Source organism: Ostrea edulis, chromosome 1 (genome assembly GCF_947568905.1).
Source record: "Ostrea edulis chromosome 1, xbOstEdul1.1, whole genome shotgun sequence".
Classification (NCBI taxonomy): Eukaryota; Metazoa; Mollusca; class Bivalvia; order Ostreida; family Ostreidae; genus Ostrea; species Ostrea edulis.
Genome location: NC_079164.1, coordinates 28,174,095 through 28,237,344, shown reverse-complemented (window position 1 = coordinate 28,237,344; position 63,250 = coordinate 28,174,095). Strand labels below are relative to the sequence as shown.

At 35.6% G+C, this 63,250-nt stretch overlaps 1 protein-coding gene and 1 long non-coding RNA gene across 3 annotated transcripts; both read left to right on the top strand.

Moving 5' to 3' along the window:
* The first annotated feature begins 21,952 nt into the window (after positions 1-21,952).
* On the top strand, positions 21,953-24,382 carry LOC125665326 (uncharacterized). The gene is made up of 4 exons (XM_048897976.2): positions 21,953-22,146; positions 22,257-22,352; positions 23,188-23,275; positions 23,365-24,382. The coding sequence occupies exons 1-4, from the start codon at positions 22,081-22,083 to the stop codon at positions 24,345-24,347; spliced, it is 1,233 nt and encodes a 410-aa protein (XP_048753933.2). The 5' UTR covers positions 21,953-22,080; the 3' UTR covers positions 24,348-24,382.
* Positions 24,383-38,819: 14,437 nt separating this feature from the next.
* On the top strand, positions 38,820-53,275 carry LOC125665317 (uncharacterized). Of its 2 annotated transcripts, XR_008801674.1 has the most exons (4): positions 38,820-39,758; positions 42,821-42,882; positions 45,202-45,261; positions 53,010-53,275. It is a non-coding gene; the product is annotated as an uncharacterized LOC125665317 (long non-coding RNA). The 2 variants fall into 2 exon arrangements; XR_007366212.2 differs by lacking the exon at positions 38,820-39,758 and having other exon boundaries at positions 42,538-42,882.
* The last annotated feature ends 9,975 nt before the right edge of the window (positions 53,276-63,250 follow it).

Genomic DNA, 63,250 nt, shown 5'->3' with positions numbered 1-63,250 from the left:
TGATTTATGTCCAGTCACGGCCATAATTTGTGATGGACTAAACCAGTGGCCCTTATTGAATGGTTGGTATAGATTTGTGAGAGTTGTGTCCTTGCTTAGTTTTGACATGAATGATGCTAGTTTTTTCTCACCCAATCGCACGTTACCGTACCAAGTTTCATCATCATCGTCAAACGAATCACTCGGTCTTTACCATAAACTTGAGCAACTGGGATGAAGTTTGCCAATATACTTTTCAAAAGATCTTACCAGACAGAATCGAGATCCCGGGGATTCTGGCATCACACCGGAGGTGGTTTCCCTGTTGTTACCTCTATGGTTTTTAGTTAATTCGTCTTTACATTTCGCCACATATTTCAGTCCTGATTTTGGTTCCTGCAAGACCTCGAACGTTGATTTTGACATAATATGCATGTTCTCTACAGATCTCCGGCAAAAGTATAGCCTTACATCAAATTGAACTTTATTCAAAAGTCCGTACGGGGTTTGGGGATTCATTTGCTTCGACTCGTACAGTTTTTGACGGTCACTCTCGTTAATAACAGGATGATGTTGTACACTCCCTTTCCCTATCCGTTTTAGCTCAGCCAGAGCAGCCTTGAATGACACATTTGTATCGCGAAATTCGTAATCTTTTATTATGTAAACTTCCTATTACATGGGGGGTCCCGCAAGTACCTGTTGATCGCATGCCTCATGTTTTCAAATTCCTCATCCTGTTTTCGTGCATTCATGTAGAAATGGCAAAGCACTTCGTTCAAGCGATCGGCATCAAATTCTTCGAAATTTTGATTTTGATTGAGTTCTCCTAAGTAGCCCTTTAACAAACGAGCTGCCTTCTGATTGCTGCGAATAGTTTCTTTGGAGTTAATCAGTAATTTCTTTTTTTAATTCTCGTCTGCTGCCAAACTTGCAAGCCGTTTGGCCGCTGTTGTTGTTGACAACTGCAACAAGAAAGATAACTCGCAAGGAAGCCTGGTATAAATTTTGACGGTGACGTGGGATAGAATATCCCACGTCTTCACATGACCGTAATGAGCCAATCACTATTCAGGATCTCCCATCTAACTTGTCAGAGGTGGGGTACATATTCCTCTACCAACAATACGAGGGAAAGTTGATATTCAGAATTAATTGTATATGCCGATTTAAATCGATATCTCAATAACAAAAAAAATATCATAGGCTTCTTTTAATTACATAGTCTTGATAAGGTGCGATATTTTTATATTCATTCTGTAAAAAACCAAATAGTCATCAAGACCGCCATATGACCCGTGTACAGAAAATTCCAATGTATACATTTACGACTATCGGCAAGTACATAACAGCTACTTCGTTTTATTTATGGAAAACATGGGAATGCAACGCCCTTGTAACTTTTAAAAACTTATTCCTGTAAATGCATGAAAGATTGATTGATTGAGGTTTTATGCCGTTTTGGCAATATTTCAGCCATTTTACGGTGGTTAACTTATAATGAAAGATAATGTCGCTGAGAAAATTTAAAACTGTCAATACACAGTTGATTCACAGGACCCGAAACACACTTCTAAAGTACATGTACAAATGTAAATGATATGATATTTAAGTGGCATGGGAAGGGAAATATCCTTTACTAAAATGAATATGTAAACATTGTACCTTCCGGGTTTTTTTAAGTCGGAACTTACTTTATCTGTTAGAGTTAACAAGCATTCTGAGAGTATTGCATGGCAATACATAGTCCCCTACTGGTTGCAAATATCACTGTACCACAACAATATTCAAAGTTCATTATGTAGGTTATGGTAAAAGGGAACATTGGGGAACCAGGATAGGAATGGTTGGAAATCAACTACTATTCGAGTAGAGACTAGACCAGGGGAAAAGTGAAATTTATAATTAGGTTTAGGTCTTTAACCAAGTCAATGAACTGTGAAATGTAGGTGATAATGAATAATTTAGCTATATTGTTGTATTACTATGCTAGAAGTTTTAATGAGTATAGTACTCTTATCTACAGAGACAAGAAACTTAAGCTTGGATGTAAACTAACAATTCATGCTATTTTTCTAAGTCCAAGGGCCATAACGTAGTGAAAAATCAACCGACCAAGACGAAATTCAAACTTGATCTGCAACTTGTTATGACAGAGCAACATACCAAATATAAAGTAAATATCTGCAAGAACACGGGGAAAAAAGTGCGCAAAACTGGACAGACGGACGGAGCGCAATCCTAAAGTCCCCTTCGACTTCGTCGGTAGGGGACTAATTAACAAATCATTGTTTCTAAACAACCAACTGTTCATGAACTTTAGATGAAGGAATTTCAATTTCACTGCTGTCAGATTTACTGTGGTTTCTTCAATAAGCCTCTACCAATTTTCCATCGTTTCAAGAAATCATAAATCCCAAGACGACTTACAATGACATTGGATGAAGTTTCACCCTCTCTCAACAGAAAAGTAGCTGATCTTATGACATACCCTATAATCGCCAGTTTGAGGTTCTTCTTCAAGCGAACTTTCTTTCCTCGATCCCGAAAAATAACTATTTAAACAAAACCAATAAAGATTTCGGGAAGCATCGCACCTTTTCATTAGATTTAAACTGTAAGCCCGATAGTTTCCGAAGTTCCACGATAAACGGAAAACGTAGTGAACGCAAAACACGATAGGCAATTGGAAACCTGATAAACGCAAAATCTGATACGGTAATGCACGCACGACTGGATAGGATACATGCTCAATACGATAGGATACGCGCACAAAACGATAAGAAAGAATACACGCACGATAGAAATATTTCAAAGACACTGTAACTTTAGGTACGATTGGCTGTGTATTGAAAAAAAAATTCAAATTCACATACATCGAGGCAGGCTACTGGCAAAGACGTTTATGTGGAAGGGGTTTCAACAGAGTATTTTATAGTAAGGATTTTGTAAATTCTATGGTCGTTATAACGATGTAGTTTACAAATACAACCTGACTAAGGATTATTCCGTTTACCTGATCAATATATAGGTTTCATGGCGGGTGTAACCGGTCAACAGGGGATCCTAGGCACCGGATCCCACCTCTGGTACGTCTTTGCTCTACTATTTAATCAGTATTGTTTATCGAAATCATGAGGTTGATCACTGTTCTTTTCATACATTCATACATGTATACAAATGTAATATATCTACAGGAAAATGAAATACCTTTCTAAGCTGCTAACTCTCTGTGTGAAATAGCCAGTTTTAGGATAAATGCATTATAGAAATCATGTGTTATTTACAATTTCACGAACTTCTCAAGCATGTAGTTTTTTTTAAACCCTGTTTAAGACTAGTGTCATGGTACATTGGCATTTACCCGAGGATGACGACCAATTAACAATCGGAGGTACAGTGCATGCAAGAAGGAACAAACTTTGTGCTGCCTTTTTAAACCAGTAGCCTTTTCATGGTGGGACCGAGTAAGAAATAAACTAAGATATTCAGGGTTAGAGTTAGGGAAGGGAAAAAAACCCAAATACCCCCAGGAAAACAGTTAAAGTAAAGGGAAAAAAACGAGTTACAGTGCGTTACAGAAGGCAAATCGAGTTACAATGAGTTAGAATGGAAATGGTGAAGATAAAGAGCAGTGGTCAATCTCATAAATGCTATAACGAATGCAATAACTAAGATCATATCATGATACCATTGATCTTATCAAGATGGTCGGAGAAAGGGAAACTGAAGAAAACATGTACCACTCACAAACGAAGAAGGAAGGATGAACAGAAGGATGCATTGGTCCCATGAATGACTGAAATTGAGATGTTTAGTTATATAGCCTTATCAGCGATTCAGCACAACGAAGATTGATTGAGTAAGCCACCTTTATTTAAAGCAATTACATGCTCCTGGGGGTCACATGTCGACTGGTTTCCGTTGTTAAAGAGCCAATTATATATTATATGGATGAAATTAACATGGATATAATATAATATTCGATATTTATGCCATTTGACATGGTTTGTCTTTGCACTTACCCAATAACGGGTACTTGATTTGCCCCCAGAAAAACAAATAACTTTCGGTACGATATGTAGACTACTGACAAACAAGTTGATGTTACAGGGGTGTCAACAATCTCGTTTAAAGTCAGCATTTCGCAAATTCTATGATCGTTATAATAACGATCTAGCTTGCCAATGCAACCTGTTATTGGGTCAATTGCTGTGTCTGACGTGTTTCATACCCATTGTTAGGTCGTTCTATGCACATGATTTTGACTGCAGATTGCTCCATTTACCTGGTCAAGATATAGGGCTCACGGCGAATATGACAGTTCAACAGGGGATGCGTACTCCTCCTAACTACAATGAAAGGTGAAGATAACGAACAGCGAAAATGTACTTGATTCCGCCTCTGTTTAGTTTAATTTAGTACCAATAGCACTAAAGAAGTAATGTAAATGTATCTGTTTCAAAGGGTGTGTGTGAAGTTTAGAAATCCAGTATACATGTAGCAGTAGGTTCGGGATCTCATATCTATTCGCCCTATGGACTGGGATGTTTAAAAATGTGTTTAAAACTGAAGTGTGATTTAGAAGAATGTCGTCTTTTGACAGGGTACTTGGAGTATATGTTGGATTACCAAATGTGGAATCGTTTAAGATACAATTGTAATAATGGGCCTGACAAACAAAAACAATGTTGCTACAAGCTTTGTCATCTGTAACCAAAACATATTCCTCATGTAACCTATCTAATTCTTCCATTACTTCTAGTTTACCACACACAGAAGGATAGATGGTGCGCTCTTTTGTTTGAAAGTGTGTTATACGAGATTCTAATATTCTTTCTATACTGGGATATATATTTCAAAGCAATTATTCGTGCTAAACTCGAAGCATTTTCTGCGTATGACCAATTATTATTGTTGACCGGTTACGCCTTTTATCTTGATCAGTCAAACAGAGCAATGCGCTATAATCATTATACAGAGTGTAAAGAAATGTCTAACAATTGGCATGAAACACGCCACACAGTATTCTACTAAAAGGGGCATGGACGACACGATTTTGGTACAAAATAATTATTTATATATTTCAAAATTGATAATATGATAGTATTTGATTCGTGTAAGTCATAGCAACAAGCCAAAATTTCAAAAAGTGACGCAAAGATCACAGGCACTCGACGTTTTAAATATCTATAATAAAAAAATTGTCTTCCTGTAAACATAATATTGACAAGGTATATAATATATATATATTGAGGAGCAGTAGACAATAGTTGATGCTTGATTATATCTGATCAATGGACATTATTTCGAGTTTTCCATAACGATGCGACAGATAAGATATTGAGAGAGTTGTTGCTAGACGGTAGGGTTCTAATTATTGTATTATATCGAACTTTTCGCCGAAATTTTCAAGCGATGCAGCTGGTAAAAACGAAAACCAAGATGGCGGCGTGGTATACCTTGTCAATATTATGTTTACAGGAAGACAATTTTTTTTATTATAGATATTTAAAACGTCGAGTGCCTGTGGCAAAGATGTATTTGAGACATCTAATCTTTACATTTTTAAAACAAGATACGAACCCTGTTTATGTTTACATGTCACGTGACTCAACGATCAGTGTATCGACAACAAAACTTTTCAGTCTCTTCTTCTTTGTGCTTACTCCCTAAATTGATTATCATCAATATAGTATGTCGAAATGTTGAATGCTTTTAACATAGTTTTTCAAACTCGTAGTGCTCTCACTTCCGCACGTGGTTTCCTGGTTACATGTATGATAAGCCTGTTGAAAAACATCATTTTGGGAGCCGAATTTTACTAGCAATAATGTAGCCCTATCCTATTTTTTTATTCTGACGTTTTCGAGATAGGGCTACAATTCCTTCGAATCTCCGCAATGGTGCAAAATAATTTAATGAATAACTGATAATAAGCTTCGTGTATTAGTCCCAAATGTTGTTTACACCAAAAGGAGTACCAACTTTGTGCTCGGGCATGTCTAATAAAGGTGTTCTTCATTAAATATCATGTACAGCACCCACAATTCGTTGTCTGCTCCGCCATGCTTGTTATCGCGAGATCTCGTAGGTGGATCAATTGAAAAATCTAAACATTGACAATCAGCGCGAAAATGTAGTTACTCGAGCCATTCCGACAAAGAAAGGAAAATTATATGGTTGCAGAAAGAATTTACACTCTGCTGTTTGTTTTTTGTCTTCTGATCGAATTTAAACCTTTTATCGAATTTAAACCTTTTCAATACAGACGAAATAGTTTTCACCTCCGTACTCGTCCATTTATGTAAATACTACCTTATATGTCAAATGCAAATAACTTGACAATTGGAAGTTGAAACTTTAGTACATGAAACAGGGCGCTCAAATATGAATCGAGAAATTGGAATGTATTGAAATTATTAAAAACAATAGAATAGAGCCTCACAAATCGTAAGTTGCAGGTTGTAAATGTATATATTGACTAAGAAACAGAATATCATGTTATTTACGTAAAGAAAATCAGCAAATGTTTAAATTGATCAAAGATGTTGCGGGAGTGAATCACTCCGCATCTGCACCAATACGGAGATCTTAAGAAGTTGTAGCCCCCCTCCCCCCCCAAAAAAAAAAAAATCGGAGAGGGCTACATTATTGCAGCTAACTTTACGTAACTACAAAGTATATCCTGTGTAAAAATATTTGTAATCGACTCATTTATAACAGATCTTTATTTCTATTCCCAAAAAATTCCTCAATTTTAATCGATCAAAAATCGTGCCTATGCCCCTTTAAGGTTGTATTTGCAAGTTATATCATAAAAACTCCGTAGTGACCTTGATCTTTTGACTAAAAAATCAATAGGGTTCTTCTCCTCTTGGTAACAAAGCAATTTGTGCAGTATCCAATCAATTGAGCAAAAAGTGTGACCTGTAGAATGTCTACGAACTCAGGGTTACACACACACACACACACACACACACACACACACACACACAAATACTCTTACCAGGTACATTGTATCTGGGTTCTCTCTTCCACCAATCAATCATTCACAGACACATATTCATCCACACACGAAGGGATACTTATAAAGGCATGATTCGCGAGATTACTGACTTTAAAAACTATTGTTGAAACCTCTCATAATCAATTTATCTAGAAGTAGCCTGCTTCTATTTGAACATTGATCATATGCAGAACATGCACTCACATATCAAATCAAATTGGACAAACAAGGGCCCCTGGATTTACCAGAGGTAAGACCAGGTACATCGGATGAGTAAGTACATGTATCTCCTGTCGACATGTCCCACCCGCCGTGAGCCCTATATCTTGATCAGGTAAACGGAGTTGTCCGTAGTCAAAATCAGTGTACCAAGCACGACCTAAAAATTAGTATGAAGCTAATGTGGAGGACTTTGTGGTGTCTTTTATTTCGAGTTCACAGGGATATATCGAATCGACTTATGGATGAAAATGATTATTGTTAAGAGATAAAACGTCGTCGATATATCTAAATGTCGAATTGAAGGACACAGGAAGAGATTTTCTCTTTTCATGTAGAAGATTTTGAATAAACTCTGCTTCATAAGAATATAAAAACAGGTCAGCTAACAAAGGAGAACAATTCGTTCCCGTGGGAATTCCAAAAAACTATTGGAAGACCTGATCACCAAAGACTACGAAGATATTGTCAATGAGGAACTCCAGCATTGGTTCAACTTCAGAGTACTTGTGCGTGGAATCAGAGTGGTGTTTAGGAAAGTAATTTTTTGGATGTTGTTAGAAGCTTTGTCAGCTGGAACCAAAACACATTCCTCATGTAACCTATTTAATTCTTTGTTCACTTCTGGTTTACTAAACTCAGAAGGATAGATGATACGCACTTTTGTTTTGACGTGTTTAATACGGGATTTTGATTTTCCTCTTATACTTTTAATCCATTCTGACAATGTATCAAGTTCTTCTTTTTCATATTTAGCCCATCGTCTGGCATCATCCTCGACAGAATTCATAACAGAGATGAAGTTCTGTCGCCAATTAAAAGATCGACGTTCTCTGTATTTAGGACCTTTTAAAATAAGTGATTTCAGGTCCTCATTTCAACTATATTAACATCACCAGCATCTTCTCTAGCCAAGGGTTTACGATCCGATCCGCTCCGCTTCTCTACAAACCTTGGCTGTGTTTGCACGAATTTCGTGACAACAATTTCCTGCATATGATTGGATGCAGGCCAAGTTCCCTGCAGAGTGCGTGTTACGTCCGAACACGTGCAAGACGAAGGAAATATGTAAACAATTGTTTATTGTCTTCAAAGCGCTTCCATTTAATAAGATTTTCATAGTCTCCATACAACGTAGTGGAGTGTAGACTGTGCAATGAGGCTTTGCCTACGAAAAAAGTTTATTGATGTTAAATGATTTACATATAAAACAGTGTAACTCACTGATTGCAGCTATTTTTATTTTAACAACACACAGTGTGTAGTTGAAAAACGCATTTTCATTGGTTGACCAGGATGTAAACCATACAGTTTGTTTTCTCCATCCGCTAGAGAACGCCACTCAAAGCTACGGAAATCGTTCTAAGGTTGGCAAGGGTTGTAGAGAAGTGGAGCGGATCGTAAACGGATCGGGATGCTTATTCCACCTAAATTTTGGTGACGGCGGGGCCTGATCCCACATCTGGTGTGTCCAGTGATCTGTGTTTGCCTGATCCCACATCTGCTGTGTCCAGTGATCTGTGTTTGGCCTTCTCTTGATATTGTATTCTTTATTCTTAAATTGATCACTGTTTGTTAGGTCACCTGAGTTTACTCAGATGACCAGAAAAGTGGAAATTTATATGAAGGCTTTTTGACATATAATATATTCAAGTTTGTTCAAATCATGTCCCTCGGGGTTGGATTGGGAAAACAATAGTGGATCAAAGTTTTACATGCGAATATATAGGAAAATTCTTTATTTTGTTTTGAACATATTTTATTGATGAAATCAAAAGGATTGGGAGCAAGTTCTAACAACTTACAAGTCCCTCTCCTAAAATTTTACAATATGTCATGCAAGGTAATAATTAACAGGTAAAATGTACAATGATTAAACGAATCTACAAGTTTCTTCTATAAATTTATGAACAACTGAAAAAATATTTATATTAGTTTGCAGAGGCAAATTGACATAACCGCATAAGAACAATTTTGTATCAATATTAATCAAGTCAAGCATGGAAAGGCGATTAAAAACATTATTTCTAGCTCTAGAGTATTTTTTACAAGCGAAAAATAGATGATATACATCTTCATTAATATGTCCACATGTACAAAACGGGGAATTTGTAATGTTTCGTTTATAAAGATCATAATTAAGTATACAGTTGTGTCTTACATGTAGCTAAGTATGAATGATCTTGATATATCGTTTTCCAAAAGAGTAATATGATGGTGGTCTTGTAATGTCTGTTATTATATTTTAGCGGAATGAATTGATTGAGATTGCTTCTCTGGCTTCTACATTTAATAAATTCCACTTTTTACAGAGTCAGGTACAAATGATGTTTTGAATAACTTTAATCTTCATTTAGGAATATAGAAATGAATTATAAAGGGATATATTTTCATGTTTATGTAGAATAAATTCATTTAAATAATCAGGTGCGCTACCATTGCAAATTTTAAACATGGTAGTCATTTTTGCAATATAACGTCTACTTTGTAAAGTTTGCCAGCCTGTTTCTGAATAAAGGGATTCTCTAGATGCAAAAATAGGAAGACCAGTAACAATTCTAGCTGCACATAGTTGTACTTTTTCAAGCTTGTCAGTATCGTGAACAGAACAGCCATCCCAAACAGTTGAAGCATATTTAAGAGTAGGTCTAATAAAAGCTATGTACAATTTTGACAGATGTTTCCTACCAATTTTGAACTTAAGCTTTTTTAAAAGCCCCAATCTTTTATAAGATTTATCAACTATGGAATCACTGAGGTTATGTGACAATAATAAGCCTAAATGACGATGGACTGGAACACACTCCAGTCTATCACCTTAAAAAATAGTTTTGGTAGAATATAGAGTTATGGTGGGGGTTTTTCCGAAAAATAAACAGCTTTAGTCTTGGATGGATTGAATTTGAGTAGCCACTTATTTGACCATTTTCCTAAGATATGTAAATCATAATTAAGCTTATATTCAATTTCTAGCATATTATATGAGGACTGCTGGAGCGAGTTGTCATCAGCAAATAATCTACACATTGATAGCATATTTACAGCAGCATCACTAACATAAATTAAAAATAGTAAAGGTCCTAAAATAGAACCTTGGGATACACCAGCAGATATATCAAGTTTTGACGATAAGAGGTCCTTGTACATTACTTTTTGTGATCTGTGACATAAGTAGCTTCTGAACCAATGTAAAAGACTACCAGATATACCATAAGTTTGTAATTTAAAAATGAGACCATTATGCTATACTCTTATCAAATGCTTTTGATAGGTCACGAAATATCATACAACATGGTTTTTCTTCATCAATACTTTGAACAATACTATGATAAGTTTCTAATAATTGATAAACTGTAGAATGTCCTGGTAAAAATCCAGGTTGACATCGATAAAATTACTATGAAAATAATTATATACATGTTTGAAAATAATTCTCTCCAAAATTTTACTAACACATGATAATAGCTAGACAGGTCTATACTTAGACACTATTGACGGGTCTTCCTTTTTAAAAAGAGGAATGACGTGAGCAATTTTCCAAAAAGATGGAAAGATATTTTCTGACAATGATCTGTTGAATAACATATTTAAAGTGGTTTGACAATGGTGGTTTTAGTTGATTTCTAAATTCTTTCAAAATCTTCTCTAGAACCATTAGGTCAGCAAATTGGAAATATATCTGAAAGCTTCCTGACATAGAGTAAATTACAGAATATTCAATTCATGGTCCCCAGGAGTAGGATGAGGCCACAGTAGGGGATCTTTATATGCTGAAATTTGAGAAAAAATTCTTCCCAAGAACCACTGGGCCAGAAAAGTGGAAACTTACATGAAAGCTTCCTGACATAGTTTAGATTCAAACATGTTAAAACTATGACCCTCGGGGTTAGGTTGGGGCCACAATAGGGAATCAAAGTTTTACATGCAAATATAATGTAGGGAAAATCTTTAAAAATTTTCTTCTCAAGACCCACTGGGCAAGAAAAATGTTTACATTCTGACAAAGTTTAGATTTCTGTTTGTTTAAATCATGGTACCCGGGGTAGGGTGGAGGCACAGTTTTACATGCAAATGTATAAGGATAATGTTCTCAAGAAGCACTTGGCCAGAAAAATGGAAATATACCTGAAAGCTTTCTAACATAGAGCACTTTCAAGTTTGTTCAAATTATGGTCCACGGGGGCAGGGTGAGGCCACAATAGAGGATCAAATTTGTATATGCTGATACATGTATATATAAAAAAAATTCTTAAGAACTACTGGCCAGAAAAGTTGAAGTTTACATGAAAGCTTCCTGACATAGTTTAGATTCAAGTTTGTTGAAGTCATGCTCCCTGGAGTTAGGGTGGGGCTACTACAGGGGATCAAAGTTTTAAATGCAAATGCATAGATCTTTTTCAGAAGCACTGGGCCAGAAAAGTGGATATTGATATGAAAACTTCCTGACATAGATTTCGTGGGGATCCGGGTTAGAATAGGTCCTCATTACCCCTTGCTTGTCGTAAAAGGCGACTAAATGGGGCGGTCCTTCGGATTAGACCACACAAACCGAGGTCCCGTGTCACGGCAATTGTGGCACGATAAAGATCCCTCCCTGCTCAAAGGTCATAAGCGCCGAGCATAGGCCTAAATTTTGCTGCCCTTTACCAGCAATGGTGACGTCTCCATATGAGTGAAAAATTATCGAGAGGGACGTTAAACAATATAAGATCAATCAATTCTGATATAGTGTAGATTCAAGTTTGTTTAAATCATGGTCTCCAGCATCTTCGGATATACACCTACGGCTGTTTTCGTCAGACGAGATCAGCCTTGGGTACCCGACGATGGGCCTCCAGGGGTAGGCTGGGACACAATAGGGAGTCAAAGTTTTACATGCTGTTATAAAGGACTTTTAAAAAAGAAATCTTCTATAGAATTACTGGGACAGAAATTTAAAGTGAAAATTAATATGAAAGCTTCCTGAACTTTCATATTGTGTATATAGATTTCTGATTGCAAGTCCTTTCATGTCGTACCATGATCTTTGACCTTGTGACCTTGGAGATGGAGCATTCTCCTGAATATTTGTATATAGAATCTTTACGGCAAACCTTGTGATACCACGGTGTTTGACCTTGTGACTTTGGAGTATGACCTACTTTTAAAAATTCTGAGTTATTCAATAGCCCCTGGATCATTTAAGGTAGAACTTTTATATTTTGTGTATAGATTTCTTATGACAAGACATTTCATGTTATGGTCTTTGTGACCTTGACCATCTCCCAGACCAGCAAGGTCTCGTACGTCATATCGGTGTTTAGGCATCCTCATGTTGTGTGAATCATGTGTAGTCATGTCGGGACTCATTGAAATGTTTCATGGGAATAAAGATTGATAAAAATCTTTTAAAAATCATAACTAGATGGCCAAGGCGACACATGTGAGCGATGTGGCCCATGGGCCTCTGGTTATATTAGTATTTGTGTCCAACTTATTCTCTTTAACAAAATCTGAAAAAAATTAACTTTAATTCACCACAAAATGCCTATTGATTAGCTGGGAGGATAATCATATTAACGATTTCTTTGAAGTATCATACCATTAAACTATAATCCCTACTTTGTCGGATTCTGTCGTCTTAGTTTTCAGTCTGAGTACCATTACACTGGATTATGATTGATTGACTTTCGTGAGGTATATGATTAAGGTGGGAATACCCCCAGCACTTCCATGTGCGAATGATGTCCTTCAATAATCTCCGTTACTACACATTACATTTAATGGATTACTATAGTAATGACGGGACATTCAGAGTGCACACAGGGCTACGCTCTTACGTACCTTCAACTATTGTAACAAAACTAATACTTTACAATTTATTTGCCGTTCGTTAGAATGTATCAAAATACAGTGATCATTTTACATGGTACAAACTTTATATTATTTTAATTCGCGCATAAAAATATATTACAGTTAATAGCACTATAGAAATCAAAGTATGCAATAGATATGGTTGGAAAATTACCCCAGTATCTTTGATCTACCCGTCATATGCCAGACTTTTATATATACAGGTACTACTTGTCGGTATATCAATGTAGAATTAACCGCGGTTGTCTATCTTAGCCTTGTGTACGTAATGATTGCACGATTCCTAAGTGAGGATACTTCTAGCACAAGGCAGTGAGGGTATCTCTTCCGAAACATTACAGCCCCACCCCCAACCCCCACTTTTTTGACAATAATGATTATGTGATTTCTAATGTAAATAAAGATACCTTGGGTGACCCCCCCCCCCCTATTTTTAATAGTAATATGAATGATAGGAACGTAAGCTTGAGAAAGTTATTATAAATAAATAACCACTTAGCGAATTACGACTCCCCTAAAGTTTTACAGATATATATATATATATATATATAGAGAGAGAGAGAGAGAGAGAGAGAGAGAGAGAGAGAGAGAGAGAGATAATCTTTTTAACAATTTTTCTCAAGAACAGCAAGGTCATTATTAATCATATTAATATGCAAGGATCGTTCAAAGCATGCCAACGGGGAGGGGCGCACAACAGGGAAACACAATTTTGCATGGGAATTTATAGGGAAAATATTTAGCAATTTTTACAAGAACGGGTATTCTGATATATATTTTTAGATGTTCACAAGATAAAAATATGCAGAAGCATGATGAGAATGGCTGTATTTATTTTTTCTTTGTTTGTGATGTTCATGTGTAAGGTTAATAGATAGTCGGATTATTTAGTTGCAAATACGACCCTAAGTTTATATGCTTAGAAATATGTGGAGGAACAAGACCTTTCTTGGTAGGTTATGATGTCCTAATTTAGGGTGTTCTTGAGATACATAAATCTCTACGATGCAGCCCAAGTTGATTTTAGAAAACATCGCAGGAAATTATGAACATGCGTTCTCCAACGTTGAAGCGTTTCCAAAAGACGTGCAGAGAACTAAAGTCTTGCTTTTAATTTAGAATACATCAAAATTCAGTTAGCAATGGAAGACGCTTCTTGTTGATTCTGTTGTTTTAACTGGCGCCTTCTATCAGAAGATGTAAAAGGAAACTCTGTCATGATTACAATTGAATAGTCTAGAGATAAATTTCAGTAACATTGAATGACTAAATGAGTTTTATTGTATATCTAACGACCATGGATTTACCCCCTCATGTGGTTGTCGGCTTGATAGCGACGTTTAATGACAATCTACAACAGTCATAGCGGTTGTCTTTCTTATCCTTGCGTTAGGGTATAGATTATTTACACTGTAACGCAAGGGGGGAAAGAGCACCTTATGAAAAGTGAAGATAACGAACAGTGATCAATCTCATAAATCCTATCAAGAATACAAAATTAAGAGTAGGGCAAACAGGACCCCTGGACACATCAGAGGTGGGGGTCAGGTACCTAGGAGGAGTAAACAAGATATCAAATGCTGAAATCTAATTAGGTGATAATATCACAGAAAATGTATGGGAAAGATCCACATATTTACATAATCTATTTTCACTTCATTATTAGTTAAAATAGACATTGGTATCATGATTACGGACAAGCAGTCTTATCGCAGGTTTTTGTACCAGACATTTTATAATTTACGATTTAATCTGAGGGGTCCAGACTCCACTTCTGGGGTGTAAGGATTGACTTACTTCCCGAGACACCTGGTCGCCAGCGGTAAAACGTTTTCAAACATATGATAAATGCCTATATTCAGTTGGCTACAATTTTGAACAAAATTTGATAAGAATTAGACCTTAAATGAAAACCCGTAGTAATTAGATGCTAAATTTAGCGTCCTAGTGAAAATATTCAAAGACGTCAGCACCTTCAGGTGTAGTACCACACATGCCGCAAATTCAGCTAATGCTGTGATACTTCTTTATCGTGTCAATGTTAACCATGACAGCCAAAAAAAGAAAAGAAAAAAAGTACAGTATTCTCGAATATTGCCGGCAAAATTGAGGCTTAATTAGATTTAGTTTGTTGTTTTACATCCTGTTCGAGAATATTTAATTCATGTGGAGAAGTAGCTTTAGGTGATGTGCCATCAATTTTGACCCATGCATGGTGCGCAAGGCTGTGAAAGAGAGGATAACTATACCCCCGCAACAAAGTTGTGGGGGTATACTAGAATCGGGTTATCCGTCCGTCCGTCTGTAGACGCAATGGTTTCCGGGCTCTAAAGCGTTATCCTTTCCACCTACAGTCACCATATCAAACATATGGACTACCCATGGGACGAAGATGTTCCCTATCCATTTTGGGGTCAAAAGGTTAAAGGTCAAGCGCACTGCTAGAGAAGAAACTACATAAGGTTTTGTCATGCCCTTCCTTTTTCACACTCAGGAAAGTGGTAATGTATACCTATTAACAACACCCTTTGGGGTATTGGGGTAAGCTGAGGGTATTCTTAGTGAGAATTGCTCACAGTACCTCTTGTATATTGTGCCAACACCTAGCGTCTTTTATAAAGGTCATATCCGAAAGACCTGTGAGTTTTACTTCTAATGTCCGATGATTGGAACAGTCAATACCTTTGCTAAGCGTTTTAGATTTGACTCGGGATCGAGAATTGAACTGAACCTGACACCTCCCGGTCGCAATCGAGGCTGGATATTTGGACTGACGGCTCTTCCGAATATCAGACAAAATGATTTCTGAAATCTTGCCTGAACTTTGGTCGCTTGTTGCGAATAAAATGGGTTAAACTGAATTTTTCGCCCGCTTCAACTTTTCGCCTTAGACATTTTATTACATGTAATTCCCTATCACAATGAAACCTGCATTTCTTACCTTTCCATAGTATAAATCCCATAGTAAATCAACCGTTTGCAAATGGCCACTATTTAGTTTTATAACTTCTCAACACTGAAGAGTTCCAATAGTCTATATCATCATAGTCTGACAGCCTAAAGCAACGACACAATCAATAAATCAAAGATTGATTCAATACATGACATAAATTGTAAATCTCAACTTGGAATAAATACATGTATGCTGGTACCTTGTAGTAAGTTACCATGATTATCTCCTAGATCGACTCTCTAATGTAACTGAAATATGTTAGGAATATTTTTTTCCTGTATATTACACGTCTTCTCAATGAAATTTTCTATCGCTTTCCATGAATTTTGCTAGGAATTGTATTTAAGGTAAGTAATAATAAATTCTGTTGTTTCCATGCTGTTGTTTAGAATTGAAACACATCGTGGAAGTCGCAGGTGTTTTAAACAGTATAGGCCATGACCTGAATTAGCTACACAACTGTCTAAGCTATCTGGGGGAAATATGATATATCCGATTTCTTTGAGAGCCGCTTCATATTTTTGACACCCTCCCCCCAAATATTTATTATTCAGTATAGTCCCAGTTGTGTTAAAACATAGTATCTTCAAACATTTATTAATGCTTCATTCGAACTGAAATTATTGCTTCATTAGAACTGAAAACTCAATTTTTAGGTCATCGGAGTAAATCAGCTGACCTATTGCAATTGGTCAGCGTCCGTTGTTGTGCGTTAACATTAGAACATTTTTATCGTCTTCTTGATAAATAAACATCATTGTAATTCTTTTCATATTTGGTATGAAACGTCTGGGGACAAGGGGGAGATAAATTGTACATTTGAACACTTAGGGGCGGAGTAAAAACTGCCAAACATTCCCCAGTTTTCTAATGTCTTCCTCTCTACAACCGCACGTCTATAAGAAAAACTAAATGTATAGCCATTTAGAGCAGGTAGACCTATACCAAAATTGTAAATTTCGTGATCCCCTGGGTAGAGGTTCTGACTTCAGGGTGGGGCTAAACTTGGTAAGAAAACATCTTTAATGATGTCGGTAATGGAAGGTGAAGATAACAAACAGCAATCTCTTGCATATCGAATCAGTTGAGAGATATAAACACCATATGCAGGTGATGATGGAATATTGCTACATAAATATGGGAAGTTGACGATGGAGAAGCTGAACTCATCCCATTTGTCATAAAGTTGAGTTGTTAGTTTGCCGTTAATATCTACTTTCAATAAACTATCAAAGTATGAAGCAGAAGTGGACGATTTTGTGGTGTCTTTTACTTCGAGTTCGCAGGGATATATCGAATCGACATATGAATGAAAGTTATTATTGTTAATAGATAAAACGTCGTCGATATATCTAAATGTCGAATTGAAGGCCACTGCAAGAAATATTTTCTTGTCACGTAGAAGATATGATTTTTAAATGGTTTACACATAAACACTGTTTACTAAATTTGGCCCCTTCTGGAGTCTAAGCGCTACCTCGGGGATCATGAAATTTACAATTTCGGTAGAGGCTTCCCTGTTCTACCGGACTATGGGTTTAGGTTTTCTTACAGATGTGAGGTTGTAGAGAGGATTTTTAAAACTTGGTAAATATTTGGCAGTTTTTGTCCCGCCCCTTAGGCCCCGGAGGTGCAAGAGTCCTAAAGTTTACAATTTATGTCCTTTATTGTCCTAAAGATGCTTCATACTTTTGAAAGGGAATTGGAATGGTGGTTATCAAGAAGTTTTAAAATTGCTCTACTGTTAACACACACATTTAATCCCTATGATCATTTTGGCCTCTACCGAAATCGCAACAATTGAGATCATGAAATTTACAATTTTGGTAAAGGGTTACCTGCTCCATCTAGATATATATTTAGTTTTAATGATCACTTTAAATCGAGGCAAGCTACTGGCAAACAAGTTGATGGTACAGGGGTTTCAACAGTCTCGTTTAAAGTCAGCATTTCGCAAATTCTATGGTCGTTATAACGATCTAGTTCGTAAATACAACCTATAATTGGGTCAAATGCTGTCTGACGTGTTTCATACCGATTGTTAGACCATTCTTGGCACATTGATTTTGACTACGGATAACTCCGTTTACCTGATCAAGAAAGGGCTCACGGTGGATGTGACTGGTCGACAGGGGATGCTTACTCCTCCTAGACATCTGATCCCACCTCTGGTGTGTCCCGGTCCGCGTTTCCCCAACTATCTACATGTACTTTGTATTGCTTATGAATTTTTTCTTCATATTTTGAAACGAACAGCATGGTTCAGTAGATGAAATGTTTTGTTTTAAAACAGTCAAATACAATACATTTTCTTCAATTCATATAAAAGAAACATATTTCCACTATTTAGATAAAGGCATTGCCCCAAAACCTGTGTATATTGACACTTCGTGTTTTTAAGTGATGTGTTCTAATTTTAGAAGCGGCTGTACTCTGGGAAACTCCGCTAAACACATTTTTTCATGAATTTCGTCTCTATACATCCTCGACAAAATACATGCAAATTTTGATAGAAATCTGGGGTTTTCAATATTAAGATGTGAGATGGGGAATTACCTTAAACAAGATACAATCAATCAACCACTGGATTGTGTTCATGAATGAAAGGTGAAGATAAAGAACTGTGATCAATCTCATAGCTCCTATAAGAAATACAAAATAGATAGTTGGGCAAACACAGACCCCTGGACACACTAGAGGTGGGATCAGGTGCCTAGGAGGAATAAGCATCCCCTGTCGACCGGTCACACCCGCCGTGAGCCCTATATCCTGATCAGGTAAACGGAGTTATCCGTAGTCAAAATCAGTGTGCCAAGAACGGCCTAACAATCGGTATGAAACACGTCAGACAGCATTTGACCCAATGATAGGTTGTATTGACGAACTAGATCGTTATAACGACCATATAATTTGTGAAATGCTGATTTCAATCGAGACTGTTGAAACCCCTGTACCATCAACTTGTTTATCAGTAGCTTGCCTCGATTTAAAAACTGACCATGCGCAGAACAAGCTCTTGCGTATCGAATCAAGAGAGATATAAACACCATATGCAGGTGATAATGGAATATTGCTACATAAATATGAATGTAACTCAAACGTTTTAAAACATCTTACTTGGACCAGATTGTGTCCTATTTGAATTTTAAGATCTAAATCGCATACAAGGATGACTTTTAATTCTGAAGTTAAAGATCAAACTACAAATATTTCATATTAATTAAGGCTATATAGCATTACAGCTTTAGCAATTGACTTAAAATGAAATATTTGTATGCTTCAAAATTTGGAACCAAATCTGTCTTAAAGCACATTTTTATTTCAACCTAAAATATGATGTTTATGTGAGCATGCGTATGTTCCTCATATTGCAGTCCTGTTTGAAAGGACAGCAACTTGTTTTTGAAAATAACAGGAGGATATGAACTGCGACGCTTCACGCCAGCATACTTCCTCATTTCTCATATTTACATTCTACTTTTTACTTCCTCATTTCTCATATTTACATTCTACTTTTTACTTCCTCATGTCTCATATTTACATTCTACTTTTTACTTCCTCATGTCTCATATTTACATTCTACTTTTTACTTCCTCATGTCTCATATTTACATTCTACTTTTTACTTCCTCATTTCTCATATTTACATTCTACTTTTTACTTCCTCATGTCTCATATTTACATTCTACTTTTTACTTCCTCATGTTTCATATTTACATTCTACTTTTTTCTTCTGTCGGAATTCCTAGCTGTTGAAATAAACTTACTATATGTATCAGATTCATACGCGCATTGTTCAAAAATGTAATGCATTCATGAGAAAATGGCTATCATTACCATTTGTATAGATATCAATGTCAAAACATTGGAAATATGAATATCGTGAAATTAAAATATTATATAACTCCTCTAGACGTAAAATAAGTTCTTTGGGAGTTACAAGTAATTCTGGCATCTAATTAAAATTGTGAATTCAAGCATCTATGTAATATTACAAAACCTATTCAAACAATGATTTTTAAAACCAAACTAGATCTATTTTTCATCCAAAATATTTAACACAAAAATGTTGGTACATGTAGGAATATAGCTAACGTGAATTGGGTTGTTTGTAATTGTTGAACGAAAGGTGTGAAACATGCATATGGAATTCGACGAACTTAAGATTTACTGGCAACCTGACATTACGACAAAAAAGGCAAACTTTATTGAAATTGTGAGTTTTTCAGTTTGAATGGAGCTTTAATCGATGATGGAAGCTATTTCATGGCACAAGTGTAGTGGTAAACTTTTGTATCAAAACTTTGATGCGGCAATGTAAATATACAAAGATTATAGACGGGCGTTATCGTGCACAAAAAGGATTTCTTTATATGTCCCCATATTTCCCCCCAGTAAGCCAGGGTTTCTTTATATGTTCCCATATTTCCCCCTAGCGAGCTTATACAGTTTTACAGGTGGATCGCTTAGCATTGGTCATAAATCTATACCACTTGATCTAAAGTTGATGACATTTCAATATGAGTGAAAAATTCTCGAAAGCACGTCCAACTCCAAATAATCAATCGAGCAAAAGTGGGGTACCAAAATCCGCTATAAACCCGCACTTTGAATACGTTATAAGGAGTGCCTGGATCAATGTATTCTCACTGCATATATATGCATTAACAAATAGGAGAGTAACAGCGTTTTAACAGATTGTCTCATATATCTGAGAAAATTAGCTTTTGCACAGACCTGATAAGGACAAAAGCGAGATTTTACACTTAAAATAATCTACTTTCAATACAGGAATTCAATTGGTTTTTTTTATAACAGTAGTGAATTAATGCTCTTTCCTTTTATACACTAGTAAACTGACTGCACTTTATAACTACCAGGTTGATAGATCACCTAGATACTGGGTTACAAGACGGTATTAGTCAGCTACCCAAAGTATGCATCAATTAAAGAATATCGGAATAGGTAATATAATCCCCAAGATCTGATGAAAAATTCAACAAAGAAGGGTTATTTCTTGAGAGTATACCCAATGCAAGTCCATCATAGCCTCGGACGCAATCGTTGTATACTCGGGCATGGGAACGACGATTGCCGAACATAATCGGTTTGCTGAGACGGAGGTCGTACGAAGTCGGAAACTGACATAAAGTAACTATACATTTCGTTTGTTCTAAAATATCACATCTTATCATTGATGACTTTAGCGTATTATAGGTGTGAGAAAGTAATAATTACGCAAATATACCACTCAAATTAAATCTTGATAATGACTTTTCTATAAAATTGGCATTACTCTTCCGCATTCTTCCGAACTGGTGACCTCCGAGGTCAATGCAAATCGGAGATCACGAACAATAATTTCTGTCAGACAATAATTGATGAATCGACGTTTTCTGCTGATTTGACGGGTTTAGATCCACTCTGATTCAATGAGATTATACATATTCCATCACAAATAAGTTGTTCTATTATTATTTTTTCAATTTATTTACCGTCAAGTACAGCTAGTATAATTGCTTTTTAAAATTATTTATTGTAGAATTTGGCGTTTCAACCAGCCAAACGTCTATCACATGGATTTTGAACGAACAAACATTAAAGATGCTATAAAAAATTAAATACGAATGGTTGATATCTTAAGTTATGCATTGTGGGTGTCATCGTATCTGCATCATATTCATCTTCATAATCTATGATATGCAATATCATCTAGCTTTACTGAAATTTTTCTTCTCATGGTATCGCCAAAGTTAAAGTGGGCGGGATTTTCCCACAGTCCCATAAACTGGTCGGTCGCGTGCCAGACGATTCACCTGGAATTGAGGTGATTTTTCAACAAAATAGCTTTACACACACGCCAAGAAATTCCGTAGCACGAGCCAATCGCAACTCTCTTTACGTACAGTAGGCGTGGCAATATCAATGATTGACAAGTGTTGTCTCTTCACGACACGGTCTTCAAATGCGAATACAGTCTAAATGTGACATTTGAAGATTAATTATAAAAAGAACAACACGGTCAAGGCGCGTGTCAGCCACGGTCCACTTTTGAGGGGAAATAGTACATGGATAGTCTAGAACGGAGAATGAGTCCCGAAAAGGTGTCTTCAAGCAGTTCCCGGAACCGAAAAGTAAGTTAATGCATGCTATCGTTTTAAATCAATCATCTATCGTCCAGTGCAATACGATTTAAGAAAGACAAATTCTGCATTCATTTTTCTTTCAAAATAAAAACTTTCAGAATATGAAACCAGTTATGGAGAGGAAAAGACGAGCAAGGATAAATACAAGTCTGGCGGAACTGAAGTCCCTGCTGATTGAAGTCATACAGTCAGAGGTACACACAGAGAGAGAGAGAGAGAGAGAGAGAGAGAGATATATATATATATATATATATATATATATATAGTTATAGTCATTCTATCCATTGGCATATATCTTTTCTTGATTATCATATTCATCTCAGGTTTGCTAAGTGTTTTGAACTCTGAATTGGACACAAATATTCTGTTGTATATAGTTTATGTAAACATATTCAATATGTGTAGGAAGGACAGACAGATTCATTTATTATTGATATAAGAAAGTAAAGGAATTAAAATATTCTAAAATGTTGCTGTCGATGGGTTTAAGAAACTTTCCCACGATCCCGAGGTTTACCTGAGTGTCATATCTCGCGACGTTCCGCTAGCTGTAATAGCCTTAGGCTCTTCTGTTTTACTTCGCATGATAAAGTTCGAAATCAATACTTAGTACTCCAGAAAGTTTTACTTATAAGCTATTTACACATGTCAATGTTTGTTTTGTAACACCAAAATGATAAATTTCTGAAACATTACACGACGTTTTCGCGATTTATGTAGTACTGCTAAAATCTTTTAAGTTATTGTATCGTGCTTCGTGTAATCCCCGATGTGTAATCGCTGTTTGTTTTTTGTTGGTTTTTTTTATTTATATCTTGGGGATGACATAACATAACAATGGGTGTTTCTAAGCTCTTGACAACGTGTTATTGTGCATAATATGGTTAATTATTAGTAGTGAGAAAATAATTCACTATATGTTATCACTCAGTTGGTTGTTTTTTTTTTTTTAGCCTTTATGGTGTTTTGTATTGATTTTTTCACATTTTTATACAGGAATATTTACTCATTTTGTCTCTGGTCTTACAGGGAGCTAGGCAAAACAAAATGGAGAAGGCCGATATTCTTGAATTGACGGTCCGCCATCTTGGAAAAGTGAAACGAAAACAGCCATTAGGTACATGACACTGCTTATTTTTGGTGTTTTATGAAACTATATTGTTGTATGTTTGATATATTAGGATCATATTTCATATTCTGTTGTAGTCCCAGAGAGCGAGAGTACCTCAAGGATGAATAAATATCGACTGGGATTCAGTGAATGTGCCGTCGAAGTCAGCAAGTATCTCGAACACACCATTGGTCTTGAGACTGATTTTCGAGCCCGACTTTTGAATCATCTTGTTGAAGTTAGCATGAATACTGGACAAGATAACGAAAATAGATATCATCCAATGAGAGCGTCGACTGTGCCTAATCGATCTCATCAGAACCCATTACTTGAGGACAGTTCAGAGTATTGCCAAGAAGCAAACAAAGACACAAACCACACTATCGGATCGGCAGGTCGGTACCCTGAAACTATACAGAAAAAAGAAATCGACAACAATGGAAATTATGTTATGCGCAATAAAGAAGCTGAACAAATGCCTGCCAGCAGCATGAAGGATATCTACATTAACACTACACATATTTCCTCTGGAGATATGGCATTCCTCGTTCCAGCAGGCAGTCTTTTACAATACAGCGGAAATACTATGCCTGGTCCTAAAGTTTTCTTACAAGTTATCCAACCACAGAGCTCCAATTCTATCAATGCTAGTATTTCTGATGGTAATATAACGAAAGTGTCAGCTGGGATGACCTGCCCTGGCAACATTGTTGCATCACAAACGATGGGAACACCCTTTGCCCCAAATATGACCTTTGGCAAACAAATACTTAACCCAGTGTGCTCGTTTATCCAAGTCGTGCCAAAGGAATACACCCATGCACAGGCCTCTGATTCCCAGTCTGAATGCGCCCACATTCAGCCCTCTGATTCCCAGTCTGAATGCGCCCACATACAGCCCTCTGATTCTCAGTCTGTTGGAAGAATAAATGAAAATGCGCACTTCAGTGCACTTCAAAATAGAGTTGCAATTAAGAAATCCCCGAGAAATAATTATTATGACAAGGGTAACTGTAGCATCTCTGGTGATTGTCTGCATGAAGAAGTTAAAACAGCTCAAGTTTGGCGACCGTGGTGAATTTGTGATATAATAAAAGATGCATACAATCAAAACTATTGCATATTTTATGTGTTGGTTATTTTTACTAATCATAAAAATGTTCTTTGTCGTGGTAATCTATTGGTTAGGGTGCTCGCTTTGTACTTGTCGTGGAAATCTAGTGGTTAGGGTTAAGGTCCCGGGTTCGATTCTAGATCACGGCGCCTTGTCAAGCCTAACATGTTTACTGTACCCGCCATTATAGATGCGAAAGTAGATAAGGAACCCTCGCAGCGAAATCTTTGAACGACATCATGGACCAAAGGTTGTGGCACTTCAACTACAGCTGGTGACATCATGTGCTCTCAGCACGGTTATCTAATCACTGTGTAGGGGGAATCGTTAGATTCATCTAAAATATCTACATTTCCAATGCTTTTGCCTTGATGATGATACAATTTATATAGCGCCTTGTATAAAACATTACTCTAATGCGCTTTACAAAGGTATGAAGAGGAATAAAACACAATTAAATGACAGTATGGCATAAGATCTTGTATCTGTAAAATTACTAAAATAAAACACTATAATTAAGATCAATAGCTAAAGTCCCCCCCTCCCCCCGTTATTTTTACCAATTGAAATGATAGACATTTCCTCCTGAATATGATCGCTGTGCGTATGAATCTTGATGAATATAGTACGGCTGGGAATTCTCCGACAGATATGAAAATAGAATGTAAATATAAGAAATGAATTTCATTTTTGAAAACGTGTTAGGATATGAACAGATACGCTTCACGCCGACATTCTCGTATATATATATGTACTATTATGAAGCGCTAACCTTCATACCCTCAAAAAAATTTATTTCTTAAATATGTTGGGTTTTTTTTTAAAGGTTAAACTTTCACAATCATTAACAAACAGGTTCTTCAACTTGAATCACGATGTCGTCATTCGCGTGGGAGGACACGAGAGATATCTAAGGAATGAAAATGATTTCTACTTTTATTGGGTCGGTTTACGCATAATGAACCGCGAATATTGTGTAAGTGTAGATACAGCGTCCGTTTCAGTTGTTATATAACAAATATATTTAAAGGGGCATGAACACGATTGAGCTATTTTTCCATTTTTATTGTTTACAATGCTTAACTAAAGTATTTCTTATGGTCAGCGAAAACTTGAATATAAGTTTTTCAATTACAAGTGAGATATTAGTGGCTGATTTAAGGGGGGTGCAGCCGCCCCCTACCCCCCTAAAAATTTCAAATTTAAGGTAAATCGTAGTATCTTGTTTAGAAAAATGTGCTAAACGATAAAAGAAGCAATAATTTCTTCCACTCCCGGAGAAAGAAATGACAAAATCTTTTGATTTCTTGAATTACTTTATTGTGAGAACTTAATTTTGTCCAAAAACCCTTAAAATTAGCGTCATTTTATTATTTTCACCTCAAGGCGGTCCCCAGGCCCCCTGCCTCATAAAGTGGCGCTCCCCATAACCACAATTCCTGGATCCGCCCCTGGATATAGCACTCACAAGTCAAGGCTCGTGTCATGGTTTTGTTTACATTTAGATTTCTGGATAGAAAACAGCATGTTTAAAACAAAATGAGATGTGCTAAACACTGGAAACTATTTAATTGTGTTCAGAATTAAGTTGTAAATTGAAAAATATTGCTTTTACTAGTATATTTAGCCTTTATGTAAACAAAACATGGTACGAATCTTGTTTACATACATGTAACAAAGAATTGTGAGCTTTGCATCTCCCATGTACCTAGACAACTGACAAGTCCCTGGAAATAATACTATGTTTTACCCCCGTGTTATAGTTTATCAAACGCAACATCTGTCTGTGGTATATGTTTTCACAAGCGCACTCAATAAATTTTAATAACTGTCTTTTATGTTTCAATATACAAACCCATATTGTAGGATCATCATGGCTTCGCATTACTAGATGATACTGTGTATGAAAACAATTCAATCATAAAATCTTTTGAAATAAAAACATTAGTTTTACTGTATACAATGTAACATGGGGACAGTTTTACAAAAAAGTGTGTTGACATGCCCATAAAGCTGAATATTGTCTTGGAAATCGCAACGTTTAATGCCCACTAATCCCAATTTCTTATTCCCCGAAACGAAAGAGTTACCGTACTAAATCTATTTTAGACCATTGGGATTCTTTGAATCCAGTATTGCAGTCAGCATGCAGATGGAAACGATACGAAGAAAATTTTTGGAAAAGTAATGTTTTGAAGATTTCAAAATAGTTTCTACCGCATTACGTTACGTGATTAAAATTTCGAGTTCGCCTATATGTCTTCGTTAATCATCAAGCGTAAGTTTTATACGAAAAAATATTAATCATAGTACGTGTGTATGTGTGTGTGTGTGTGTGTGTGTGCCCTATATGAGTACAGATTATACATGTAAGAAGATTTTCAGTGAATCAGATCATCATTGAATCAGCTGAATCGATACTCGTTTCGAATTGGAAAGTTTTTGAGTCGATGCAGCTTGGACTTTCGACAAAGTATGTCAATGTTTATTGTTAATCAGATCATATTATATCAAAATTTCAGAGTACTGGTACTGATCAAATCGAATATGGTTATGAACGAATTAATTTCAGTCCTTGGGGAATATTTCGTAATGAAAACTAAAACTTTGTGATTTATAGTAGTACATGTCAAAGTTATAAAAGCATAGAGCCTAATCCCCGACAAAAATAACACTTGTACTTGTGAAATATGGTGGAATTTAAAAAGATTAAGTTTGATAAATATCTTCTTGACGTGTGTTCAGCTATTTTACCTGCTTGTTTCAATTGACAAAAGACCACGTATCAGCAGGGAATCTTTCTGTTACCCCGTCGACATAATTTTGGCGATATCCCTCAGCTCTTCCCTAATTGTGGTGACGATCCATGGGGATTCATTATTGAATAAATTCATAAATCCTTCCTTATTTAAGCCACTGATAAATTTCAATGATTTATTGATCTCTATAGAATTAAATGAGAAAAAAGAAATTTGATTTATGTTTTAGAAATATATCAACAATTGAAGAACAAAATGGGGATGTAAAATGCTGGAAAATGCCCAAAGCAAATATTTTTCTTTTTAAAAACTTTATCAATGCTAACTGGGGTAGTGTAGTCAATGTACTTATTTCCTCCAGCAATCAACAGGTCATACGGTTAGGCGAGACCTGTCACCAACATGTACTCAATAGAAATGTTGTAAAACAGTTTTCCTCATAAAATTCAGACATTTTCTTTGTCGGTGATGTATAAACATTCTTATCTAATTTAGTGAATCCGTCGGATATTTTGCATTTAAATCATATAATAAATTCCTTAACTTTTACCTTAAAATTGTTTATTTCAAAAGCAATCGTGTGGAAAATATTGAAGATATGATTAAATTTAGAAGATGAAAAAAAATAACGAAAGTATCACGTTTTTACTTTAGAGCTGACCACGCGGTAAAAACGGCTCCACTGGTATGTTAATGAGTTTACTCATCTGGTTTAACTAGTCAAACACATTCACCTTGATTTCCTTAGATGTAACAAGTGATCAATACAGGGAGCTTAAAACGAACGATTTCACAGAGGACACTCTTACAATACATGTCCCGGTCTCATGGGTGGCCCGCTTTGGTTATCATTATCTATTACTTGAGATGATTTGACTGATTTGCCAATGTGGGCTTTTACATTTGTGTATAAATGACTTGCGGTCGTTTTGTGTGGTGTTATATGCACACTACCAACCATTCTATCAGTTGCACAAGGGTCATTGCATTGATTGCATGTGCACACTATAAGCACACTGGATTATATATCTTACAAAGTTGCCTAAAAGCAGTTTTACTGAATTTAAAGACATTATCGCTAAATTTGAAATGTAAATAAGCCAAGATTCAGATTGGTATGACTGATAAACAGCCTACAAGACGCTGAGAAATTATATTGCCCGCTCATGTGATATAATCATAAAATTTAAATTTTGGCTATAAACGGATTAAACCACATTGTACACTTGAAGATCCCTCTTTTAAAATGTGAAATTGTAATGTGCTTTCATTACCGTAATTTCACGGACAACAATTGATGTAACTTCTGCAGTTTTACATAAATTTACAGGTACACCATGACATGCAGAATTGATATAATACATCATCATTAGCAATAGGGATTTTCCAATGCTTGGTAAATATAATTTTCTACTTACATGGAACACTTTTCCTATGGGTATCACCTACATACTGTGTATATTTTGGGGATGTACAAAATCACTCTAGATCTTTATATATTTTTGTCTTTCGTACATCATGTAAACTAACTGCCAGTATTCTTATTTATCATGTTTTCAATGTATATTCCATTAAACAGAAAATTGAAGCGTTAGTTTCAAAGATGTATTAAAAGACTTCATCGCTTTCCGCCTAAACGACACTGTTCATATAGCCTACAAACAATAATTTACCTCAACATATTTAGTCAGTATGTTACAATACACACGAGTACCAAAATATGTGTTTTTGCAAAGAATGCAAATACAGCAAGTGTATGCCATGAATCATTTTAATCAAGGGAAACAATGTCAAGGTTCCTAATAAATGGAACAAGTTTTTCTTTTAGATGATTCAAAGGGAAGTAATGTTCGGAACTGTCAATAAAAGCGCTTACATGCATCAGGCATGATTCTACATGAAGCCGCGTGTTTGAGAGTATTGAAGCAAAATTTGAAAGTAGTCACTAATTTCATTGTCATTTTTTATCCCATTTACATTGTACATCTCTTTATATAGAAAAAAAAAATCCTAATTTGGGATGCCCTCAATTAATGTTTAGCGAGCATATGTGTCTTAAAACATGAAGAAAAATATTCCTCTTCCTGAAAAGTTGGGCATTTCAATACGCTTTTTTCAGTTAGAAGATACAACATCAGAGTCAGATCGATTGACAGATTTTGTTTTCTTTTCACGAAATGAAGACAAACATGTACAATGTAATATAACATTGACTACGGATAACTCCATTTACCTGATCAAGATATAGGGCTCACGGCGGGTGTGACCGGTCGACAGGGGATGCTTACTCCTCCTAGGCAACTGATCCCACCTCTGGTGTATCCAGGGGTCCGTGTTTGTCCAACTCTCTATTTTGTATTGCTTATAGGGTTTATGAGATTGATCACTGTTCGTTATCTTCATCTTTCTTTGACATAATGCAGAGGTTTAGAATCTGGATTAGGGATTGATATAGGCGGAATCTGATGTGACATGTTTGTTTATTGTTTTACGTTCGTTACATGTAGCTGAGATCAAAGTACGTTAGTAATATAATTGGTATTACATTGTATAAGATTCTATAGAATTAGACGTTTGTCAATTATCCATGTAGCTTTTTCCACACTTAAACCAATCGGAAATGACTTTTTTTGTAGTTGGGATATTACTGTGTTTCAGACACATATTGTTCTGGTCTCATTGCCTTCATTCCAAAGGAAGTATTACAATTGTAAACTCATTTTAATGTTAAAATGAATCTGGTATTGGAAGGCAATACGCTGCGAACTTTCTAAGTTAAAGTACACGTCTACACTCATATATAAGATTACAGAAAGAGCCCATAGAACGCCCGCATTCTAGGAAAACAGAATGATTAAGCTCCGCCCGAGACAAATTAGGTAAAACGACATTTTTGCTTTTAAACAAGATTAGCATGCCCTGAAACAATCTTGTGTATTTTGTGTCATGAGAAAAAAAGTTTTATTTCTTAGAAATGCATTGAAGTCGAGCCAGTTTATAGAGTTTTTGTTTGTTATTGTTGGTGGGTAGTTTGCATATAATATATGATACTGACATATCTCAGTAGGCTGTCTGGGCTATAGCAGAAGAAAGAAGCCAATATGATTTCGGTGGAATTCTAAATACATTGCCAAGAAGAAGATCATGATGAAACACAGGGGCGAAATTTACAATGTATATATCAACGTACATTTGAAAATGGAGGATTGTTGACACCTCATCCCTTCCAACAAAAAAATCAAAAGAGCAAACAACAAAGACACCCCCCCCCCCCCAACAAAACCCCACAAATACACCAACTGCTTCCTAACTAATCGCTATAAATATTCGAATTATAATGTGATATAGATATATAAAATTCTATAAATTCATTGTTGAAAGATGATTTTTTTTTTAAAAAAAACCTCGCACTGATTTTCTCGTTGAGTTGGACAGCCATTTCAAAAGTCGTGATAGCGATAGAAAGAAAGACAGCTGTTTCGTACAGGAGATTGCATAACATATAAATTTAGAAGATGGATGTTGCCTTTCTTTATTTCATTTATCTATTGCCCATAAATAAGATTTACCTGTCAAACCAGGATATTTTCCCACGTGAGATACACCTGGTTGCACGCAAAACTCGTGCCAAGATAGGTAAATTTATTCTATTACTTTTCTGTTTTTCCATAGAACAGGTGTCTGTAATAATATTTCATTATACGTTGTCAAGTTCTAGTTGTCGTCATCCTCCAAATAAAAGATCTAGATCACGGGTTGTTATTCTTATCATAACTATACATACGGTCAATTTTCAGTTAATTTTTTCTATTTCAAGAAAAATACCGATTTTTCGAGGATTAGTTTTAATGAAAGGACCATATGTCCTGGGTTTTTTGTGACGTATGTATTTGTAAGTAAAAAAGAATTGTGAAAGGAAATAGAATCTTTATTTTTGTTTTTCTTTCTCTTCACCATATAATGTTCATTATGATGAACTATGTGATTATGCTACTGTTAAAATCAAGGACTTATTTTCATAGCGAACTTCTGGAAAAGAAACATACACATGCCGACACATGCTGTAGAATGTCACAAGTCACACAGAAATTAACACGATACAATAATTTATCATTCAAACTCAATTCATGATTTTGTGGGATAAATTAGAACTTTTGAATTTAAGATATCATCAAAATTTTAAACAATTGCGGTTCAAAGAATATAAAATTTATCACAAATTCGCTACATCAGTAACTAGGAAATCATGATCAATTCTTAGTACAACGAATTAGTACACCTAGTGTCTATTTCAGCTCTCCACCAACACTATCACGGTCAGCTGTCTGTGAGTGACACTGTTGAGGAAATGTACTCACTTTATTTTCTGTATACATATATAGTAATATTGATGATGATTCGGTCATGTTTGCGGTGCAAGGGGGTGAGAAAATTGGTCCCAAAGTACATGGGGATAGGATGGTTCTGATATAAAAGGGGATGGGGCGTGGAGGTGGTTAGACAAAGTTTCAGGAGACGTGAATGAGTTTAGAAGTTGATGAACAAGCAGCAATTCAGACCTGAATCTAATTTCACTAGAATACAAAATAAACACCGACCTCGTGTTCAAATACCAAAAGCGAATATCGATGCTCCTAAGACTCCGCAGGGAGTTGCTGTTTTGAGACTAGAAAAATAATAACGAACAAAAAATGAAATAAAACGCACAGGTGGTTCTCTGAACCCGTCTTCATGTGTCATCATACATTTTTCGACCTTCGTTTAGTCAGGAAAGCGAGACCAGATTGTGTATGCTATTACCGAACTGATCAGTATTACCGTGGGAAAGTAGGCTTGTATCACAAACTTTAATTGTAAGTCTTGAAAGTTTAATAAGTGAAAAATAAGTCACGCATAATCGTATTTATGTTCTCATTCGTCAAGAACAAAAATGTCAGCCAAGTATCCCCTCCAGCAGTTTTAGACACGTTTTATAGGAACGCGCTGTTATGTCTGAAGTTCCTCATCTGAAGGAGGAAAAACCAGGGTCAGAAGGCATTTAGCTACATGTACGTACTCTACACGAATCATAGTGATATACATGTAGTATTAGTATTAGTCTACATGTAGGACAGTGAGATTAATAGAATCCTTCATTAGTATGAGTGTGGGATAGAGAAATTCCACCGAGGGGACAATATTCGCCGTCTAGGACTATTTCCCTATCCCACACGAATATATAATGAAGGATTATTTTTTTCTCACATTTTACTCACTGTTTAGTGCATATATCCAAGAGCTTTGAAAAAATTCGAAAAATAACAAAATCCTCATTTGAACTTCAATGCAAAAACTAATTACCAGTAGACACGCAGAAAGAGTGTACCCGAAAAAGTGTAAACTAAAAATCCCAAGGTTGCCCACCAAAAAGCTATATAGCAAATCGAAATTTAAAGAAAACAAATATTTTACTTTGACACCGTGTATTGTAAATCATAGAAAATATATGACGTCACAATCAATGGCGTCGCAGTAGTGAACGACAGAAAAATCTCACATGGCTGTCTCCCGTGGGTAAAGTCGATCTCACACTGGTGATATTGTGAGAAAGTATTGGTCTACATGTAGGACAGTGAGGTAGTATAGGGCAGTGAGATAGTATAGGACAGTGAGATAGTATAGGACAGTGAGATAGTATAGGACAGTGAGATAGTATCGGACAGTGAGATAGTAAAGGACAGTGAGATAGTATAGGACAGAGAGATAGTATAGGACAGTGAGATAGTATAGGACAGAGATAGTATAAGACAGTGAGATAGTATAGGACAGTGAGAGAGTATAGGACAGTGAGATAGTATAGGACAGTGAGATAGTATAGACAGTGAGATAGTATATGACAGAGAGATAGTATAGGACAGTGAGATAGTATAGGACAGAGAGATAATATAGGACAGTGAGATAGTATAGGACAGTGAGATAGTATAGGACAGTGAGATAGTATAGGACAGTGAGATAGTATAGACAGTGAGATAGTATAGAACAGTGAGATAGTATAGACAGTGAGATAGTATAGACAGTGAGATAGTATAGGACAGTGAGATAGTATAGACAGTGAGATAGTATGGAGAGTGAGATAGTATAGACAGTGAGATAGTAGAGACAGTGAGACAGTGAGATAGTAAAGGACGATGAGGTAGTATAGGACAGTGAGATAGTATAGACAGTGAGATGGTATAGGACAATGAGATAGTATAGGGCAGAGAGATAGTATAGGAAAGTGAGATAGTATAGGAGAGTGAGATAGTATAGACAGTGAGGTAGTATAGGACAGTGAGATAGTATAGGAAAGTGATATAGTATAGGACAGAGAGATAGCATAGGACAGAGAGATAGTATAGGACAGTGAGATAGTATAGACAGTGAGATAGTATAGGACAGTGATATAGTATAGACAGTGAGATAGTATAGGACAGTGAGATAGTATAGGACAGTGAGATAGTATAGGACAGTGAGATAGTATAGACAGTGAGATAGTATAGGACAGTGAGATAGTATAGGACAGTGAGGTAGTATAAGACAGTGAGATAATATAGGACAGTGAGATAGTATAGACAGTGAGATAGTATAGACAGTGAGATAGTATAGGACAGTGAGATAGTATAGGACAGAGAAATAGTATAGGACAGTGAGATAGTATAGGACAATTAGATAGTATAGACAGTGAGATAATATAGGACAGTGAGATAGTATAGGACAGTGAGGTAGTATAGACAGTGAGATAGTATAGACAGTGAGATAGTATAGAACAGTGAGATAGTATAGAACAGTGAGATAGTATAGGACAGTGAGATAGTATAGGACAGTGAGATAGTATAGGACAGTGAGATAGTATAGGACAGTGAGGTAGTATAGGACAGTGAGATAGTATAGGACAGTGAGATAGTATAGGGCAGTGAGATAGTATAGGACAGTGAGATAGTATAGAACAGTGAGGTAGTATAGGACAGTGAGATAGTATACATGTAGGACAGTGAGGTGGTATAGGACAGTGAGATAGTATAAACAGTGAGGTAGTATAGACAGTGAGATAGTATAGGACAGTGAGATAGTATAGACAGTGAGATAGTATAGGACAGTGATATAGTATAGACAGTGAGATAGTATAGGACAGTGAGATAGTATAGGACAGTGAGATAGTATAGGACAGTGAGATAGTATAGACAGTGAGATAGTATAGGACAGTGAGATAGTATAGGACAGTGAGATAGTATAAGACAGTGAGATAATATAGGACAGTGAGATAGTATAGACAGTGAGATAGTATAGACAGTGAGATAGTATAGGACAGTGAGATAGTATAGGACAGAGAAATAGTATAGGACAGTGAGATAGTATAGGACAATTAGATAGTATAGACAGTGAGATAATATAGGACAGTGAGATAGTATAGGACAGTGAGGTAGTATAGGACAGTGAGATAGTATAGGACAGTGAGATAGTATATACAGTGAGATAGTATAGACAGTGAGATAGTATAGAACAGTGAGATAGTATAGAACAGTGAGATAGTATAGAACAGTGAGATAGTATAGGACAGTGAGATAGTATAGGACAGTGAGATAGTATAGGACAGTGAGGTAGTATAGGACAGTGAGATAGTATAGGGCAGTGAGATAGTATAGGACAGTGAGATAGTATAGAACAGTGAGGTAGTATAGGACAGTGAGATAGTATACATGTAGGACAGTGAGGTGGTATAGGACAGTGAGATAGTATAAACAGTGAGGTAGTATAGACAGTGAGATAGTATAGGACAGTGAGATAGTATAGACAGTGAGATAGTATAGGACAGTGAGATAGTATAGGACAGTGAGATAGTATAAGGCAGTGAGACAGTATTAGTCTATATGTAGGACAATGAGGTAGTATTTCTGTCTCTAAGTACGACATTGAATTCCCATGATTGAATAATTTATGTTGTGTAATCAGAACTACATGTATAACACATTAAGATGAAAACCATGCATATAAAATTTATTGCAATGGGTAAGTTTTATTTAATTTCATATGGTCTTGCGTCCCACCTGAAATGACTTAAATGCACGTCTTTATGAAATATCTCTTTTTAAAGTTTGTTTCCTGCATTTTCTCACGATCTCGGGTGATGTTCTACAGGTGAAAGCATTTCTTAGGTAATCAAGTTACTTTTGAAAAAGACAGGACTTTCCCACACTCGGGTACACTAGTCGGTCGCGTGCCAAACAAGTTCACCTTGGAATAAAATATAATTCCTTTTTACAAACTGTACAACCTTGAAACATTTTCAACAAAAATCCGTAACAAGAATCAATCTAATCTGATCTAAAATCACAAAAGTCCAGTTTACGGAAATTAGTTTACAAAAGTCTAGTTTAAAAAGGTTTAGTTCACAGAAGTTTCGTTCCCAGAAGTCTAGCTCACATAAGTTTGATTTACAGAAGTCTGTATACATGTAGCTGCAATAATGTAGCCCGCTCCTACTTTTATTCGGAGGGGGTGAGAGGACTACAACTCCTTGGGATCTCCATAATGGTGCAGATATCAAATTTCAATTTTCGATCATTCTAAATATTGGCTTGTTTTCTTTACTTAAACAAAAATGTTATCATATGTTTCTTAGTCAGTATATAAATTTATAATCTGCAACCTTCTGCTTTTAACAATTTCGATATATTCCCCTTTCTCGTTTCTGATTGTGGTGCCATGTTTGATGTTCTGTACCTGAACTTTCGGTTTCCAATTTATTTGCATATGCCCATATAAGGTAGTGTTTACATCAGTGCACGAGTATGGAGGAGAAAGCGATTTCGAAGGCATTGGAAAGGTTTAAATTTGATATCAAGTTAAAAATGGACAACAGAGCGTAATTTTTTTCTGGCATTATATGATGTTCCTTTCTTTGTCAGAATGGCTCGAGTCCATGTTAAAATATTAAACTTTTACACTGATTACAGAACATATAATGAAAAACACCTTTATTACACATCTTTAAGCGCAAAGTAGGTATTCTTTTTAGTGTAAATAACATTAGAGACAAATACACAGAGCTTATTATATAGGTTTTACATAAAAAATATTTTGCACCATTACGAAGATCCTATCGAAATGAAGCCCTCTCCCGAAAATGTCAGAATAAAAAAAAAATAGGAGAGGGCCGGAAGTTAGTTCTAAGAAGTCTAGTTTACAAAGGTTTAGTTCTCAGAAGTTTGATTTACAGAAGTCTTGCTAACAGAAATTTAGTTTACAGAGGTCTAGTTCATAGAAATCTAGTTTACAAAAGTCTTGTTTACAGAAATCTAGTTTACAATGTACAAAAGTCTTGTTTACAGAAATCTAGTTTACAAAAGTCTTGTTTACAGAAATCTAGTTTACAATGTACAAAAGTCTTGTTTACAGAACTCTAGTTTACAAAAGTCTTGTTTACAGAAATCTAGTTTACAATGTACAAAAGTCTTGTTTACAGAACTCTAGTTTACAGAACTCTAGTTTACAAAAGTCTTGTTTACAGAAATCTAGTTTACAATGTACAAAAGTCTTGTTTACAGAACTCTAGTTTACAAAAGTCTTGTTTACAGAAATCTAGTTTACAATGTACAAAAGTCTTGTTTACAGAACTCTAGTTTACAGAACTCTAGTTTACAAAAGTCTTGTTTACAGAAATCTAGTTTACAATGTACAAAAGTCTTGTTCACAGAAATCTAGTTTACAAAAGTCTTGTTTACAGAAATCTAGTTTACAAAAGTCTTGTTTACAGAACTCTAGTTTACAAAAGTCTTGTTTACAGAAATCTAGTTTACAATGTACAAAAGTCTTGTTTACAGAAATCTAGTTTACAAAAGTTTAGTTTGAATAAGTTTAGTTCACAGAGGTCTAATTCACAATGGTCTAGTCTACAGAAGTCTAGTTTTCAGAATTCTAGTTCAAAGAAGTCTAGTTTACAGAAATCTAGTTCACAGAAGTCTTGTTTATAGAAGTCTGGTTTTCAGAAATTTAGTTTACAGAAGTCTAGTTCACAGAAGTCTACTTCAAAGTGGTCTAATTTACAGAAGTTTGGTTTTCAGAAATCTAGTTGACAGAAGTCTAGTTCACAAATTTCTAGTTGACAGAAGTCTAGTTCACAAATTTCTAGTTGACAGAAGTCTAGTTCACAAAGGCCAGTTCCGGTTCACGTGAAAAGTCAGTGTGGGGACTTTTTTTGTTAGGAACGTTGACACTACCCAGGAACAAAAGTTTGGAATGAAATTACATGTACATACAACGTCTTTACGTTATCTATGTATTTACATAAATGAGCTAATTTTCTTGTAATATTTTTACTAGAATACATATATTTCTAAGTTACATGTATTTACGAAAGGATGGACTATAAATCAAGAAAATATAGAATTTTTTAACCCTATGAAAAACTTTCTAGCAATGCAGATTTTGCTTCATTTGTTTGTGTGTTTTGAGTATGATTAGATATTAGGGGTATTGCACTGGTTTCATGTTACATAGCTGGAATACTGTATCATATTTCTGCTCTAATTATGTGGAACCAACAGATTCTATCACGTAACTTTCTTTTCCCCTGACGATTTCAGAGATAAGACTTTGAATTTGTAAGTATTGTTATCAGGTCAATCAGATTTTCTCTCCGAAAGGCGATGTTAATGATTCCTAATTCAAGCTAATGTTCCGTGATTTCAATGAGGATTATGAAACATAATAGTGATCATCTTTGAAGTACCCCCATTGTCCACTGTTCGTCTTTGTTGAATTTCCCACACTGTGTAAAAGTCTTTATACTAATTTGTAGCAAATCCTCTTTCGTATTAAGTTACGTATAGAGGGGAAACAGACATGACTCAATCGGTGTATCATCGCAATGTTGCATTGTCCTCTCATCGACACTGTCTGAACTCGCCGAGCCCAGTAGTAAACGCCAAACTCTATCAAATATGTTGTAGAAAATTCCTTTAAAACAGGGTTTGTAAAGGTTTCCCCCCAATATGCAGCCAATGAAAATAAATGAAGTATGGTAGTTAATACTAGTAAATATTTTGAATATACAAAATGTAATCCGTTTTTCTGTTCGTTTACTTATCAAAAATGTGATAAGAATATGATATGGCAACCTATTAATTGCTGCCTATTTTTGCCTTTCTTCCTTCTGGTTGGTTTTTTTGCTTACTATTCCCATCATCCAGTCGATTACTTGTGCCTAATTAGAAAAACATTATGTACCTCGAGAACCAATTTTACGTGGGCTTCGTTATCGGTAGTCTGGATGTCACAGAAAATGTCCACCCTAACAGGAAACTCGCGTGGAGGACGGTGTAAATAAATAATACATGACATTGCCATTATACTATCTTATCATATCTTAATTTTCATATATCATAAAACTATGTGAACGCAAGCAATGATAAATTGAAAATCTACTAAAGAAAAATTATAGTCTCTGAGTTTTTTGACATTTCTATGCATTTTGATCAGATATGAAAAAAATGTGATACATTTTAAAAGAATTTTAATGACCTTAGGAAGGAAATCTAGATCACTAGACATAATGTAGAGTATCATGAACAGTTTTATTTATCTTCAGACACCACCATGCCAATGTTCATCGTAAATAATAGGACACCGTGGTCACACAGAGGGCAGCAGCGCCATTTAAGTGCAACTGAAACTGAAGATGGAAACGACACGACATGACCGGCCAAAGGTGGACGCTGGTCAGTGGGGTCCCCTATATCAATGGATGTCTGAGTCAAACAGGTGTTTGTCCCCTGGACACATTAAAAAACAACTAAAAGTTGATATATTGAGAGTGAAAATTTTAATAAAATACTCGACAGAGCTTGTACGTACATTTGTACATGTATATAATTTCGTTTAGAATGTAAAAAGAAACCATACTGCAATCTCTGTCGTGGTAATAGACGTGGTATTACCAATTTGATGAACAGAAGAAAAAATTAAAAAAGAATTGCTCTCATCAGCCACGTACCTCAAAACACTTGACTTGATACCAATTCAATATTTCGGCAGTGTGATGCAAGATTAGCGATTAGTCAGTTTTATCACTATCTTAGTTAAATGCAATCTGCCATCATTCGAAGTCTATTTGCACATCTGTTGTATACAGATCTTAAAATTAGTGAATAGGTGAGGAGGTGTGTTTAATATGACACCTCTTATTTGTAGTTCATATACCTTTTATTTTCATTCCTGGCGATTTTCTGCTGCGGTGTGTAAATTACAGCAACAGAATCAATCTGGTCCATAAATTGCTCTTCTTAAACTCTTTAATTGGAAAACTGATATTGCACGGGAAAATCGTGACAAGATAACTACCCTGAAATTCAGTTAATAGCTGGGTGGAGAAGACGGACGCAAAAAAGACATCCTATCTTTGTTTCCTGTGTGGTAAACGTGTGATAGACCCGTGAAACTAAATCTGAACAGAGGTCTGTTAACAGCGTGGGAACGTATGCAAGTCGGGCTCGGAATTCTCCTTGAGGAAGTGATACCTAGTAATCCCGTCATGAAGAGCACATTGTTATATAGATAACGAGGAGCTACACAGTTCACCATGCAGAACAATTTAATAGTCGTAAGCAGGCTCCACTACTTTTAATACCATCAATATAGAATATGACTTACGTTTGACAAGAGACATTGTAAAAATTTAGTGTCGCACAAACCACGACGATTGGGGGGAATGTAGTGCATTCAATTACTAGAGTGTACAATATATGTACATAGAAAATCTAAGCGTTTGTATTTTAACTCTGTTTTGAAGATTCGATACAGACTTCAAGACTCATATCCTATGTTGAATTTAGTATGGCTACTTATTACAAATGATTTACATTGTATATATTTACATTGTACTGATTCCGTAAGATGCAGTATAATTTAAGATAGAGGAGGTGATTTGAATAAGTTTTATCACAAACACAACGACACACCATGAATATTACTGTAGAAGGAATCATGAAATAACATGAACAAGATAATGTTCTGTCATTATGTTAATGCAATTTTATTTTAAGGAATATTTGTATTATGATATAATAATAGGCTTGATAGTTAGTATGGTAGGCCATTTCCATTACCCAGACACACCCACCCATGTTTTCATTGCTTTATATCCAAAATAAAACAAACTACCTAGACACTTATGCTTTTTATGAATGTATGTACAGTGTATACTTTAGGTTTTTATGACAAGTTGAATGACCAGTGTTTTTATCGAGAAATAAAATATATTAAAACAATATGTGTTTATTACCTAATAAAGCATTGTTTTAAATTATATAAAACAATGTATTCAGTATAGGTATCATTCAACTGTTTAATTTCTGATACTCAAAGTAGTGAGATAACTACTTGTACATGCATCATATATACAATTAAACTTTGCACATCAAAACTAATATAAATCACTGGCAAAAAATAGGGCACCGCTAAATCGGTACATGATACGCCTGCATACATTATTGACCCAGGAATTTGAACAGGTAAAAAGGAATTATCCACAAAAAGATTTCGTCGGAGTTGCAATAACAATGTATTTTGCATTAAATAAATCTAAATCCAAGGGCTGTAACTCCTTCCAAAATAGTGGGATAGCATTCCCCTTGTAATATGCACATCTACTCATTGTGACCTTCCTTTGTACTAAGTTTCATTGAAATCCCCCAAAGGGTTTAAGAGGAGTTGCGAAGACAAGGTACTTGCATAAAATAAATCTAAATCCAAGGGCCATAACTCCTTCAAAAATAGTGTTGCAGCATTCTTCTTGTAATTTTCACATCTCCACATTGTGATCTTTCTTTGTATCAAGTTTCGTCAAAATCCCATAAAGGGTTTAGGAGGAGTTGCGAAGATAAAGTATTTTGAATAGAAAACATTAAGTCCAAGGGCCAAAACTCCTTTTAAAATATTGAACAGCATTCCCCTTGCAATATGCACAGCTCCACATTGTGATCTTTCTTTTTACCAAGTTTCAACAAAATCCTCTAAAGGGTTTAGGAGGAGTTGCGAAGACAACGATAAAGGGACAGACGGGCAGACAGACGAACGACAGCGGTATAGCATAATACGCCCGTATTTTTGTGCGGTCGTATAAAAAGCGTATACTTCTTACAATGAAACTATCCAAACCTAAGTGTGTTGCAGCAAGACGAAGAGTAAACTTATTTTCTCATTTCTTGTTATGATTTGCAAAATATGTAAATATCATAATTTTATTGAAACAACAACAATGCAACAAACACCGAGGTGAACCCCATTTAACACGGTATCTTTTAAAAGGCTTGCAATTTTCTGTGAATAAAATTATTTAACTTACGATAATACTCACAAAGATAAGCAAAGAATACTTTTGTTTTTTGTATTTTTTTTAATTAGAAAACAAATGCGGGGGAAAGTGTTTGATATACATGTACCTATTTACTGAATGATGTTGTTTTCATCCTTGGCTATATCGGATAATGCACAATTCAAACAACGCAAATGCAACGTTGAGCCTCTCTAATGTTCGATCTATAACGGGTTCTCTCAACGTATTTATCATTATGTGTGGACACCCCCACCACCAATTTAATAATAGGGCTAGGTTTTAGATAAAGAATTACAGAACAAAGTAAACTAACATGCATTAAAGTGGACACAAAAGCTATATCTGGTGGTCTTACGAGACATCGACATCTTCATAGACAACTTTTCCATAAATTTCAATTATTTGAAACAGTATACCTTCAGTTGAATTATAAATATGCAAATTGCTAGCATGGGTCAGTCTGTGAGGATAATGTCCTCTGTTATTATATTCCCTTATGACAAATCATGTAATGCGGCTACCCGCTGGTCGTCTGCCCATTGTCGTCTGCTTTCTGTCGCCATCATTAAGGCTCGTAACAACGGGCTCCATGGGATATGGGTATTTCATCTGTACCTGTGTCTTTAGAAACAATCTTTATTCGAAAATTAATAGCAGCCATATATTCTAACATTTGTCACATTTATATGCAGCGATGGTCACCCAAACAAAGCCAGGGGAAGGCTGGTCATTAAGATATCACATTAAAAAAAGCACTTGGAATATGAAGAATATAATTTAGATGGTCATTTAAATATATTTCTTCAACATGATGAACGCTGTCATTTAAAACCCCTGAAAAGGACATCTAATACAAAGTACTACATGATATTGCTTTAACTATAAATTTCACTGTAATCGAAACCAAGAATGTGCAGAAAATGAGAAATCCCACATCTCTTTATGTCGCTGGAATATAGATTAGATCTAATTGAATACAAGTTTAAGGCATTTTCAAATGATCAAGCAAGAAATTAACTCTGGTTTAAATAGAGGGGCATCTGTATCAATTGAAATCAGAACATGCCTTTTTACTTAACAAATAATATTTAAAGATTTGGGATACTTAATACTTTTAGGGAATCTTTGTAATCATGATAGGTTATAAACGATAGGCATGTAATTTCTCATTGCTATCAAACATTGAAAGGTCACGACAATTTTATGAAACGATTATAGAAATAGAATTGTGAATCATTTAATGTTGTTGTTTTTGTTTTTGTTGTTGTTTTTTTTGGAACGTTTGAGGTCTATAGAATACTTCTAAAATGTATGATAAAATATTTCAGAAATAACTGTCTTGAGTTTGTTGTTGATGGACTGGGATGACCAGAGTAGCTATTCAACAAAAGTAAGGTCACTATTTTTATATAATGGATGTAATTGATTACGTCTTTCTTGAAAGTAGGGACCAACACTTTCCAGGCAGGAAGCTGCCGAACATTTCATGGCATGTTCTAAATACATGTAACAAAGCAAATTCAGCAGGGCCTCCGTCGCAATCCTCATCGGCTATCTATGTTCAGGACACACCGACGTAATACGCGCCGTATTGTCAATATTCTCTATAGAAAAGTAACCGCATTCTTAAACTTGTTGGGTCATAATATACAAAACGCAGTTGTATATATTGCTTGATAAATGAACTGCAACAATATCTATCTCTTTTCAATGTCTGGAACTCGTGCTTTGTGTGCGGTGGCGGAATGATTATGGGTCCGAGCCTTGGCCACCACAGACCTTAGTCGCTAAAATAAGTAACAAGTGTTCTTTCGTCAAGTGCTCAGCATTCGAGTGATGTAAATGTGTTTCGGTCACATACGTGATGCAGTGGACGTTGGTACGGTAAAGAACTCGTAACTGGTTTGTATGGTCCGTCAAAACGCGTTAAAATTTGTGGATCACCCTGTATTATATACACCATGGGTTGTACACAAATATCTATTCATATGAAAATGTAATGCCCTTGCTATGTTGGCACGTTGACGACTGTGATTGTAAATGAGAGTATAAATTCATTATACTTTGAAGGTTAATTTTTGAGAGACAGCTTCACTTTCTTAAAACTGCAAAATTTTCTACATCGCAGATGTTCCGTCAGTCATGTTGGCATTTTGACACCACATGACAGTCCACTGTGACCTTGGAAAGATCGCGTGCATGGTTTGTCACTTATTCAATTCCACAAGGTTCAATCTGAAATGTCAATAATTACATGTACAGTTTAATTTACTTTGATTTTGAAAAGGAAAAACCATTTGAGGAATATCTGTTTTCGAATTCCACATAGTGGTATGTTATGAAGAGTGAATCTAGCTTCCGTTCATTCTTGAAATAAATATACAATACATTTATAGTTTGTTTCATGCACATATGATTGTTCTTGATTCTTGTTAATGAAAAGCGAAGGTTCAACAATGTACATCGCTACTGCTGGATTCTAGCTAGATCGATTTAAGCATTGCACTATGAAATGTTACACGTCACCATATCAACGGAAATGATATGAGAATTATTAACCAATACTCTAATCTAAATTAAGATATTATGTTTTCATTGTGTTTATACTGTTCAGTCTATTGATGCTCTTTGATTTTTACTAGATCCTGGTGTATTTTATAAAAATATGTAGACTGCTCAACACAATACATTGTCTACATGTACATGTATTATCTCTCTATAAATTAGTTTAGTTATTATTTTATTATATAGATAACGATAATCCATAGAGACAACCCAGAACTGCAATTGTTCCACCACTAAATGTCTTGAGAGATGATTCTTACATCGTTCCTTTGTCCTCATGTCTGGAATACTATTACAGCAATTTATTTTCAAATGTTTATTTGTCTTCATATGCGTGGAAACCTATATTCCTGCACAAAGTGGACACTTGTTTTGTATAACCCACTGTTAATCCATTGGAAAGTGCATCTCTCTGTATAGGATTCAGTTCAGATTTTGTCAGTTGCTTATAATTCTAAGAAAAGAATGATATTATGATTTAAATGCACTTCCTGGTAATGCAGGAGTACAAAAAGACAAAATATAGGAGTGACCGTTTAAGTACATTATATACACAGGGATTTCTTAAAAACTTTTGATAGAAACTCCGTTTACTTGATCAACACATAGGGTTCACGGCGGGTGTGGCCGGTCGTCAGGGGATGCTTACTCTTCCTAGGCACCTGATCCTACTTCTGATATGTCCAGGGATCCGTGTTTGCCCAACTCTTTGTTTTGTGTTCCTTATAGGAGCTACACGATTGACCATTTCGTTATCATCACTTTTATGCATATATTCAATTATGATATAGATTGTCTAAACGTTTTAGGGTCATTTCAATGTTCATGTTCCACCTGGTAAATAAATGTACAATTGGTCAACTTTGATGATATCTGGATAAAGGACCACTTGGAAAATGCAAATTCAAAACAGATTTGAAAATTTATGCAGTTGTGTCCATTAAGACCAGCCCCTATCAATTATACAGTGTTTACTATATAATACTATTTATGATATATCAAGTACATGTACCGTGTAGTTGAATGATTTGACAGAGTATTCAGGTTTTTTTTTTTTTTATATATAAAGGTTAGCTAGGAGGGTACACTTTTGTCTGCAAAATTTAGATCTGTGGATATACTAGATATTTTATAATACTGACAGGTAGACCTCGTGTGGCAACTGAAATCAGCTTGACTAAAATTGAAATACCTGCAGAGTATGGTAAGTTAAGAGATGGAATGTTGTTTACAACAGCTTGACTTCTCCCTGACCTGTCCTCGATGATTCAATCAACCTTTTTTAACTTTATCATTGAAGATGTGAAATCTATCCACTCTCTTACACTCAAGAACTTCTATCAAAAGTCTTATTACTTCACCAGGGTTGTTCACCCTTTTAAGACATTGATTCAGTGATAAAAAAATAACGTTTATGGTATGATGAAGAAACACAAAAATGGATCATGAATATTTATATAATTACTTCTTATGATGTAACTGAAAACACCCGTCCATTATCACCCGCCTGCGTAGTGATTGCCATAGAGACTCTACACTATGTGAAAGTTATGTCGTTAATTGATTTGCTGTACGAAACCAACTTAGTAACCATATCTCAGGTCGTGTATTGGAGATCTAAATGGAAAATACTGCGTACAATCTGTCACACAATCAACATACGATCTAATTGAATATTTTTTCCTGTCATTCTTTAGTATACGTGTATTTATCAATGCTTTATATCAAATTATGTTTTTGTAATATTGCTTTTATAGGTATACATAATATACATTTGTATAGTGCTTGGAAAATTAATAAATCATTGCAATGTTTTAAATCTATTTCAACATACACACTAAATAATATTGTCGCAATGCAATGTAACATATTTGTATGCTATTTGATATTCTCTAAAATGTAAAAAAAAAAAAAAAAAAATTACCGACAGGAAGCCACGCGTAAATTGTTTGAAATAGAGAAGAGGGATGAAATATATTTGAAAGATTGTCATAAAATGCAACTGTTGATAACCCCCCTTTTTTTTTTATATAAAACACAGAGATACACGTTACAACAAAAGAATATCTGCATAAATTACCAAATGAAATTTCTAAAAACTACAATCCAAACCCTTTTAACGAGAAAATTGTGAAATGAAAACAAAGAGTGTGTCTACTTTTGACCATAAATCGCGTTTTCCCCCGAAGAATATAAGTTCGCCAAGCGTGGCATGTTGTAGAGACATAATATTAAAATAGAGAACAGCTGTCTGCGGACAGTAAAATGTAGAAAATGGTCAAAAAGATATTTGTGTGATATTAAAAAAAAACCCATTGCGTTTCTTGATAATGCATACATTTGTAGAAAATATTTGACAGGTTTTACATAAGCATTGATTTCTGAGAACGTTCGTTTTATTTTGATATGTTGTTAGAAAAATTCTTGGGCAATTAAGAACCTTTTTTGTGTAAAGTGAGTATAAAATAGAATGTAAAATGACATTCACATAAAAAAGTGATCGATCTCATAAATTGTAAAATATCTTGTAATTGTAATGATGTCCATTTCCTCATGTTAGCGATGCAGATGTGATAATGTGCTTATGAATCTTGATAAACATGCACATATATAGTACGTCCGTCCATCTAAACAGCCCGGAATTCAGACAGAAAAGAAATTAAAATGTAGAAATAAGAAATAAATTCGATTCATTTTTCAAAATACACGAGGGCATGAACTGCAACGCTTCAGCCGGCATAGTTTTACTTAAGCTGGCGAAAAGCATTGCAATTCATGACCTCATGTATATTTAAAACTGAAAATTATTTATGTGAAGACTACGTAGACTTCAAAGGAGGAAAAAGGTTAACGCACAAACAATAGGTACGAGACTTCACCTGATCAATGATAGGTCCGCACGAGATTTCACCTGATCGATGATAGGTCCTCACGAGACTTCACCTAATCAATGATAGGTCCGAACGAGACTTCACCTGATCAATGATAGGTCCGCTGATCCCCAGCGAAATCCGTTCGGATTTTAAAACATTGCAGAACAAGACTTCAAAAGACTACACAATACAAAAATGTAACGTTCACACCATCTCTTTGTTTCGTTGTAATTAGAAACCAGTTTCAATATGGTTCAATATAAAGGTGAAGATAACGAACAGTGATCATTGTCATAACTCGTATAAAGAATACAAAATTAAGAGTAGTACAGGCACGGATCCCTGGATATAAACATGTACATGTACCAATAGCAGGTGCCTAGGAGGACACGGTTAGTCACATTGTTAAAAGGAGTCCCTGGTTTGTTTTTGCCCAGGATACCCTTCAATTTGTATGAAAATGTATCTCAACTACAATCTTCTAAAGAAAAACACCCCACATAATATTAAGGAAATTCTAAATTTATATCACGTTAAGTCTGTAAATGAAGAATCAAATTGATATATCACAGAATATTTGCGAGAATATTATAAGGTTTATTTTTCAAAGAATGAATGAAAACATTGTTTTCTAAATGTAAATATTTCAAATGTTTCTAGTTTTAGACAAGAATATGTTGGGAAAAATTTTATTGTATGAATTAACATGCAGTGCCTTGTATGCTTAAAATTCGGTTAATGGTAAATTCACGATAGACATGGAAATAACGAAATTATAATCATTTTTTGGTGAAAATATCCCTTTGAAGTATTGGGATGGCATTGAAAGAAGCCCCCATAAAACGTTTTGACACATTTTATTTGTAAGTCTATAGGAAACCCGGATAACCGTGGAAAATGATGGATAGGACTGGTGTCTCTAGTCTTTGTGATTGAAATTTGATTTTTATTTGATTCTTGATTTCTGAATTATGTTATCTAGTCGAATGAACATCTATTGACACATACTGGACGATTGTAAATTAAATTGAATTATGAATAAATCATTACATGGACAATCTATTATAGAAAGACGTTTTTATGACCGTAAAATCATTCATGTGACTTACGAAAACGTTTTAATGCTAGATAAAAAAAAATTATACGATTTTGCCCGGACAATTAAAATTTATACGAATCATTTAATCATTTTGATTTACAGATTCCGCGAACTTACATATACATTGTATTTTTCATGCATTATATATTGCATGTCACATGCGTTATATCTTGTCTTTGTATTATGAACAAGTGAAGATAACGATCAGTTTATATCAATCTCATAAATCCTCTAAAGAATTCAAAATTAAGAGAAGAAACCCAGACCCCTTGACATACCAACGATGGAATTGTGTGCCCGGGAGTAAGCATTCCTTGTTAACAGGTCATACCCACAGTGACCTCTATATCTTGATCAGACAAAGGGAGTGGTATGCAGTCAAAATCATCTTTTAAAGAATGACCTAGCAATTTATATGAAACACGTCAGACTGCATTCAACCCAGTGATAGCTTTTATTTGCAAATTTTAAGTATTTATGACGACCATATGATTTGCAAAATGCTGACTTTAAACGAGACAGCTGAAACCCCTGTAATATCAACTTACTCTTCAGTAGCCTGACTCAATTTAGAACTTGATCATACGCGAAATATGCTCTCGCGTATCGAATCAGTTGATAGACGTAATCACTACATGCAGGTGGTACGTGTAATGGACTACTGGTAGATAAATATGGAAAGTTGACAATGGAGAAGCTGAATCATGAAAAAGTGAAAAAAAGATCAATCTCATAAATCCTATGAATATTACAATATTAAGAGAAGGACAAACACGAACCCCTGGATAGAGGTGTTATCAGGTGCCTAGGTGGAGTAAGCATTGGTTAATGACCAGCCACACCCGCCCAGAGTCCCATACCTTGATCAGGTAAACGGAGTATTCCGTAGTCAAAATTAAGTATGTAAAGAATGGCGTAACAGTTGGTATGGAACACGTCCTACAGCATACACCTGTAACGTGTTCTCTACTGTGTGAGACGTGTGTTCTGTGTTTTGTACTTTATATGTTGTGCTTCATATTCATTATCTACTGCATTTGTACTGTTGATGTTGCATTTTTATGCATAACACTTTATTCCATTGCATTTTTTTCTGCATTATATATGCTATACTCATATTTCTATACGCATTATATATGATATTGGTTATACATTTACAGATATATTTCTATGTGGAGGTTGAGATGAATATCAATAAAGAAAACCTAACAGTAGTAATTCAATTATTTACTCTATTAAATACCTTTGTAACACATCTGCTCAGTAAAACCTAGTTTGAAATACTATAATATCATTGAAAAAGTTCCCTCGGATTATGCAAACAATGATCTAAGTGAAACATACAAATGTCTGTCCAGGAAAGGGGAAAAGACTGGATCCACCCAATCATGTGTCAATTGTACCACAATACAAATCACTAAATGGACTATAGGGTGTACTTCGACACGTTTACCATAATGATACATGTGAAATGGAAGCTTTCATATAAGATTAATTGTGGGCTTGTTAGACTTGCATCTATAATCGAAAGTATCATTTTACTTCACGTTAAGTTTGATTTATGTTATACATTATCTTGGACCTGAGAAATGTTCAGTAGACAGTACAGACAAATATCTATATGTAGATCCCGCCGGGTCAGGACACTTTAGACAACTGCCTCCCCGCGGTCGCCCTGACTGGTCAGTCTAAACGGCACTCTTAATGTGACACGGCCTCCTCCGGTCATGCTATTTTCTTGACGGCCACTTTAAAAACACAAGTTTCAGTATCGTTTTTAATGTTTAATCGGCAGTAAATGTAGATTGTAGACGCGATACTAAATAAACATTTATCATACGTAAATGGCAAATGTGCTCCTGTCAGAGGGCAGCTGGGTGTTGTGGACCTCATAGAAATATTTTGCTTACTGTGGCCTTAAGGTAAAGGAATATATACCTGGAAAGTATGAAAATAAAGCAATGGTACGATAGAATGTATTTGAAGGTACAACAGAATGTAGGAGCCCTGCAGAATGTAATATAAATATTTCGACAGAATTTAGTAACAGTACGACATGATGTAACAATGGTACGACATGATGTAACAATGGTGCGACAGAGTGTATTAATGGTAAGACAGAGTATATTAATGGTACGACAGAGTGTATTTAATGGTACGACAGAATGTATTGAGTAAGGGTTAATGTACGAGTATCGCTCCATTGCTTTTAAGGAATGGAGTGATATGACTACATTGACCCACTTAAAAAACTAAACTTTGTGCATTTTCATCATGTCTTACGTTTTTCATTCTTTTGTTGCATGCATTTATATCTACTTGTATAAAGGTTGGCCTACTTTCCGAACACTCCATTCATGAAAAATAATGGAGTGTTCAAACAAAAGAATGACGTCATAGGTGGATTTTAATGGTACGACAGAGTGTATTAATGGTAAGACAGAATGTATTAATGATAAGACAGGGTGTATTAAGTACGACAGAGTGTATTAATGGTACGACAGAGTGTATTAATGGGGCGACAGAATGTATTAATGGTACGGCACAGTGTATTAATGGTACGACAGAATATATTAATGGTACGACAGAATATATTAATGGTACGACAGACTATATTAATGGTACGGCAGAGTGTATTAATGGTACGACAGAGTGTATTAATGGTACGGCAGAGTGTATTAATGGTATGACAGAATATATTAATGGTACGACAAAATATATTAATGGTACGACAGGGTGTATTAATGGTACGACAGAGTGTATTAATGGTAAGACAGAGTGTATTAATGGTACGACAGAGTGTATTAATGGTACGACAGAATGTATTAATGGTACGACAGAATATATTAATGGTACGACAGAGTGTAAGACAGAATGTATTAATGGTAAGACAGAATGTATTAATGGTAAGACAGAATGTATTAATGGTACGACAGAGTGTATGAATGGTAAGACAGAATGTATTAATGGTACGACAGAATGTATTAATGGTACGACAGAGTGTCTTAATGGTACGACAGAATATATTAATGGTACGACAGAATATATTAATGGTAAGACAGAATGTATTAATGGTACGACAGAATGTATTAATGGTACGACAGAGTGTATTAATGGTAAGACATAGTGTATTAATGGTACGGCACAATGTATTAATGGTACGACTGAATATATTAATGGTACGACAGACTATATTAATGGTACGACAGACTATATTAATGGTACGGCAGAGTGTATTAATGGTACGACAGAGTGTATTAATGGTACGGCAGAGTGTATTAATGGTATGACAGAATATATTAATGGTACGACAAAATATATTAATGGTACGACAGGGTGTATTAATGGTACGACAGAGTGTATTAATGGTAAGACAGAGTGTATTAATGGTACAACAGAGTGTATTAATGGTACGACAGAATGTATTAATGGTACGACAGAATGTATTAATGGTACGACAGAATATATTAATGGTACGACAGAGTGTAAGACAGAATGTATTAATGGTAAGACAGAATGTATTAATGGTACGACAGAGTGTATGAATGGTAAGACAGAATGTATTAATGGTACGACAGAATGTATTAATGGTACGACAGAGTGTATTAATGGTACGACAGAATATATTAATGGTACGACAGAATATATCAATGGTACGACAGGGTGTATTAATGGTACGACAGAGTGTATTAATGGTACGACAGAATATATTAATGGTACGACAAAATATATTAATGGTACGACAGGGTGTATTAATGGTACGACAGAGTGTATTAATGGTACGACAGAATGTATTAATGGTTCGACAGAGTGTATTAATGACACGACAGAGTGTATTAATGGTACGACAGAATGTATTAATTAGACAACAAATTGTAGAATGAAGCAGTGGTATATCAGAATCTATTATTGGTTCGACAGAATGATTGATTGAATATTGTTTAACGTCCCTCTTGAAAATATTTCACTGATATGGAGACGTCACCATTGCCGGTGAAGGGCTGCAAAATATAGGCCTATGCTCGGCGCTTATGGCCTTTGAGCAGGGAGGGATGTTTATCGTGCCACACCTGCTCTGACACGGGGCTTCGGTTTTTGCGGTCTCATCCGAAGGGCCGCCCCATTTAGTCGCCTTCTACGACAAACAAGGGGTACTGAGGACCTATTCTATTCCGGATCCCCACGGAACACGACAGAATGTAACAAAATGTATTTGATGGTACACGTATAACTGGACGTAGCAATAGTACGGCAAACTGTAGCAGTGGTGTGACAGAAAGTAGCAGTGCTATGACAGAATGAACTAACATTACGACAACATCTGTACAGCTAAGCGATGTTAGTTTTCATATAAAAGTATCAGATGTATTGTAGTTCACATTTGGTGTCTTTTGGTATTTCAAGTTCCGAAATATGTGGCCACTCTTAAATGATTTATAGTTATTTATAATGGATCATATAGAGTATACAACTACTTCAGAGTACTGTCTTTATTATAGTGAAGAGTTTACCCCCAATCAAGCTCTTTTCCCGTGGGGATCCGGGTTAGAATAGGTCATCAGTGCCCCTTGCTTTTTGTAAGAGGTGACTACATGGGGCGATCCTTCGGGTGAGACCGCAAAAACAGCATTTGTGGCACGATAAAGATACCTCGATCTTGCTCAAAGGCCATAAGCGCCGATCATAGGCCTATATTTTGCAGCCCGCCGTCGGCAATGGTGATGTCTCCATATGAGTGAAAGATTCTCGAGTGGGACGTTAAACAATATACAATCAATCAATCACTCAAGCTCTTCCTTTTCTGAACGATAGACGGTGTGACAAAGTGAAAACTTCATCCAAATTTGGATTTGTTTACAAGATTCTGTGAATACCTGTTTACAGGGGTTTGTAAATATTTGGATAAAGTAGCTGCTTACAGAATAATGAGAATTTTTAACTGCTATTTGTTTACATCATTTTGTGAATATCTGTTTTCAGAAGTATGTCTGGCTGTTTCTGTCTCAGACTAAAACACATTAAAGTTCGGAGAAAATGTTACTTGTTCTGGAACAAAATGGGACTGAGGTACGCCAACATTGTTTTGTTTCCATTGGTACATCATTTGTGATGGTTGTTGGCTACCAAGCTGTGATGCCGTCATTAAACCAGTTTAAATCTATAACAGTATCATACGCCGTGTTCTATCACAATTACAGATGACGCAACACCTCTTCACATTAGATTCATGTCAAATCTAAGGAAGAAAGATAATTTGAAACAACCTATATATCGTATCGTGATTTAGAATATCTTAAACTTTTTATAAGCTGTTATCTGCTCCAAATCAGTTTATCTTGTTTAGATTTTAAAAAAAAATCACTCCTAATGTAAATGAAAATGTATAAGATGTTTAGAAAATAAACATTTGTTTAAATATACTTCTGTGTAAATCGTCTGTAATTATCTTTAGGGATTTCAAAAACAGAGAATGGTCACGTAGTGTCTACATAATTGAAAGAAAACATCGTGTTATTTACACAATCCCCCAATGTTGGTTTAATCGCATAATGATGATACTGAAGCAGAAAATTTGATATAAATGTAAATTTCAAACCTGTTTAACCTTTAAATGGTTTTCCCGATAATCCCTCTTCTTGGGGCTTTTATTCCTTTAATGACACACGTGAAAAGTGAAGATAACGAACAGCGATCAATCTCATAGACCCCACAAAGAATACAAAAGTAAGAGAAGGACAAACATATATACACGAATATAAGGCATGGAGGACAACTTCTGGAGAGAGCACAATCTAAATACAATAATCACAGAACTTAACGTTAATGGATCTACCATAATAAAAGACAAGACCGCTGGCGATGAAGCAGCTGTCATTTCTTGGTACATGGCTGTGTGTAACTGTTAACTTGTAATGATTGATTAAGAACTAAAGGCAAGAATTATTGCATTCATCATCTCGTAATTGTAGCTAGGGAATCCAATAGACCACGTACGGAATGCAATAGATATGTAAATTCCAGTAGTGAGTGAGGTGTATTATAGTGTCACGTGTTCCCAAAAAAATCTCACTGGGAATAAATATGTAAAAAGACATTCATGTTTTAGGGAGAGGTGGTCATAGAATTAATTTTATAGATTTTCCGTACAGGAACAAACTACACCTTATTGCTTCATAGATTGCACCAGGCATTGCAGGTTTTTATGCATTTAGAGTGAGGGGTTATAGAATTATATCTGGGCTAAATTTAGAGATTGTCCGTATAGGAACATGGTGCATCCGTCCAATATAGTCATTTAGTTTATTGTTACACAGATTGAAACAGACATTGCAAGTTTTAAAGCAAACAAGGCTGCTGACAAATAAGGTGATGTTACAGGGATTTAACGGTCGTGTTTGCCCTACTCCTAATTTTATATTCTTTATAGGATTTATGAGAATGGTCTCTGTTCATATCTTCACTCTTTTTTCTCTATAGCTTAAGGAAAATGGACCGTGGTTATGCTACAACTAGACATTGGGTCATAGTTTTGTGCGATTCATTTTAAAGACTACATTGGTCTATTTTTGGATATCACGTGCGATTTTCATAGTTTTTATTGTTAGTCTATCGGCGAGCTGAACATTATGTGCTAATGTTATTATATCACAGTTGGTGTAGAGAACTTACACGTCAAGATATGTTTGGAAGGTTTGCATATGCATTCATTTACAATAGTTTAGTCAGTTTTATGCTTGGTCGCCATCATCTAGTTGTGGTCATACTACGCTTTGATTAAATCTGTGACTCTCATGTTTTCACAAGTAATACATAATGTATATTTGGAGGTTACATGTCGATGTGTTGGGGATTAAATTTTTTCTGGACTGCATGTATGTGAACAAACAGCTGAGCGCATGTTTCGATTGATGCCTTTCTCCTCCAGTGATACATGTACATTTGTACATATAGCAATACCATACTTAAAATTGACCTATTTAGAGAGACAGAATGTTGCTGAAGGTTGTTTATTATCTTTTTTGGGGGATATTCTTCAAGTCTTATTTCATCGATGTTAATATGATTCATTATCTAAGGGGTGGTGCTACTTTTATTAAAGAAAGTCTGTTGTTAAATCAAGGCTTACCGTGATTATTGTTTTGTTAGGAATGTCCAGTAAGACAAGAACTAATGCCCGATTTCTAGCTTGGTGATAGCTACCGTGACCAATAAAATCATTAACGAGGTAGAATGTTGTGGGATTTTTTTCCCAGTTGTGTTTAAATTAAAGTTTTAAAAAGGTTTTGGTTAAATTGATAAAGACTTTCGATTTCTGATCACTAGGTAAAAAGGTAATATTCTTTGTGTTACTTTATTTATACCTCTTTCTTCTACAATCGCTTGTTTGTCCAGGAGCCCGGTAGAAAGAGACACAGTTCACATGTAAAAGAGCAATGACATATAGGTCAACAGGCCTGACGCGTAGTTACACGATATTACGCTGATGAATGCGGCTAGAAATCACGTAATCACCTCTTTGTACCTCAAATATCACGTTACTGTTCTCGTGCTTGACGAGAACAAACCTTCCACGGTTGCACATGAAAGTAGCTTTTAACATTGATTGAGTAGATTTTACTTGAGATTATTTAATTAAAGATGCCTCACATTTGCTATTGTTTATATGCTACTTAAACCAAACAATATCCAACTTGAATTATTATTAAATTTATAGCGGGCAGTTTCACTGCAATATTTTTGTTGACGTCGCAACTCTTGATCTGCCAGTGTTATTGAGTACATTTCGTTGGAGAGAAGATAGCGTTCCAACATTTGTTCCTGTCTATCTGATTGTTCCCTTTAAAAGTATGATTCTATCTGAAATGGAGTGCGACAGATGACGGGGTACTGTTTCGTCTCACTTTTGCAATATTTTTTGTGTCGAAACAATTATATTGTCAGAATGTTTCAAACTTCGACAATATTAGATTAACAAAAAGAAATCAGGTGGCTTGCACTTGACATGTAAAGATTGAACGATAATCGGTGTGTATAGAATTTCATAAATGACAATATGCGTTCCTTTCAATTCATTGTCCAGATTTCTTCTGATTTAAAGAATGTGGCACTTCACCGAAGGACAACACGTGCTCGAAAGACCAGCCTAGATTGTAAGATAAGAATGGAGATCCCTTGTAATTCAGAAAGTGAAATAAACCTCTTTTCACCTTTTACACAAGAAACGTAAGCAACGATGTTTAATTGTTTTTATCTGGGTTGTAGATTACCTGATTTTCATAGATGGGCGATTTTGAAATTCAATGGAAATGATCTGGACAGAACAATTTCACAGAATGGTAATTGTTAACGCATACTGATTTTTTTTAAATATGCTGTTTGAAAAAATAAGAGTTTGTGGACCTACAGGAGAATCCGGAAGATATGCCCTGGGACAGCTGGACCGTAAACCATTTCACATCGTCTAAAATAAAATTTTAATAATTCTGGAATTAATGTTATAAAAATGCAACAAAATCATTTAGATCCATCTACATTTTAATTTTAAATGATTAAACACATTTTGTGTAGAAATGATGAAATGACACAATATTATCGGCAAGTCTTTGGCAGTATATGATACTATACTTTTATTACTTAGTTTGATTGTAGTGAAAGCCAAGGTGATTGATAAAAAGTGCTGTATCATATTCCTGTGTCATTACGCTTTAACCCACTATCAAAGTTGAACGTGATGTAAGTTAAATTAATCTGGATCCAACGTCTGTGAAACTATATTCTCATTATCGAAAGAATCCGATGGAGATCGAATTGTATTGCAAGGGTGACATGAATTAATATTTAACAGATTGGAGAAACTTTTCATAAGTACCATTTCCTTTGCAATCGAGCCTCAATTTGTTTCAAGAAGGTACTTCTGAAATTGCAATATTGTGTTTTAGAATGACACTAATAATGATAGATTGATTAATTTTATATTGTTTAACGTCCCTCTTCAGAATTTTTCACCCACATGGAGACGTCATTATTGCCGGTGAAAGGCTGCAAAATTTAGGCCTCTGCTCAGTGCGTACGGCCATTGAGCAGGGAGAGGTCTTTATTGTCACAATCTGCTACACCTACTGACTGTGACAAGGGAAATCGGTTTTTTGCCATCTTATCCGAAGGACTGCCCCATTTAGTCGCCTCCTACGACAAGTAAGGTGTACTGAGGACATATTCAACCCCAGATCCCCATGGGACCGATACGTAAGAGCATGTTCTGTACATTATAATTTTTATTTTTAAATCGAGGAACATGTAGGCAACTGACAATTGTTGATGTTACAGGAGTTTCAAGAGTCGTTAAAAGTCAACATTTCGCATATCCAATGGTCTTTACAGTGATCTAACCTGTAAATACAACCTGTCATTCTGTTGAATGCTGTCTGGCGTGTTTCATACCAATTGTTAGGCCGTTGTTTACATATTGATTTTGACTAAGAATACTCCGTTTACCTGTTCAAGATATAGGACTCACTTCGGGTGTGACCGGTCAACAGAGGGTGCTTACTTCTCCTGGACACCTGATCCCTCCTCTAGTGTTTCCAGGAGTCCAAGTTTGCCTTGCTATCATATTTGTATTATTCATAGGATTTATGAGATTGATAATTGTTTTCTTCATTTTTTCATCCACATATAGTCCCGTGGATATCCCGGTTAGAATAGGTCCTCAGTACCCCTTGCTTGTCGCAAGAGGCGACTAAATGGAGCAGTCCTTCGAATGAGACCGCGAAAACCGAGGCCCCGTGTCAGAGCAGGTGTGGCACGATAAAGATCCCTCCCTGCTCAATGGCCATAATCGCCGAGCATAGGCCTAAATTTTGCAGCCCTTCACCAGCATTGGTGACGCCTCCATGAGTGAAAGATTCTCAAACGAGACTTAAAACAAAATACGATCATCCACATATATATAGAGCATGACAACACATTTTGCAGCTTATAGCTCCTTCAGTCACGTGTTATTGAGGTGTTTTCTTGGTGAAATCATGGGATTTGCGTTAATGAAATCATGTGATTTGTGTTAATGAGTAGTCTGTTCGTGTAAAATTCAACAAATAGTGTGTTAACGCAGCGGAGGAATAAGTCAACCTATTTTGAATAGCTAGCACGAGAAAATCTTATTGTTGTGGTTAAGCAACGTGAAACGAAAACTTTGACGATGACAAATACAAGCCGTGGAGTCAGCTGTGATCTTGGTTCGGTTCTTCCCCTCACAAGTACACACATCTTTTGATGGAAAAGAAGATAAGGTCCATCAGAAGGGAAATATGTCCTGTACATTGAATGAAAAGGTACATTGACTGGTGAGGGTGATATCACGATGACAAACTTACACATTTTCAGTTTGGATATATATATATATATATATATATATATATATATATTGTGGATGTACACACGTAACACAAAATGGTTTGTGGTACATAATATAGAACAAGATGTAATGTCTTATTGCATTTCACTGCATTTCTACGATAGTCTAATATCCGATTATTTTCCCTCATTATGTTATAAATCTTATTCGAAATATAAATGTTCAGCGCATTAATTGTATTTAATAGTACCTGTCTTAATAAATGAACATACGTATGTTTGATTTAGGATATGTATATCATGCAATAAAGTTGTCGCTGTGCCTATCTTCAATTGAACTTACATGCAGGGAATTATAATGATTTTAATTTATTCACTTTGCTTTGTATTTGGATATGTAACAGTGCATCTCTCAATCTGTATGTTTTCTTCCTGTTGTACGTTTGACAAGTATATTGTGCAGCAACATACTCAATGAATCGAATTATTATATAGGATAATTTATGATTTGCATTATGTAGGATATGCATTCACCGTCATTTATAAAATTCGCAGTTCATATGTACTTATATAAAGCATGAAATATGCGTGGCAAATAATGTAGAAATAGTGTATGTATTAGGTACATACAATTAATGATAACCCGTATTGGGAATTTGGAAGATAAAATGAAATGTGAAGATAACGAACAGTGATCAATCTCATAAATCCAATAAGCAATACAAAATAGATACATGTAGTTGGGCAAACACGGACCCCTGGACATGCAACATATATTTTAAATACATATCCCTCCCCGTTCAAAGGCCGTAAGCGCCGAGCATAGGTCTAAATTGTGCAGCCCTTCACCGGCAGTGGTGACGTCTACACATGAGTGAAAGATTATCGAGCGGGACATTAAAGAACACACCGTACTGATCGCCACTGTCACTGTCGTACAAATTTACTTTATTTACTGTCTTTCAATCCTATGGCATTTTAACAAAGGCTTCCTTGGCCATGGACAATATATGTACTCCTTGCAAAGGGTGTGAAAATGGCGGTGGGCAAAATCAACTTGATACAGGAAGTGCTTTGAAATATTTTTTAAATTCGAAAATAACTTTCCACAATATGCATACTGGTTTAAATCTTAAAACTATAGAGAGCACTAATATATCCATAAAACAGCAACATATTTTAGATATATTCAATAATAAGCGACCAGTCATTTTATTCTACTTCCTCAATTTCTTGATTGAAGAACTTTTGTAATTTACTACTCTAAAAGGATGCATTGAAGCAATTATTTCTCTTAACGTGAGACAATTAGTGATAGTGGATTAGCTTATCTCCCCAAGTCCATTTCATCTAGCTTCACGGAGCGGAAAATTCGTTCTGACATCGACGATACAAAATGCTCGTTAGATAAGGTTTACGAATGTATTGTCCATGAAAAATAGAGGAGAAGTCCATTTTTACTTTTTTCATCAGTCTAATCTAAACGATCTGATCTGTAAAGGGTATATGCCCTATACAGTTCTATATGGGCATTTATACAATAGTATTTCTCTTGAAAATAAATGGGCACTATCAAAGGTTAATACTTTTTGAAATCTACACTGTTTCCATTTTCAATAAAACTCATTTTGATGATGTCTTTTCCACAAAATTTCAAACTTGATATTTTCTTCGCTATTTTATCAGACCCGTGATTATCTACGCGATGTCCTTTTCGTTTTAACTTCCCGCTTCGGCCTGTCCATCAAAGATTACGCAAAGTGATTATACGACATCTTGCAAACTTTACGTGTATTATATTATTATTATCTTATTAATCAGTTAATATACTGAACTACGATATTTAACGTAAAAGAGAATCTTCAAAATTCAGTAAAAGCACGTGTCATCACTTTTATCATCGTTACGGTTTCCACTTTACAAAATTTACTGTGTTAGTGATGAAATGTATAAAGTTCATAAACTTCTATTCCTGTCTATCATTTTGATCTTGAAAAACTTTGGAGTATTTGACAATTATATCCGAAAATTTAACAAGGGTTCAAGCAAACATTGTATCTATCTTGGAGACATCTCTTATCCTGTCAAATCAAGGTTCCCTATTTATTCAAAATTGATTTCCTTTTTTATAAAAACGAAACTGTGTGAGTGTCGGCTTTCATTTAGCACTCCGCAGCGATGTCCCTTAAGGTCCGTTAAGAGTGCTTTATTCCAACCCTCCCCTCTTCAACACGGTGGTGTCTGTCAGTGTGAACTGTTTGCATACTTGGAATCAATTTCTTGTTTTCATGCAAAACGAGTTTTTAAAATGGTCTTACCCCTTTTCATCAGTTTCACAGTGTGTGTCTCGACTGGGTAAAACTACGTCGACTTAATATAACTACCATGCTACATACTGTAATACCACTGCTGATACTTATGAACTATTATTAGTAATAAAGTTACCCCCAAAAAAACTATTAGTAAAACTGTTGCATGTATTCTATGTGTATTCTAGTAACTAATTATATGTCTAACATATGGCAACAGGAAATATACACAAGTGTATCTTAACAACCCATGCCCCGATATGTTTTGAAGTGTATTTTGTCCATGTACATGTATGCTTCAACAAATGCAAGAAGCTAGCTTTCTCTGAACCGTTTGTAAGGGTGCTCTTTTCTTTTCCAGCGATATCTTTAAAAGCTTTAATTTGAAAAAGCTTCTATGTTGAAGTGATTCTTCAATTTCTAATCGTCCAAATGTACTTCATAATAGAAATAAAAACCAAAATGGCATTCACGCCATTCAGCAAGACGGGACCTGCCCTACACGGTGAAAACAGTGTTTATGGGCTCGTGTAACGGAACTTTCTTGTCGTGTGTGTGACGGTATTTAAATCTATGCGTCACCTTAGCGCCAGGTGAACCGAACGGCACGCGACAGTACAGTTATAGGACTGTGGGAAAACCCCGCCCCTTTTACCAGCGACAAGATTACCTGAGCTGCATTTTCACCTGTATGATATCAGTAGATAATAAACCAAGGGGCAACAGGAGAGCGTGAGAAAATTCGAAAACATGCACTTACTTCACCACTCAATAGATTTGGACCCTAAATGACTAAGAGACAGTTTTGGAGAAAGAAGCGTGAAATGAAAATTATCAGGTAACTTGGAGAAAGGCACGGATACTTTAAAGTCTGTTGATCCTTGCAAAAATGACAGCAAATTAGTTGCGCCCATTCTCTTTAACAGAGGCTCATGTATATACATGTAGAAACACCTATTATCTTCAGCAGTTATATTACGTTAAGAATTAGACCGCTTATTTTACATAAGGTGTTTTAAGCTTAAAATTTAACAATCCCCTCCCCCGGAATTCGCCTTGTAAAAGTCAGTTTCCATCCCAGGAAAAATTATGGAAAACAATGTATATCAGTCTACCCCTCCAGGACTGCATTACAGAAACTAAAGCATGTATTACAGAAACTAAAGCATGCATTACAGAAACCAAAGCATGCACTACATTGCAAAAACGATGTCACATTTATTCTTATAGTTTGTGTGTGAGTATTATGAATATTAAAACCTATTAGCCGTCACTGTTGGTTGGAATTAGAAAGCTTCACACTCGTGGCAACATACACTTAGACTCTATGAATACATTCAATGGGGTTTGGGATTCTCTCTCTCTATATATATGCATATCCAGGGGTAGGGTTTAGGATTTTTCACTCACCTAGAGACGTCACCAGCTGTAGGTGAAGTGCCATAAATTTTAACTTATACATTGCGCTCACGACAGTAGCTGGGGGAGGGGGGATACCCTACAGTGACACAAGACTTGCGTTGTTAAGACCCGTGACTTTCACTTCTAATGCCGGGTGCTTGGTAAATGAACATTCACTATACTTAGCTTTAACACGGTCCCGGGGTCGAGAATCGAACCCGGGACTCTTGCTTGCGAAGCGAGCGCCCAAACCGGCTACCACAACAAGTTTTGAAACTGTTGGTGAATATACATGTAAGAGCTACATGTAATATTCACATGATATGGCAGTATGAGTGTGAGGTGTGCCCCTTACAATCCTTCCATTGATGCACACTGAGGTAAGGATTTTACAAAGATAAGTACTTACATGTAAGATCCATAGTGAGAAGAGGTTTTTTGATCACTGTATTCCCCCCTTTTCTAATTTCGTTTGACTGCTACATGTATATGTACCTGTCTGGACCTGCATTATATACATTGTCTAAATTGTTGTAGGAATCACACTCATAAATAATATTGATATGGATTGTTTGCATTCCGAAACTCCATTAATTCTGTGTTCTTTATGACAATCCATTACATGTACCATCAGCGTGACATCACGATGCCCACATACCAATTATATCAACATCTTAAGCTGTTGACTCACTAGCATAGTGAGTTGTTGGAGATCTAACTTTACAAGGACACCCTTCATGCTTCAAGGTTCATGTGCCGTATTAAACAGGAATTTGTTCGATATTGAAAACCAGACAAAATGTTGTCAGTATGATAAACTATGAAAAAACCCGGATGATTTTATAATTCATATTTATGAAGGAATGACGTTTATGGTGGATGTGCGCAAGCGCGCGAGAAAAATATCCATTTATCAGTATTATTTCGTTTACATTATGTAGTCGTACTGAAATTTGATCCCACCCACCCCCATTCCAATGCTCAGAGTGGTTCGCTCTTCCCCGGTTTCCGTCTGTGTGCACCGCCAATAACCTGCAGACCCTCTACGCTTTCACGTTGCCATGTAATTAATGACTTTCGAAATTTCATGTGCGACGTCACGTGATCATGAATATTTCGAAATGGGGCGTTAACTATCCGACTCGGAGAATACATGAT

Coding starts and splice junctions, on each gene's coding strand:
- LOC125665326 (XM_048897976.2), top strand. CDS start 22,081: ATGGATAGTCTAGAACGGAGAATGAGTCCCGAAAAGGTGTCTTCAAGC. Junction 22,353..23,187: donor TTGAAGTCATACAGTCAGAG/GTACACACAGAG, acceptor CTGGTCTTACAG/GGAGCTAGGCAAAACAAAAT. Junction 23,276..23,364: donor GAAACGAAAACAGCCATTAG/GTACATGACACT, acceptor ATTCTGTTGTAG/TCCCAGAGAGCGAGAGTACC.